Source organism: Chenopodium album, chromosome 24 (genome assembly GCF_948465745.1).
Source record: "Chenopodium album chromosome 24, dcCheAlbu1.1, whole genome shotgun sequence".
NCBI classification, from domain to species: Eukaryota; Viridiplantae; Streptophyta; class Magnoliopsida; order Caryophyllales; family Amaranthaceae; genus Chenopodium; species Chenopodium album.
In genome coordinates, this window is record NC_137857.1 from 22,364,992 (window position 1) to 22,437,080 (window position 72,089).

The 72,089-nt window shown below is 36.3% G+C and overlaps 2 protein-coding genes and 1 pseudogene across 4 annotated transcripts in view; 1 reads left to right on the forward strand and 2 right to left on the reverse strand.

Moving 5' to 3' along the window:
- Positions 1-13,650: 13,650 nt before the first annotated feature.
- Positions 13,651-15,586, reverse strand: LOC145610657 (uncharacterized). Its single transcript, XM_081665962.1, has 5 exons — positions 15,335-15,586; positions 14,894-15,283; positions 14,516-14,803; positions 14,008-14,315; positions 13,651-13,864 (listed from the first exon to the last, which is right to left on the reverse strand). The coding sequence occupies exons 1-5, from the start codon at positions 15,584-15,586 to the stop codon at positions 13,651-13,653; spliced, it is 1,452 nt and encodes a 483-aa protein (XP_081522088.1).
- A 6,397-nt stretch (positions 15,587-21,983) lies between these two features.
- LOC145611978 (uncharacterized) lies at positions 21,984-37,812 on the reverse strand. Of its 2 annotated transcripts, none has more exons than XM_081667358.1 (6): positions 37,658-37,812; positions 37,116-37,339; positions 36,495-36,611; positions 33,925-33,959; positions 22,968-23,068; positions 21,984-22,308 (listed from the first exon to the last, which is right to left on the reverse strand). In XM_081667358.1, the coding sequence occupies exons 2-6, from the start codon at positions 37,298-37,300 to the stop codon at positions 22,216-22,218; spliced, it is 531 nt and encodes a 176-aa protein (XP_081523484.1). In that variant the 5' UTR covers positions 37,301-37,339; positions 37,658-37,812; the 3' UTR covers positions 21,984-22,215. The 2 variants fall into 2 exon arrangements, with proteins under 2 accessions (XP_081523484.1, XP_081523485.1); XM_081667359.1 differs by having other exon boundaries at positions 37,116-37,388; positions 37,658-37,791.
- Positions 37,813-68,240: 30,428 nt separating this feature from the next.
- Positions 68,241-72,089, forward strand: part of LOC145612179 (uncharacterized) — a 6,910-nt pseudogene continuing 3,061 nt past the window's right edge. Inside the window, exons 1-3 of the transcript XR_014106549.1 lie at positions 68,241-68,528; positions 69,555-70,499; positions 70,624-70,730. The product of XR_014106549.1 is annotated as an uncharacterized LOC145612179 (transcript). The remainder of the gene's footprint in view (positions 68,529-69,554; positions 70,500-70,623; positions 70,731-72,089) is intronic.

Consider the following 72,089-nt stretch of genomic DNA (forward strand, 5'->3'; position numbering starts at 1 on the left):
GTTAAATTTCAGGTTGATATCTCAATAACTTAGTCACCAATACTCTCAATGAGTTAGATAACAATATCAACATTGTAATTTTTCAAAATATAGGATTTGAAGGGCTATATATATTTGAGCATGTTGTATGTAAGTTCTTCGGGAACCTTTCATGCATGATTCATAACATGATATTGGATCGTCATCATATAAACTTTCATCACAATTATAAGCCCATTGAAGTATAAATTTCTTCTTGTAAACCTTCATCATAATTATAAATTCGTCAACCACAAACATTCACAAGTAACACAATTGTTGTGTAGAACTAATGCATGCAATATAAAATGTAGAATTCATGATAAAATATAAAACAAAAATATATATGTGATGAATAATGCATCAAACTATATCCTATACATACAATGAATAATTCATAAATCAAAAACTTGAACATGCACATAAATTAAATTAAAGACTAAAAAATTCAAACACTGTACAGTGTGGATTTCATAAATCCATTTTCTAATTGGACTACTAGTCCATGATAAACTTTTGATCATTAGCATTCATATTTCGTTGGACTTTTTGTTCAAGACAAGCTTTTGATTTATCATCTTAGTTTCATGTCGACATAAAAATCGACATATATTTCTGACTGCTTATTCACAAGTCCATTCCTTCTACATATGCGTATTATTTATCGGTTCCATCATTGTAGGCGTTGCTCGAAGTGCGCCTACTTAAAGCATAATGGTGAATATGCTTGGCACTCATAGGAAGTGGGAATTGACATATACGATTAGGGACAACGATTAGGGACAAATAAAGTAGGGAGCCGCCAACAAGTTTTTAAGGAACTTGTAAACCGTTCACGGATCATTTAAGGCAACCACGAAAAGGGACAACGATAGGCAACAACGATTGACCCGTGAAGGTTACACCCCATTCATGCATAATCCATGAGATTACTAACTCCATATGGTTCGGAACCACGAAAGGAGGATCGGGGATGATGGTACGAAGTGAGTCATGGAGTCACATTCGCCCGTATTGGCCTCTACTCGATTCTTATTATGAAAAGTATTCCTGCGAACTCAAAGGCATACAAACAAAGATTCAATTTGCTCCAAACTATTATTAAGCTAAATTGGTTGAATATTAATGCAACATATAATTCTAAATTATTGTGATCACTTGATTAAACAACAAGATTAAAGGAACCTAAACTGGTTGTCCAAATTATCTTATTAGTCGTGATATACAATTACATATTCCCTTTAACATGCAATATGGTGATCATAAATAATAATAGAATAAACATTAATATTGGAAGCAATTTAACAATGATATATAGCGTTAGTCAAATCAAATAATAATAATAATAATAATAATAATAATCATGATATTAGCAATATAAAATAATAATAAGTAATTAAATTAATTAATTACTCACACTCCGCGCTTTCCTTTAAATTGCTACATCATGAATAAATTGTTAGTAACTTCAATAAAAATATAAATCAAATTGAAATTAAATTAAATAAAAATAAAAGTAGAGTTGATTTGGTCCAAACCCTCAGTTAATTCTACCTTTCACGCCTTGGTTTAAGTATAGAACTTCAGGTATTGTATGGACTCCTTAGAGTGCTTAAGGGATGTAAAATTAGAGAATAGGGTGGCTAGAATTTAGGCAAGAGCAAGAGAGAGAGGAGAGAATATTCTTGGTGTAGGGAGAGAGGATGATATTTGGTGTAGAAGAGAGGAAGAGAGAATTATTTGGTGATCAAGCTTGTTGATGATTGAAAAAGGGGAGATATGACCTCTATTTATAGGGAAAAAAGAGGGGTCGAATCAAGAAAAGATAAGAATTCGAATCGGATAAAACTCTTGCGATAGACAGCAGTTTTTGTTTTTATCATATCTTTTGATCCAGAAATTCGAATAAGATGAATAAGATATCATTGAAAATCTCTTGAAGTCTACTTTCTAACCCAAATCGAATCAGATTAAAATATTCTGTAAAATAAAAGATATGGCTGAAATAGTGGGACGGTATCAGTTTTGGATAGAGATTCGTATTTCTTTCATATCTTTTTCGTTATAGCTCGGAATTAATATTATAATATATCATTGGAAAGATAATTTCAAGAGCTATCCAACCATATAAAAATAAGATAAAAACTATGAAGCACGAAAATAATATCTGACAATCTTTGAACGTCTTTCAATTCGAATAGAATAAGGACTTTCAAAAAGAAAAGTTTTATTCAATTTCAAATGCTTTAATCTTATCTTTTCAAAAAGGATAATTAAGATATTTTAGAAACTCATAGAAGCTTCAAATTAATCCTAATTGGATCGGGAGTGAGATTAAAACCTTTGGACCCTCCACATGATCATTGGGTCGTAGGTAAGATGGACTTAGGTTCGGTTTGAGCTCAGTTTAGTATTTTGGCCATAACTTATTCGTTATAACTCGGATTTGGGCTTATAATATACCATTAGAAAGATCCTATCAAGCCCTATCCAAATATTTAATCATTGGACCCAGATTATGGACCAACATAAACTGCTCAAAATGTTTTTATAAAAAGGACACGAAATAAATGATTTTAATGGACACGAAATGAATTATTTTGGGTTTAAAGACATGAAATGAGGAAAATAAGTTATGGTTTGGTGAAATGGGCTAGGAATTGGGTTGGTTTATGAAATGTATCGGGAATGAACATGGATTTAAGCACGCTAAAGATTACATACTCAACCCGACCAATAATGGCGGTGAAGGTTGTTCATCATCGGGTTTGGTTTTGGGGAGACATTTTTAGGTGTCTACAATCATATATCGGTATCACATAATTCCTCAAGATACAATTTTAATTTGCATGTTATTTTAACAATGATATTTGAATACATTTCTCATTGGTACCATTATAATTTTTCTTACATAATAGGTCATCTATTATAATAATTCAGATATATATACCACCTATCAAGGGTATTTCTCACATCATGGTATTAATATACTATAATTGTACTTTAAAAGTATCAACTGCACTATCTTGCCATATGTCACATATTTATATTGGAACCGATCATACAATCTACCCTTCAGGTGTAGTGATTTAAAGAAAACTTAGCAAGATCTATCTTAATGTATGCGCATAATATCATTATCACTATAATAAGTTGGCATATAACTTTACAAAGTATAATTAGAGGGATCAACTGATTATAATTCTATAATTTTGCCAACATACTTTAGTTCTTCTCCATAAGTTGGTAAAATATCTCAAATATTGGGGCAATTCTTCACCAACTTAAAATATAATTTCGTGTACAAAAAAAATTTCATCTTATAAGATTTTTTTTTTTTGACACAATCTTATATGATAATCATATATATTCATCAAATTTCTATCTCTTCTGGAAAATAATGAAATTATGTTCTCTTCTAGAGATCAATATTAATAAGGGGATTATGAACGGTGCAGTTGTCTATTTTCTTATTCTCTTTCTTATGTGCTGACATACAATAGCCCGAATCAAGAGAATTGTTATACAAACATAAACTTTCCTGTAATTCCACTATGTGGTGATCTTCAGGATCACTAAAAACATTAATGGTATGATACTAGTCAATTAAAATTTCCACATATAATTTGTACTTGGTGAGCTTTTGGTCACCTAATATTTGTAAGCATATAAATTATTTTAGTGAACTTCTGGTCACCAGGCCAATTATATTATCTGTTGAACATCTCTTTTAACACAAACTATTAAAAATCACAATCCAAACATAGCTCAATCTCAATGTTATGTCTTGTCATTCTATTTATTTCATATATTCAACATGAGAGAGCGTCAGCACATTATTTCTATCATTCAAATTAAACTTCAGGTTTCCATAACGGAAGTTTATTAAACCCGGATGGCCTAATTTTTAATTATCACATCCAATCAATTTTCCTATAGTATTTAAATTATGGCCAGTTTTATATATACATGCTAATCTTGTTGGACAACAATTTGTACTCTTCTGGAGTACTTTATATAATAATAACATATTTTAATAAACTAAAACTAATCTCTTCAAAAGATCCATCAAAATGTGTCACTTTCTCAAATTTGTCATTTTCAATTATTGATCCTTTCCCCTTCCAAGGATTCTTATTGTTGTAACCCTTTGGATTACCACACTTCAAGTGTGCTAGTTTTAATAGCAACTGATCTTGTCCTTCTGAACATCAACTTAATATGTTCATTTATAGCTAGTGTATAGGTAATGACATTTATTCATATCCATCTTTGGGATGATATCATTCTAAATATTTGATTATCATGTGGCCACCTCTATTAAATAAACTATTGATATTTATGCTAGTTTATGTACCAAACTGATCATCAACATAATTAATTATTCATGTGCAAGGATTACATAAAAACAATGGAATAAACATTATCTTCCCTTAATCCTTGCATATAGGGGTATAAAAATAGTCCAAAAATCTTTAAATTCCTTGCTCTTTTTAAGCCATAAATTCTTTTGCATTTCATGTATCTAACAGAGCAAAGTTATTCATTTCCTCTTGCCTAATTAATTATATGAATCTTTATATTGAAAATTCTCAAAAGCATGGGCATAATGAAACATTTATTCAACTAATTAATTAATCTTTTCACAATGTCATGTTTAGATTAATTTTATTTCAAATGAATATTATGTACTCATGTTTGTAAATATTGTGAACTTCACATGAATGATAATCATCATGTAAACAACATGTACCTTTTAATCATAAGAATTCGTATTCACTCCCGGGAATGAGTAAATTTAATTATTTTTCAACATTCATATATATAGATTGAGTTCAATATCTTAAATGTGCACCCAAAAGACAATATTAGAACTAATCAAAAATATTTTTGTATATTTTTCTCATGACATTGTATTTATAAAATTACTTTAGTCTTGTGAATGGTGCACATTTTAAGGTCACGTATGTACATCCCTTTATTAATTTAAGGAACTTCAGGTTCTTTTGTGTGAACACTTCATGTTCAATTCATAAATTATTCCAACTTCATGTACATACACGTAATATATTATATATAATTGAATTAAAAAAAATTTACACTCATGCTAAAACCGTGATAGTTGTACAAATCATATGATCATGTTAAAGCCAATTATAAAGTATGTACATAAACAATATTTAGAACTTACAGTTTATGGAAAGGAGTTTGCAATTAGTATATTAGTAGTATATTACTAGTTGTCAAATTCATCTTCAAACAAGAGTTAGCTTGCATGAAATAGAGGTCGAACAAACATTGATATGGCCAATAAAAATATGACATCATGTATAATAAATAATCTCACTAATTATTATACAGAGCAATACAACAATCTCTTTATTTTCATAGTAATGTATAAAAAATTTGTATCGCATAATTTAACATCACCCACAATAAGGTATGCCTACTAACTAAATAACATAATATAAATAACAAGAACGATTTGCTACCCATATCATAAATGTTCACCACAAAACATTCATAAAATTTAAGGATTATTATTACCAATAAAATAATTTTAAATTATATTTAAGAGTCAGACTAATAGGGATAATCACATAATACGCTTGATGCTCAATATATAAAAGCATTAATTCATGATCATACAAGATTTAAGAAAGGACATAACAAGTATTGACTAATCAAATAAACCACCAAGTCTACAAATCAATAAGTCAACTTATATACTTGCCACTGACAGATACGTTATCATAGAAAATGTCCTCCTAACACACTCATCACCAAGATGAGTTACACACTTCTACAAGCTTTCTCGAATCCCATTAGTTGACTTCATTCAAACAAACATATGAGAATTTCAAAAGAATACTATTGTCTGCATATTCAGTATGTAGCATAGCACTATAATTTAATTTTTGCAAATTTTGATCTAAATAAGATGATTGTTCTTTCACTTCTTTGTGAAGGTATATCTAGCGAGGTTGCAGGATAAGAAGAAAATAAGGGTTGGGATGATATTGCTTAATCATCAAGAATTTAAGATAAAATTATAGAGCTTTCAAAAGATAAAATCTTATAACCTCTGGACTTGAAGGCCACAAAGAAAAAGCCATTGAAGAGCAAAGACTATACCAAGAAACCCCATACAAGCAACAATAAACATATATAACAATCCAGAAAGGCAAATACATCAAAGCTTACCCAGATGACCAACCAAATGCTTTCTTGGCCTTGGATCCAACACAATCTATCACCAAGTAATTCAGAGACGAATACGCGAGAAATTAAAGTTTGTTCCGTTGAATGCCTGCTACTAGGATCGCCCATTTTTTATTTGCCCTGACATTGATGGACACACTATTAATATTACAAAATATAGAAACACATTGTTTTTGGGTTCGAAACCAAGATTTCTTTAACTTTGATGATGGTGATGGTGGTGCCGAGGTGTTGGGTAACGGAACAAGATGAAATTTGGGGATTTTAATCGGGTTTTCTTGGCTTAATTGTAACACTAATTTTGATGCTAATATTGATTGTAAAGGCCATCAATTCTTCCACAAATTTAAGAAATCGACAGTATCATAATAATCGGTGGCTTAGAGCTATGGTGATAACGTGTTATATAAAATAAAGAGGATGGAGAATAGTATAGAGAAAGATATAGAAGGTAATGCAATATGTTCTATCTTCCATTTCATTAAGCTATGCCATATTTATACTTGAGCATATGATAATCCATAAGATAACGAAGAGTCCATCTAAGTAGAGGTTACAAAATGTAGTAAAGTAGTCATAATATAAGGGGCTTACAATGGGAGTCATAAGATGTGGGAGTTACAAGCCATAATGGACATCCATAATAATAACAATTTACAACATAATAATAATAATAATAATAATTAATAATAATAATAATAATAATAATAATAATAAGTATTTAGTCAAGAATTTAAATCCTAATAGGAATGACGGGGTCCTCAGGCCTGCCGATGTGCTACTTTATTCAGGGGATCGTGGTCATGATGTATGTGTCGACTTCAGAGGGTCTTCATCACAAACAGGGCTAGCTGACTTTGTTCCTGGACAGGTTGTGGCTTACGCGGCTCATCGGAAGCGGGTTAAGTATGAAGCTCGTTATCAGGCAAATTATGGATATGGTTTCATTATTCTCTTCTCCTTTTTGAAAGGAATGGTGTCCTTCGAACAAGTGTATTATTCTGATAGTGAGTTCAGAATTATTAGAAAGCTAATATATTTAGTAAGGTCAAGTGATCGGAATGCCTGGGTAGAGACCGCTTCCGATTAGTAATATTAATGCATAATTAATATTACAGCTTAATCATGACTGAACCCTTTGGGTCACACCCAAGCAATTAACGAACCGACACGACGAATAAATTCGGAAGGAATTAATGAGTCGCCTGAGTAATAGATATTTAGACGTCGGAAATTCGAGCTTAGAGCGTCGAAAACGAGCGTCGGAACTCGAATCAAAAATAATAAAAAAGACGAGACGTGCAAATAATAATAAATCGACATATTTCCCAAAATACCCGTAGCATCGGAGTTCCCCGAGCAATCCGAGTGCTAAGGGAATAATGCGTGGCATGGTGGCTAGCATGCGCACCAAGCCGAGCCTAAGCTGGTTGGTGCATGCTAATGCACCATTGCTAACAGCCACGATCGCAAGCGTGCAGCAGCCCGCACTTGGACAGCGTGGCTTTCTAGCCGCAAGCAGCAGCAGCCCACACATGGAGTGCGAGGCTTGCTAGCCGCGAGCAGCAGCAGCCCGCATCTCCTTGGTGCGGGTAGCTGGGCCGTGAGCAAAGGGGAAGCAAGTGAGGGCTTTGAATGGTTAGGGACATGTGGCAGAAGGAGAGGAAAAAGAGTGGGGAGCAAGTTTGGTCACCCCCACTCCAAGTGGTCCTCACTTCCCTTCACATGTATCGATGACTCTTGTTGATTTATTACTAGTTTGCTTATTTATTTTATGTTAGCTTTAAAATAAAATGTGGAATTCTCATAGTCCCACATTGATGGGAGAGAATTTCATACTCTCATCATTCCCTATAAATATCTAACTTGGGGTTTTGGAAATAATGATGCTTGAGTAGGAGTTTAATAGGGCATTGCCATTGCAAAAACCCTTGAACTCACATAATACTCGGGCTTGTTCGGGCCTCGCTAACCCCGAGGCAACAGACCTTAAAGTCGGTAGTCATTTTGGTGGTGGATCTTCGTCGGAGGCCGTCATAATTCCGGGGCTAGCTTTCAATTAAGAGCCCAATCGGTCAGGCGAATCACGCGACAAAGGTATATTTCCTATTTTACCCTTTGTGTTTATTTGTTATGCCTTTTTTATTTTAATTATTGCGAGCGAGATCCTTGGCTCGGGTTTTTTCCGCGGTGAGTCAGACTCACCAAACCCCAACAGCGGTATCGGAGCCCCGCTCATTTATTTTTATTATCTGGATTTTTCAAGGTTATTTATGGCTTATTTTTCTAGTTTTAAGTTGGTCATTAGATTAGTGGCTCGATTTAATTATTTTAATCCTGTTTTTAATGTGAATTTTGGCCCAGAACCTAGATTTTCGCCTAAAAATAGTGAATTTTGGGTGAAAAAAATGTTCTGGAAATGGTTTTTTCGAGGGCTTTTTTGTTTTAACGAAAATTTTTTAAGTCTTTCTTACCTTAAATTTGATGGCATAATATGGTGATTTTGTATTGATTTATTTGCATTATTTTTTTCTGTAATGTTAATCTCTTTAAAGCATATTTACTTGGTAGTATTTTGTGCTTAAAAGATTGATTAGTTTTTACCTAATTGCAAACTAATTGTATTGTAGTGTGAAATCTTTGTTTTTGAGGCTACCCCCTTTAAAGAAAACGAGTTACGCCCCCGTAACTCTACATACCTGAAACAACTCTGGGTATTTCTTTTTCATTTCATCCTCTGCCTCCCAAGTGGCTTCCTCATATTCTTGGTTAGACCAAAATACTTTTACAATCTTAACATTCTTGTTGCGTGTACTACGCACTTTACTGTCAAGAATCTTGACAGGTCTCTCTTCATAGGTTAAACTTTGATCTAACTCGATGGTTTCGGGTTGTAGCACATGGGATTTATCGGGGATGTACCTTCTCAATTGGGACACATGAAATACGTCATGTACTTTACTAAGCTCCATAGGTAAGGCTAACCTATAAGCTACTTTGCCTATTCTTTGTAGTATTTCATATGGACCGATTTATTTTGGATTGAGCTTTCCTTTCTTCCCAAATCTCATCACTCCTTTCATTGGTGACAATTTTAGTAACACCATATCGCCAATTTCAAATTCTTCTTCTCTTTGCTTTAAATCTACATAACTCTTTTGGCGATCTTGAGCTTCTTGGATTTTAGCTTGAATTTCCCTTACTTGCTTGACTGTGTCTTCAATCATTTGAGGCCCAAGAATCATAGTTTCACTAATGTCGTTCCAACAAATTGGACTGCGACATTTTCTCCCATTCAAGCCCTCAAATGGAGCCATTCTGATGCTCGCATGGTAACTATTATTATAAGAGAATTCAATTAAATTCTAGCTATCCTCCCATCCTCCCTGGAAATCTATAACGCAAGCTCTCAACATATCTTCCAAGGTTTGAATGGTTCTTTCAGTTTGCCCATCTGTGGCAGGGTGAAATGTTGTACTCATTTTAAGTGTTGTACCAAAATTTTGTTGTACACTTTTCCAAAATTTTTAGAGAAACCTAGAATCTCTGTCAGATACGATATCTTTTGGGACCCCATGTAATCTCACAACGTGTTTGATGTAAGCTTTCGCAAGTTGTTCCATTTTCCAAGTTTCTTTCATTGGTATAAACACCGCTGGTTTTGTTAGTCTGTCCACCACTACCCAAATGGTGTCATTGCCACTCTTCGATTTAGGAAGGCAGGTCACAAAGTCCATTGAAATGCAATCCCACTTCCATCCTGGGATTTCTAATGACTGTATAGTCCCTTGAGGCCTCTTGTGCTCTATTTTCACCTTCTGACATGTTAAACACTTTGCCACAAATTCAGCAACCTCATTTTTCATTCTAGGCCACCAAAACATCTTCTTCAAATCCTTATATAACTTGTCTACTCCCGGGTGTACTGAGTAAGGTATGTTGTTGTAGACACCTAAAAATGTCTCCCCAAAACCAAACCCAATGATGAACAACCTTTCACCGCCATTATTGGTCGGGTTGAGTATGTAATCTTTAGAGTGCTTAAATCCATGTTCATTCCCGATACATTTCATAAACCAACCCAATTCCTAGCCCATTTCACCAAACCATAACTTATTTTCCTCATTTCATGTCTTTAAACCCAAAATAATTCATTTCGTGTCCATTAAAATCATTCATTTCGTGTCCTTTTTATAAAAACAATTTGAGCAGTGTATTTTGGTCCATAATCTGGGTCAACTGATTAAATATTTGGATAGGGCTTGATAGGAGTTTTCTAATGGTATATTATAAGCCCAAATCCGAGTTATAACGAATAAGTTATGGCCAAAATACTAAACTGAGCTCAAACCAAACCTAAGTCCATCTTACCTACGACCCAATGATCATGTGGAGGGTCCAAAGGTTTTAATCTCACTCCCAATCCAATTAGGATTAATTGGAAGCTTCTATGAGTTTCTAAAATATCTTAATTATCCTTTTTAAAAAGATAAGATTAAAGCATTTGAAATTGAATAAAACTTTTCTTTTTGAAAGTCCTTATTCTATTCGAATTGAAAGACGTTCAAAGATTGTCAGATATTATTTTTGTGCTTCATAGTTTTTTATCTGATTCTTATATGTTATATAGCTCTTGAAATTATCTTTCCAATGATATATTATAATATTAATTCCGAGCTATAACGAAAAAGATATGAAAGAAATACGAATCTCTATCCAAAACTGACACCGTCCCACTATTTCGGCCATATCTTTAATTCTACAGAATATTTTAATCTAATTCGAATTGGGTTAGAAAGTAGACTTCAAGAGCTTTCCAACGATATCTTATTCATCTTATTCCAATTTCTGGATCAAAAGATATGATAAAAACAAAAACTGATGTCTATCTCAAGAGTTTTATCCGATTCGAATTCTTATCTTTTCTTGATTCGACCCCTCTTTTTTCCCTATAAATAGAGGTCATATCTCCCCTTTTTCAATCATCAACAAGCTTGATTACCAAATCATTCTCTCTTCCTCTCTTCTACACCAAAACTCATCCTCTCTCCCTACACCAAGAATATTCTCTCCTTTCTCTCTTGCTCTTGCCTAAATTCTAGCCACCTTATTCTCTAATTTTACATCCCTTAAGCACTCTAAGGAGTCCATACAATACCCGAAGTTCTATACTTAAACCAAGGCGTGAAAGGTAGAATTAACTGAGGGTTTGGACCAAATCAACTCTACTTTTATTTTTATTTAATTTAATTTCAATTTGATTTATATTTTTATTGAAATTACTAACAATTTATTCATGATGTAGCAATTTAAAGGAACGCGCGGTGTGTGAGTAATTAATTAATTTAATTACTTATTATTATTTTATATTGCTAATATCATGATTATTATTATTATTATTTGATTTGACTAACGCTATATATTATTGTTAAATTGTTTCCAATATTAATGTTTATTCTATTATTATTTATGATCACCATATTGCATGTTAAAGGGAATATGTAATTGTATATCACGACTAATAAGATAATTTGGACAACCAGTTTAGGTTCCTTTAATCTTGTTGTTTAATCAAGTGATCACAATAATTTAGAATTATATGTTGCATTAATATTCAACCAATTTAGCTTAATAATAGTTTGGAGCAAATTGAATCTTTGTTTGTATGCCTTTGAGTTCGCAGGAATACTTTTCATAATAAGAATCGAGTAGAGGCCAATACGGGCAAATGTGACTCCATGCCATCATCCCCGATCCTCCTTTCGTGGTTCCGAACCATATGGAGTTAGTAATCTCATGGATTATGAATGGGGTGTAACCTTCACGGGTCAATCGTTGTTGCCTATCGTTGTCCCTTTTCGGGTTGCCTTAAATGATCCGTGAACGGTTTACAAGTTCCTTAAAAACTTGTTGGCGGCTCCCTACTTTATTTGTCCCTAATCGTTGTCCCTAATCGTATATGTCAATTCCCACTTCCTATGAGTGCCAAGCATATTCACCACTATGCTTTAAGTAGGCGCACTTCGAGCGACGCCTACAGTTGTGGCCTTCTTCCATCAACATTCTCTTCACTTCCTCACATTTTTGTGGTACACACCATCGACCTTTATACCTCAAGCTCCCATCTTCGTGAATTTTGATGTTTGTAGCTTTTCCTTGCTTAATTTTGTCACGAATCCTATCCAACATATCCCTCTTGGTTCTCTCGAATCTCGTCTATTATTGTTGGTTGGACACTCATTCTCAAGAATACCTGCTGGTACTCCCCATTCTACGACTTCTAAATTCAATTTCGCCATTTCTCTACATAATTCATTAGCTACCACTAACGAGTTTACTCCATGACTAGTTTTACGACTTAGATGGAGCATCTGCAACCACATTTGCTTTCCCTTCGTGGTATTGTATGTCTAGATCGTAATCCGTCGTATACTCCAGCCATCTCCTTTGACGAGAGTTCAAGTCCTTTTGGGTGAAAATATACTTAAGCTCTTATGGTCTGTGTAAATTCTACATTTCACTCCATACAAATAATGGCGCCAAATTTTCAGTGCAAAAATGATGGCAGCTAACTCCAAATCATGGGTTGGATAGTTTACTTCGTGTGCCTTTAGCTGCCTTGATGCGTAAGCACACACCCCAAACCATTCTTTGATGCATCACTATATACATCATACAGTCCACTATCATCTGGAAGTGTAAGCACTGGTGCTGTAACTAATTTGTGTTTTAAGAGTTGGAACGCCTCTTCACACTTCTCATCCCATTCAAACTTCTTGTCCTTCTTCATTAGAGTAGTCATAGGTTTAGCAATCTTTGAAAAGTCCCTAACAAAACGCCTATAATACCCTGCTAATCCTAAGAAACTTCTCACATCAGATACTGTTTTGGGTGTAGGCCAACTCTTAACAGTTTCTATTTTGGCGGGGTCTACCTCCACTCCGTCCTTGGACACAAAGTGTCCTAAGAAGGCTACCTTCTCTAACCAAAACTCACACTTAGAGAACTTTGCATAAAGATGGTTTTCTCTTAATGTTTGCAGAATTGCCCTTAGGTGTTCTGCGTGCTCTTCTTTGTTCTTTGAGTACACCAAAATGTCATCTATGAACACCACTACAAACTTATCCATAAATTGATGAAACACCCTATTCATCAAATCCATAAAGATTGCTGGAGCATTCGTCAATCCAAAAGGCATAACTGTAAACTCGTAGTGTCCATACCTTGTCCTAAATGCCGTTTTAGGGATGTCCTCATCAAAAATTCTCAATTGATGATATCCAGACCTCAAGTCAATTTTTGAAAACACTGTGGCACCCTTTAGTTGGTCAAACAGATCATCTATTCTTGGTAAGGGATACTTATTCTTTATGGTCACCTTATTTAATTCCCTGTAATCAATGCACAATCTCATGCTTTCTTCACAAATAGAACTGGAGCTCCCCAAGGAGAGGCACTTGGTCTAATGTATCCCTTTTCCAGTAAATCCTGCAATTTCTCCTTCAACTCACTCATTTCTGCAGGTGCCATTCGATATGGTGCCTTGGATATAGGGGCTGTTCCGAGAACTAAATCTATGGTAAAGTCGATTGCTCTCTTAGGTGGCATTCCTTTGGAATTTCCTCTGGAAATACATCAAGGTATCCATTTACTACTTCTATGTCCCCTGGATTCGTCACTTGTTCATGGTCCATATTCTTGACACTGCAGAAATGTACTGGATGCCCCTTCTTCATGTACTTGGCTAACTTTAGCACTGAAATTAACCTTGGGCACTTAGTTGTACCACTCATCCAATATGTCACCGACTCATTATTACTTGTCACCATCTTCACCTTTTGTGATCTACAACTAATCTCAGCATTATACTTATTCATCCAGTCCATTCCCAGAATAAGGTCAAAGTCACTTAGCCCAAATTCAATAAAGTCAGACGGGTTCATCTTCCCTTCTATTTCTAAAGGCACATTTCTAAAGGTTTTGGTACATTTCACTACCCCACCTATCGGAATGGTTATAGGTAAATCTACTGTTTCTACTGTCTTTAAGCAGTCCTTAAGTTTTGAAACAATACCCTTAGAAACAAAAGAAAAAGTTGCACCAGAATCAAACAATACTTTAACCGAAATAGAGTTAATAGAAAAAGTACCAGTGATAAAATCTTTCGTGGCCTCTGCCTCGTGCCTACTCAAAACATTGAGTTTCCCCGCAGTTCCTCCCTTTTACTGGCTGTTACTATTGTTGGTGTTACTGTTTCTCACCCCATTCGCTGCACTCCCTTGTTCCCAGAAAAATTGTTGTTGTTCCCTTGGAAATTCTTCTGGTTTCCTCCTGAGTTATAGTTGTTCTGTTTATTCCCATTAGCATTCTTAGAGTAACACTCATACTCCCTATGCCCTAGTTTGTTACAAGCGCGACAAGCAACCAAATTGCCTTCGCAATCCCTTCCAGGGTGATTGTTCCTACACCTCTTGCAGAAATAAATCCTTCCATTCTTGTTATTCCCCTGGTTATTGTTTCTAGCCCCTCCATTATTGCTACGTCCCCATTGACGGTTATTACTCTGGAAATTATTATTATTGGGGAAATTATTGTTATGGTGGTACTTTTGCTTCTTAAAACCATTCTGGTTTCCCTGCTGGTTACCAGAAACTTGCACCACCTCTTTCCTCTTCTCTCTCCCTTCTATTTCAGCTAGCTCCTTCTTCTTCTCCTCCAATGCGTAAAGGTGTGCGGCCCTTCCATACCCCTCATCCAGAGTCTCGAATACTTGCCCGCACAGCTTTAATTGTAGATCTGTAGTTAAACCACTCTCAAACTTCCTAGCTTTTGCTTTCTCAGTAGCAATAGACTCCTCAGCAAAACGAGATAGCTCTATTAACTTGGTATAGTACTCCGTAACTGACATCTTTTCCATTTTGAGGTTCGAGAATTCCTCGGCTTTCTGCTTTTGCAAAAAGCTAGGGTAAAACTTGTCCCTCACCTTCTCTTGGAACTTGGTCCAATTGAACCCAGGTAGTGCCCTAATGGTAGTTTCATTTTGCTACCACCAAAGGTCAGCTTCACCCCTCAGGTAGTAAGTAGCACAACTCACTTTTGAGTTTTCAGGGCATCCTACAGCCCCAAACAGCTTTTCGAACTCCCTCAACCAGTTTTCTAAAACGGTAGGGTCAGGCTCCCCTTGATAAGTTGGTGGCTTACTCTGTGCCACTCTCTTAAAGAGCTCCCCCTCAGCATCCCCATTTCCAGTTGAGTTTCTAGCCAGTTGTTGGGAAACTGCTGCCAATTGTCTCACTACTTCACTAAGTTCATTCCCACCAGTGTTGGTACTGCTTCCTCCTGCCATCTTTCTTCTCCTGAATTAAAAGAATCAGGTTCTAAATTAAATATGGTTTAGGTTAGCTCCCAAGGCATTCACTCATCTAAGTTCAAAACCCTTAAAGCTTGCACAATTCATTTGAAGCTAATGAATTTTGAATTGTATTTACTAAAATTTTCAAAATTCATAGCTTTATCAATTAATTATTGATTGCTAACCAACCAAACATTTTATAAAGCATCACATAAATAAATAAAATAATTCCCATGAACCCTCGAGGCTTGAAACTAGAATTTAATTTAGTTGGAGTAAGGTTTTGTAGATTCGAGACGGCCACGCGAGTTAAAAAAAAATAATTGGGGATGGAAATATTTGTTGTAACTAAGATGAATAACTTAATAGGAAGTAGTAAGGAAGAAAGTGGAATTTTATTGATATAAATAAAGAATGAGTACTAAAATATAAACAAGCTTAATCACTTATGAATGTTCATATGTTCATTGAATCCTTGTGGCATACCACTTATTACTTAAACTGTAAATAATGAAAAGGCTAAAAATAAACTAAGAGTTCCTAATGAAAGAATTATAGTAATCTAATCCTTTCGAACATTGTCCCTTTTATCAGTAGATTGTTTGTAATTTGAAGGATCGAAGTCATCGTCATTTGAATCCTCCATTGGTTCAGGTGACCAGGTTTAGGTTCTACTTGTATGAACTCCCCTTCTTCTTCCTCATCTGATGATATGTCTATTATAATTGGAGTTGGAGGTGGATTAGGATCAGAAATCTCCATCATTGAACTATCTCCCTCTTGTTGTTCTCCATTCTTTGCTTGGTTACCCCCTGATGAAGTAGAAGAGGAACTTTCTGGTTGTTGATTAAGAGGTGGGTTGTTCCCTACTGGATTATCATAGTAGTAGTCAGGGTAGGGAAGATTTAAGCGCTGATAATGAGCTCTTTCCACTCTTACAATGTAATTAGTCAAATAAGCATAATTTGGATACCACTGGCCATAATAGTTTTTGTACTTATAATAATTTGGGACGTCTCCTGGAAGGTAAAAGTCAGAAAATCTTTCTTTGATAGCCATGTAGGGAGGCTCTTCTGGCAGAAAGTGAACAATCATAGCTGAAATACGATCAGGGGTGTCATATATTTTGTCTCGTAAGACATTACTCCTATAGGAACAGTAGTATCTGATCTTTTCTAGAAAGTCATAGGAGTGTTCATCATTTTTCTTTACTAGTGATCTCATTTGTGTGAATTTGCTACAAAGGTTAGGCATCCTGTAGAGGAAAAAATCTTAGAAAAGAATTCCCTTCGCAAAGAAATAAAATAAATACTACATTTCTTGCAAAAAAAATTTAAGTTCGGTGTTCAATCATACAATTTGAAGAATCACATAAAATAATACATATATTGCATGCTTTCATCAACAAACATTTAGTCATACAACATGCATGCTTGAACACCCTAAAATAAAATTTATGCACACAGGGAAGAAATTAAATTCTAGCCTATATGCCCTTTCCTTTCCTACCCAAGCTCACCAATATATTAATAAAAGCTTTTAACACATAATTCTTACCTCAATCCTTGCTCCCTTCAAAATTAACAAACTAAAAAATATTTTACCCTGCTAAAAAAAAAATTTCGAAATTATAAGGAAGGGGTCAAAATATTCGGTCTCATGCATAAAAATAAAAAAATTAAAAAAAAAATTCGGACACTAAAAAATTTTTTCGAGTGTCCTAAAAAAAATTCGGACCAAAATAAAATAAAATAAAAAATTGTCGGCCCTCTTAATAAAATAAAATATAATAAAATCGTAATGAAATTGACATAGTAAAATTAAATTAGCACTTGGCCAAGTTTAAATCATAATAAAAACGTTTTCGTGTTAGTGGTAATTTAAAATCTTAACCAAAGCTCCCAGATACCACTTTGTAACACTCTAGAAATTCCTTTCCTTCAAATACACACTTTACTCTTTGAAAATACGTTAAGGAATATCTAAGACATTACCGCCACCGTGAAAACGGCTAAGGCAACTATCAAAGATACACAGCGGAAGACTTGAAAACCAAAACTATTTCAATAACACAATTTAAAAACCAAACCAACGAAAGTAAAGTTGAAAATCAACAAAACCAAAGTCAAATAAAATCCACTACAACTTGGAACCCTTTAAGACCCTTAAACAAAACCGAAACAACCAAACTTTTGTGTTAGTCCTTAAAGTAATATAATAAAATATTCAATGCATAAAGCACATCATATCCTAATGGAAGCTAGCATGATTCTCTCTTCACTCATGCCCCGTCATGAACATGCCTCAATACCTGAAAAGTGTATCTCTACTTGCCCCCACTACTCTCCATTAAAATGGATCATCGTAGGGCCAAGATAAAGACATGGCCAGACACAAACAACACACACAATCAGCAAAGCTGAGTACATAAGCGTAATTAAATACACTAACATGCATTCTCCTATCATCACACACACTTACCTCATTGCACCTGTTTACAAGCACACACAACAATCAACAAGACACTTTAACTAGACACTAAATAATTCATTTAGCGTTGATTACGCATCGAACGGGTTTCCAACTATACCTCCCCCAATAAATTGAGGTTAACTGACACGGGAGCTAACCGTGCCAGCGACAAACCTGTGCCACACATAGGTGGCGGAATTCCAGCGCATAATAATAATAAAAAGGAATATACATCGTCCTGTACTCCGTTAGAAGTTATGATCAAATATAAAGTCACATAACTCCACCCATATGTTCATACTCAAGGTATATACGTTCCAAGAGTTTTGGTGCGTAATCTCTTTCACTTTACGTTATTTACATATTAATAGACTTGGTGATGACTCTCAAAACATAACAATTCAATCATCAATAATAATTCAATCAATCAACATACCAATTTAATTCTTGAATATTTAGTGATAACATAATATTTAATGTTGAACCCTTTTTAATTCTACCTCAGTGTCAAAGACACCTTAAACGCATAAAGCGCCAAAAATCCTATCCCTCGGTGTTAAAAACACCTTAAGTGCACAAAGGCACCTACATACTATTTATTCCTTGTGTACATAGACACTTATATAGCTCCTTCCTCATGCTTAAAGCATCAATAAAAATTATATGAACCTTAATAAAATTCCTTTTCAATATTCCAAACATAATTAAACAATTAGTTTGATTAAACATGCTCTCTATCATGCCATAAATAAACATGTGGTTCATAAATAATATTCCAAACTATAAAATTCCATTCAATATCTCATCACAAATAAATCATACATCTCAATTCCATCACTAATAACATCCAAATCACAAATTTCCACTTCAAACCTAGCATGATACTATTTTTAATTAATCAAACACCATTTGCATGCTACTACATCGATCATAACTATGCTAAGTACGCGAACGTACCTTGAATACGATCTTAAAATCGCCACGACTAGTAAAAATTGCTCACTTCGAAGTCTCCTACACATTAAAATTATAATAGAGCTTTAAAATCCACTCTAAACAAATTTCCAGCAATTTATACTATTTTAAACCTCTCATAAATTAATTAGAATAAGCTGAAATTATATTTAAAACACCATAATTAAGTCCCACTTAATGGGTAATTTAAATTTCCTTCAAAAACATAATATTAAGGGTTCCACATAAAATTCCAGCACTTTATTTCTAATTAAAACTTGCTGTAATTTGGTCTTAAAGCACTTAAATTGAAGATCTAAACATTAATACATCATATACTTTCATAATTTCATAAATCAAGAACCTAGGGTTTCAAAAATTGGGCCTTTTTAATTAAAAACCAAATCTGAAAATTAATTAACATAATTACTATAATCAAACATCAAAATTAAATCCCAAAACTCATATATTACAATTAGATCTAGTCATAGATTAAATTAAAATAGGAAAGATTAAATTTTTTTTTTCGAGGACCACCGACGGCAGCAGCAGCCACCACGGCACGACTGGGCTGCTGCCGCCTGTGCCGCCGCGGCTGCTGGTCGTGTGCTGGTGGCACGCAGTGGTGTGCGGTGGTGGTCCGGCCACGTGTGTGGTGGTGGTGGTGGCCGGCCGTGAAAAAGGGGAAGGGGAAGAGGAAGAAAAAAAAGAAAGAAAATAAGGAGAATAGGGGAGAAGCTTACCTAGGGTTTTCTCCACTCTGGGCCTCATAAGTAGGATATTTATGCCCCTTCTCTACTAACCCTTTACCCTAAACTTTCCTCTTTAGTTTTCCTAATCCCTTTCCTAATAAAACTTGTTAAAATTAAACTTTCTTAAAATAAAATCTCAACTTTTAAATAAAATAATTAAATAAACTTTCCTTCTAAAATAATATTAATTAAAATACTTTAATTAAAATAATTACAACTATTTAAATACTTTATAAAATACATACTTTAAATAGAATACGTATAAAAATACGGGGTATTACATTAGGGGTCCAAATTGAAACTCAGATTTGGCAAAAAAATAACGTAAATGCCTCGTTTTGCTTATTAAGAAATGTCTCGATTTACGTATTGACATTTTAACACACAAAACGAGACATGTACGTTATTTTTTTGTCAAATTTGAACTCAATTTGGTTCCCTAGGGGACAAAATAGCCCCCGAAACCTTTGACCGAATAGCAATTCGATAAAACAAATGTTAATAAATGGAGAGTGGGCCCCACTAACGGAATTTTTTAACGGCAAGATAACGACAAATGGAAACAAAAAGCATATTGGGGTTACAGAAGTCATATAGGTTGGAGCACAACGTAGAAAAGTGAAAAAAACAGGGTTATTATATAGAAAAACCCTATTTTCTTTTATTTTCTTCTTTTTTTTAGTTTTGTTATGTAATTAGTTTATTTAGTTTTCTTTTTATTTTAAATTGTATTATAAATACCCTTTTGGGGTTATTTTCTCTTAACTCTTAACATTTAATTTTACCCTAGATTAGAGTAGTTTAGCCTCTTTTATTTTCTCACTCTTAGGGTTAGATTAGGATCCTTTCTCTACTTTAGGAGTAGTTTTAGAGAGAGAAAGCTTGGATTTTTCATGGAGTTTTGGGATTTTGAAGAAATAATTTATGGATTCTTCTTCTCATATATTCAATGAGTCTTCTTAACTTTCTCTCACCTTTATTACTTTCATTTATTATTGTTTTTGCTTATTTATTTGTTGATTTGAGTAGATTAATTAGTTTAGTTGTTTGGTTTTTGCTTTTATTCTTGTTTTACCTTGTTTTCCATGTTTTTGTTCATCATGTTAGCTTAGATTTTGTTCTAGGGGAATGGATGAAGGTTATGTTAATGAATTGAATGATTGATTGTGATTAGTATGAAATTGTTTCTTGATTATTGTGTATGATGATGTTTTAATAGATTAGAATCTTTCTATCTAATTGATTCTATGTTCTTAATTGTGTTTTCAATCAATTGCGCGAGAGTGAGTTGGTTGAGAGCCCTAAATTCTTCCATACCTTTGCTAGGCTAGTTGCACGAGAGTGAATCAGTTTATTAGGATAATTAACATGCTTAATTGTGCGAGAGTGCGAGAGTGAGTTAAATGTGTTGATTTTTCCTAATCGAGGTCATTTTCATCTAATTGTATGATGTTGAACGCATTATGTAATTGGATTCCACTTTCCCTAGTTTTAGTTGTTTCCTCCTAGTTGTGTTTAGTTTAATCTCTCTTTACCTCACAACCGTCCGTAGTAGTCTAGTTGGCACAAATTGATACACTTAGTCCTTTTGGGTTCGACCCTATACTTACCCCTATACTTGTATTAGGGTAGTTTAGGAATATAAATGATTAATTTGATTAGGGTTAGTTGTTTAACAACCTACTTTCACCCCTCTATCAGCGTTGCCACAATTAATAAGACAAACTAGCATAATGAGAATTTATATTTGTTTCAAAGAAATACACAAACTAGCAACCCGAGACATCGCCCGAGGCACATACTAGTTTACTTTTAAATCGGTGCATAATGAGAATTTATATTTGTTTCAACAATATTGTTGGAAATTGCTTCATTTCTTCATGCGTTGAGTTTAAGGAGAAATTAAAGAAAGTACTACTAATAAAATATGGAGATTATTGGGGTATGGATAAGAATAAAAAAATTGTAAAAAGTAAAAGTAGTTAAGATAATTGGAGAGATAATATGAAATTAATAAAATATAATTTAAATTGGGTACACTAAATGAGATAAATGAATTAAATATTGTAAAAGATTTCCAAATAAGTAAATGGAGCAAGTATTTTAAAACAACCGAAAAAGAAAAGTAGAGCAAGCATTTAAAAACGGAGAAAGTAGTTTGTACTAGACTGATATTTCAATATCAAAATTTTAATCATGTCTAGATAAAATTACTCAACAGACCATATTATTGATGTGCATTCCACATATCACAAAGATACAACCATGATAAATGTTATGAGAAAGCTGCCTTTTTCGGAGAACTGAAGCAAATGTACACAAAATTGATATTTTGTCAAATTAAATGACTACATAGCACCAAACTTCCGCAGCTAGTTAACAGCAGCATAAAAAACAGAGCAAGAATTTGCTGAAACGTTTTGCTATTGGTCAGATAACCAAATACTATGAAGACACTGATGCTCCATATGGGAGGAGAGCTGCCGCAACTATTCTACCTTCCTCGTTCAAAATGTTGTATGTAGAGGCAGCGTTTCGCTGAAACAAAACAGATGAAGCAAGAGTGACCAAAGTTTAGTAAAAAATGATTTTAACTCCAGTAGAACTTGGACAAATACATATTGATGCCACTGGAGTTTGGCACAGTGGAATGAAGGCTCAAGTGTCAGAAAGTTTCAGCATCACAATTTTTCCACACATTTAACAAACAAATTTGTTTAAAGCAGCACATGAAATTTGGTAGAATGGATGCATTTCATTGATAGCAAGACTAGAGTACCATAGACAACTAATTATCAGGAGAATTCAGTTTACAAAATCAAGGTACAAAGGAGCAAACAAAGAGATTGCTATATAGCGCAGGATTCTTAACAGTCAAAACGTTCGTAATATTCATAGGCATTATAAAAAAAAAAATTAGTGCTCAACATATATCCATAGCATCAGTTGAAATGCATAGTTTTGGTCTTCAACTTCGTTGACAAGTGATAACCCCATGAATATTTCCGCTCAGTGTATCTAGTAAACCTCTTCAAGAGACTATTATTCAGAAATTTTATAAACATGAGCGATTCATTTTAGAAGCTAGCTCATATTCAGCTAAACTTTGATATTATGCTAATAACTAATACCAATGTTCAACACAGCAGTTAAAAATAGTATTAAAACACTAAAGCAAATGCTTAAAGCACAATTACCGAGTCAACTGCTTCCAATCTTATGCCTGCAGAGCGTAAATAGCTCCGGAGTTCAGAATTTACTGGTTCAATGTGCCTTCCACATCCAAGAATTAGAATTTCTGCAACACATCACAAAATGGAATATTCAGCGTACCTTCTTCCCTCTTCTCCACTTCCTGTCATATTGTTGGGGAAGCTGAATACAAGCTAAACATCAACATGACAGCAATGTAGAAACATAGCTAGATTAGCCTATGTAGGCAAAAACAACTAATATGTACAGTCTATAGGCAGTAACAGGCAACAGTGGACATGGATCCATAGCAGGAAATGAGTTAAATCATCTTCTTTAATGGTTAGGGGGAAGATCAATGTAAGTCATCTTCGTATTACAATGTTTCCACCGAGACTTTTGACAGTATCATTTGAGGATTTAGGAGGTTGAAAATTTTTGGACATTCATGTAAACTTGATTCACGGGTAAGAAATCAATGTTTTCTAGATACAGTGAAATATCCATCACTTCATAGCATAATGGTTCTCGTGTAAACTAAAGTTTTAATGTCATAACATTGTTAGAAGTAGAAAATTTAGAATATTATTATAGTTCTACTTCTTTAAACTATATATTTCGTATTAAGTTTTAATATTATTAAACTTGACTACCTGAAACTTTTCTAACAAAGGAACAGCAGCTATAGTCCTAGAGCCACATGGAAAGAAACCGTAAAAAGCCACTTACACTATATTTAGAAATTCATCAGATAGCGAAATCGAAATAAATAAGACTGGTTAAGAAGCCATGCTTGATAAGGAAACCCTTGGTCTAATTCCATGACATGAGACGAATTGTAATGGGCATGGAAAAATTAAACAATCACCAAATATAAAAATTATGGAGCTTTTAAAGCCCTAACATGACTTTAATTGGTAGTCAAACCATAGATTCAGGTACCACAATAATAGACAATAATCCTGATGCGTATCTGTGACTTTGTGAGAATACCACAAAAGTCAAATAGACCATTTCCCTACTTTTTAAAAAGTATTGAGTAGCCTCTTATGAATGGTATAGAGATGCTTATGCCCCTAAAAATGTTTATTTACGTAATTACCCATTTTAAAAGTAGGAAAAATGGAAAAGAAAAATCCAACCTTTGCACTTTTTCTTCCTAAAAATTCAACCTTCATTTTATTCCTCAAAAATCCCACCTTTATACCCCACTTTCTCCGACAGATCCATATGACCTTTTAACCTGTTCAACAGGTTGAAAGTTTTTATTTTTTTTTAAACTTCTCTCACTTTCCCTTCTCACTCCTCCTCTCTCTCTCCTCTCTCCTAAAAACAGAAACAACCAGCAGCTGCCTCGCCACCAATTCCGCCACCACACAATAACCCTCGTGAGCGCATCGCACCGAACCTCCGACAGCCCACGCAACACCAACCAGAACCGCTGCATCACTCCGGTCCCATCCCCACCACCAGAACCGCCCCCTCCCCTGCAGCAACCAGTCCCTATTCCACCCAACCGTTTTGCCCGTAACCACCCCTTCCCAACCAGCGCAGCGGCAAATTAAGGCCGTTGATTTTCGCAGGAAAATTCCGCGTCGATTACGTATCTAACCGTTGATTTTGGCCGGATAACATTGATAAATTCGTACAGGGTAAAGGGAAAAGGGGATAGTGGTGGTCAACCGGCATTTAGGGATTGTGATTGTGGGATTGTGATTGTGGGTGGCGAATTGGTGATTGTGGGTAGCTGATCCGTGCCATTTATGGCACCTTTAGGCTATGTTTTCTTTATATTTCTATGCTCCTTTGTAGTCGTTTATGTCGTGTTTTTAGAGAATAATGCTCGATTCGCGTGTTTTTGTGTTAGTTTAGAGAAATGCATGCTTTTAATGGTTTTCTTATCATTTTATTCATTTCTCGGCTATTTCTCTTGCTTCTATGTTTCTTTGTGTTGTTTTGTAGGTACGTCGCGGGCTATATGCATGGAAATTGAAAATAGCACCCACTAGCATCAATATGCACTTTTCGGAATTGAATTTGAGTTTGAAACAAAGGAAAACGAAGGATTGCAAAGTTTCAAATAGGACCTTTGTTCATTGTTTCAGCCATATCTCAAGTTCTACAACTCGGATTGATGTGATTCAAGTTGGGTTGGAAACTAGACTTAAAGAGCTTTCCAATGATAGGTCGCACGCCCTCATACGATTCATAGATTGAGAGTTACAGCCTTCCGAAGTTAGCCCTGAAATTCTGCCGCGGGCGCGGGGTTGCTGCAGCTCCAAAACTGCCGTTTTTGGGCGGTAAGCACCCGCGGTTGTCCCGAGGGCGCGGGCCTTGGCCCCGCGGGCGCGGGCGCGGGCCGCGGGCGCGGCTATCGGGGTTTCCGTCTTCCTCCGCGGGCGCGGGTTTCCGGGTCTTTTACGATTTTAAAGCTTCTTTTCTCCTTTTGTTTATATAGTTTTTGGTTTCCTTTATTCTTCATTCATGTAATTCTTTAGTTTTAGAATAGTTTTCTCTCTCTTAGGTTGAGAGCTTCTCTCTCTAGATTAGGAGTAGTTTTAGAGAGAGAAAGTGAAGAATTTCAATGGTGATTGAGAGATTGAAGATGCAAGTGTGACAATTGTGTTGGAGATCTTCCTAATTATCAATGAGCATTTCTAAACTCTATCTCATTCAATTGCTTTGTTTAATTTGATGTTTGTTTGGTTTGATTTTGATATTTGATGTTTGATTAGAGTAATTATTCTTGATATTTTGTTGATTCTTGTTCTCTATAGTTGATAGTAGATTTGATGATGATGTTTCTTGAGTAGTTTACTTGCTAGGGTGTGGGTAAACATGTGTGGTTGATGGATTGAGGTTGATTTGGGAATTTGAGTAGTTCTTGTGTTGTGATTAAATTGATTCATAGAGGTTTGCAAGTTGCATAAGTTTGATTGGAGTAGCTAACCATGATTGCTAGCATTGATTGCATGATTGAATTGATTGACATGACCACTTGATATCGGTTTGATCATAATTAGTTGAGTATTTGATTATGTTTCTTCATATTGTTTAGCACTAGAGAAATCTATGTTAGAGAGTGTGAGGATGATTAGTTGAATGCCCCTAATTGCTCCTACTATTTGTCTTTGCATTGCTTGGATTGCTTGGCTCCCTAATTAGCTTGATTATCATGAATGCATGTTGATCCCCACTCCATAGTGTTTCATTTGTTTGGTTCTTGATTTAGGAAGTAGACTAATGTTACTTTTCACTTTAGACTTCGACCTAGCTTAGGCGTTAATTAGAAATACTTGAACATAACCGTTCCTAGTGGTTCGACCCTTGACTTACCTCTATACTTGTATTTAGGTAGTTGAGTGATTATAAATTTGTTTGACCGTAGGGAGGATTAGTTAAACGACCTAGTTTTCCCCACGTCAAAATGGCGCCGTTGCCGGGGAACGGTGTCTATGTTTGAGTGTTTTTAATTGCTTGAGTCTAGGTCTTTGTGTATACTTTTCTTTTATTTGATTTTTGCTTGTTTTGTATAATATGGAAAATTTCTCGTTTCCTCAATTAGAGGATGAGCCATTTTGGGTGTACTTTAATAGATTAGAGAACTTCATTAGTTACCATGGTTGGGATATTTGGGAGGCTTGCGAGATTTGTTATCATAATTTGAATGAGCGAACTAGAGACATTGTTGAAAGCATGTATAATGGTAGATTTCGGGCATTGTCAATCGATGATGCTTGGGACTTTTATGTATGGTTTGCTAGAGATAGTTATGATCGTGGTCATGGTTATTCAAATGTTTCCATTGATGATTGTTATGGTCCATGTTCCATGAATGATGAATCTTGCATGCCTACTTGTGCCCCCATTCCCCAATTTGATGATGCCACTCATAACTCTAATGTTGATCCTTGCATGCTTGAACATAATTCTTTCCCCCATGATGCTCCTCAATGCTCTTCATCTTTCCAATCTTTAGATCCTACCTTTGAGTCGTCTTATAATCAAATTGGTGGTTCTTTGAGAAAATTGGAGATGAATTCTAATTTGGAACCAAATGAGATGAGATATTTGGAGATTGTAAGAAGCCAAATGGAAATGTTGAAAAAGTTGGAAGAGAGTAATGAGGTTTATTTTAGAAAGAATGAGGAGATGGAGAGTCAATTGTCATCAATATTGAATGTAAATGAAGTTTCTACCACATTGGTAGATATGGAAGATGATGACGATGATTGTTTTGAGAGCTCCAAAGTTTGCAAGGAGGATGTTAGAGAACCTACGAGTGAGGAAAAGGGTGTAGAGATGGACGTTCCTAAAAAGAGTTTGCATTTTGAACCTCCTTCTAAATTTGAATATTGTTCCATTGAGCCTTTAGAGGGAGTTGAAGAGAAACTAAAATTTTTGGCTTCTCTTAATATTGAGGAAATGGTAATTCAAGTTATGAAGGATGGGACATTGCAATTTTTGAAGCGTGAAGAAGTTGTTAGGAAAGAGAGTAAGGACGAGGAGGATGAAGTAGTCTCTATGGGAGATTGGATGTTTGAGGGTGATGAGGATCAAGAGGTTTTAAGTGTTGACAAACCAATTAGTGAGTCAATTCTCCCACCCACCTCCCTTGATTGTGATTTCATTCTTCCATACCTTAATCTTGGAAACCAACCTTCTTCCACCCCATATCCTTTGCATGATGACCATGGTTGCTTTGAGGGTAAGGCCTTGAGCCTAGATGATTTTGATGAAGAAGAGGTTCCATATGATAAGTTTGAGGAGGTAGAGCCTACTTTTGATGATTATGAAGATGGGAGTGAAGTGTTTGGTGAAGTTGAGTCTCCAACTCCTATCTCTAATGTTAAACAATTGCCTTCCCTTTTCACCTTTGATGAACCTTTCTCTTCTACATTTTCCACCATTGAGAATGGTAAGGCCTTTTTAAAGGGAGATTGTACTTCTCATGTTTATTTTGAGTTACCTCCCAAGTTTGACCCTCAACCCTTTGATGAGCATCCTTTGAACCTTGATCGTGATTTGAAGCTTTTGAGAGCTCTCTTAGGGTATGAAGTTTGTGAGGAGGATGTGATTGAGAATGAGCTTGATTTGAATGATGATGAGTTGGAGGAGAGCCCTTTTGATGTGAGTTCATTGGATGAAAGAGCTTGTGTTTCAATGGATAGTGGTGTAAGTGAGCAACCAATTCCTATTCCTTCGCCTTACACCTCATTTTCAAGAAAGCTTGATCTTGTTCCCTCCTATCCCATGTCATTACCTTCTTTTCTCATATCCCCTCCTCTTGATAAGCCTTTAGTCCCCCAAGTGCCTCATTTGATGACTTTTGAGGATGATGGTGGGATTTTCAACCAAAAATATTTTGTTGGGAAGAGTATGCCTTCTTCTTTTTCTTTAATTTCTCTTCCTTTTTCTTATATTCTTGTTTTTCCCTTCTCTCCTTCTTCTTCTTGGCATACTTCTTCTCAACTCCATAGGTGTGCACTAAGCTTGTTGCATGCCTTTCTTTTGTCATGTGCATACTTACTATCATATGAAATGTGTAGTAGTACATTTGACAAGCTCTTGCGATCGTTGCAATATTATTTTACTAGATGGTCAAGCTTGGACCTTAAGCAAGCCTTTCTCGGGAAGTAACCCGTGTTTTAGATTAGTTTTTCCTTTGTTTTTAGAATAGACTTTTTTTTTTTTCTCTAATGGAAATGTTTGTGTGCCTTTTGTTAGGTACATGACTTGATATACTTTGGTGCTTCGATTTGGATCAAGAATCAAGGAAGGATGACTCCTATTTTTGCGAGCATATGGAGACAAGGTTCAATTCTTGAGAAATTAGCTTTGAAAGGTTTAATTTGGTCATTTGCGGGTATTTGCACCCACCTCAATTCCGGTAATATCCTTCCTTGCTCTTTCTCTAATGGTTGATGCCATGTTGGACATATGTTGGCTTGTTGGATTGTTCTCCTTGTTTTCCCCTCCCATGGACTATATGATTTATGTTTGAGTGTAATGTCTCATTCAAGATTGGGGGAGGGTATTCTATCATGTTTGGTGGGATGTTGATTCATGTATGCTATGCACCTTTGTATATGATTTTCCATGTTCTTATATTTTGAAAAACTCTAAAAAGTTTTTTGTTTCTATTAAGGCAAATTTGCAATGTGTTTTGTTTTGTTCTTGCTTTGGACATAATAACATTTGGACTTGCATAATTGAATGCTTTTCTTCCTAAATGGTAGTGGTGTGCACGGTTTGAGATTACGTTTGGTTGATTCTAGGATAAAGCATGCTAAGGTAGTTGTCTAGAACTAGGGGGATCATGAAGCCGGATTCTACTTGTTTGTGGCATGTTTGGTAGTTGCTCCCTTTATTCGATTTGACAACCTTAGTGAGTTTTTGCTACAACCATGTGAGATTTATATTTGTTCAAGCTTTCATCATATTCTTGCATGAGCGGCATGGATCCTTGACTTTGCAAGCCTAATCTATAAAGCTTGATGTATGATTCTTAAACCCGAGACCGAGCTATCTAGGGAGGACAAAGGCACCCTTTTTCGGGGTGGTATTTTTCATTTTTAGGTTAGTTTGTTTCATATTTGTTTTTGGGTTTCCATTTGCCTTCTTGCAACCATTTGAGCCTATTTCCTTCTTTTCAAGCCACATCTTTAGATCTTTGGCCTTTTGTTTCATTTTCTTTCTTTTCTTGTTTTTGTGAAGCAAATTGACCATATTTGATGGAGTTTGTTGTGGTGAAGTTGGATGTTTGGTTTTTATGAGTGCAAGATTGTGTTAAGTTTTCTTTGTGAATAATGGCAAGTGTATATGAGTAAAAGCCGTCCTTAATCATAAAAGGCATGGACTAATAAATTGCATTATAGAAAAAGCCGTCCGAATTTAGCAAAAGGCGAGGACATTGCAAGTTTAAGTAAAAAAAAAAGAAAAAAAAATTGATTGAAAAAGTGAAAATTCAAAAATATTTTGATGTATTCTTTTCTCCTCCTAAGCATTGAGGACAATGCTTCATTTAAGCTTGGGGGAGAAGCGTTTATGCTTTTTGTATATATTTCTTGTGGGTATAGCTTCAAATAAGCTTGGGGGTGTTGCTTTTGTTTGGTGATTTCTTGATCGTGTTGTTAAGGATTGATCACCCTTTTGCTTCACTTTTTAGGAAAACCGCCAAATTTTAAAAATTTTAGCCTACCTTCACCCTTTATGCCTTACGTTACAACCTTGGGGAAAGACCTTTTGACCTAGAAAGTTGAGTCATTATTCGGGGGAGGGAATCATGGGTCATTGCCTAAGGAAAGGGGATGCGAAGTCAAGATGTCGAGTAGCCCAAAAATTTGATCTTTTTCCGGTTCCTTCGCGGAATCTATGAGATGCTCACTAAGGGGAGATATGAGATTAGTAGGGGGAACGCGGTAAGACCGTTTGGGATGAAAGTGGAGTGTGATAACTAGTTCCTATGCTTAGCATATTTATGTTTCAATCAACCTTAGGTATCTTATAGCGTGCACTCCCTTACTTGTTTAGAAAGATTTGCATCCACTTGTGCTTGTACATTTGCAAAAGTCCTTTCATGAACATTTGTTTGCTTTTCTTGTATTTTGTTTTCTTTTTCATGCTTTGCCTTGTTTGTATTATTATGAGAGTTATGGGTAAACTCTTAGGATACCCTTACGAGAGCATCACTCGTCCTCTAGGGCGATCTAGGGGTTTAAATGGCTTGTCTTTAGTTGCTAAAATTGACCGTGATTCCTACGAAAGTGAGTTAGTGTATATTCCCATCTTCTCTAGTTTTCTCGTTTCTTTCTTTGCTTGAATAATGTCATCATTTTTCCCTTGGGTTGGATTTTGTTTTGCTCGAGGACGAGCAAAAGTTTAGCTTGGGGGAATTTGATCCGTGCCATTTATGGCACCTTTAGGCTATGTTTTCTTTATATTTCTATGCTCCTTTGTAGTCGTTTATGTCGTGTTTTTAGAGAATAATGCTCGATTCGCGTGTTTTTGTGTTAGTTTAGAGAAATGCATGCTTTTAATTGTTTTCTTATCATTTTATTCATTTCTCGGCTATTTCTCTTGCTTCTATGTTTCTTTGTGTTGTTTTGTAGGTACGTCGCGGGCTATATGCATGGAAATTGAAAATAGCACCCACTAGCATCAATATGCACTTTTCGGAATTGAATTTGAGTTTGAAACAAAGGAAAACGAAGGATTGCAAAGTTTCAAATAGGACCTTTGTTCATTGTTTCAGCCATATCTCAAGTTCTACAACTCGGATTGATGTGATTCAAGTTGGGTTGGAAACTAGACTTAAAGAGCTTTCCAATGATAGGTCGCACGCCCTCATACGATTCATAGATTGAGAGTTACACCCTTCCGAAGTTAGCCCTGAAATTCTGCCGCGGGCGCAGGGTTGCTGCAGCTCCAAAACTGCCGTTTTTGGGCAGTAAGCACCCGCGGTTGTCCCGAGGGCTCCCCGAGGGCGCAGGCCTTGGCCCCGCGGGCGCGGCTATCGGGGTTTCCGTCTTCCTCCGCGGGCGCGGCCGAGTTCTCCGCGGGCGCGGGTTTCCGGGTCTTTTACGATTTTAAAGCTTCTTTTCTCCTTTTGTTTATATAGTTTTTGGTTTCCTTTATTCTTCATTCATGTAATTCTTTAGTTTTAGGATAGTTTTCTCTCTCTTAGGTTGAGAGCTTCTCTCTCTAGATTAGGCTAGCTTAGGAGTAGTTTTAGAGAGAGAAAGTGAAGAATTTCAATGGTGATTGAGAGATTGAAGATGCAAGTGTGACAATTGTGTTGGAGATCTTCCTAATTATCAATGAGCATTTCTAAACTCTATCTCATTCAATTGTTTTGTTTAATTAGATGTTTGTTTGGTTTGATTTTGATTAGAGTAATTGTTTTTGATATTTTGTTGATTCTTGTTCTCTATAGTTGATAGTAGATTTGATGATGATGTTTCTTGAGTAGTTTACTTGCTAGGGTTTGGGTAAACATGTGTGATTGATGGATTGAGATTGATTTGGGAATTTGAGTAGTTCTTGTGTTGTGATTAAATTGATTCATAGAGGTTTGCATGTTGCATAAGTTTGATTGGAGTAGCTAACCATGATTGCTAGCATTGATTGCATGATTGAATTGATTGACATGACCACTTGATATCGATTTGATCATAATTAGTTGAGTATTTGATTATGTTTCTTCATATTGTTTAGCACTAGAGAAATCTATGTTAGAGAGTGTGAGGATGATTAGTTGAATGCCCCTAATTGCTCCTACTATTTGTCTTTGCATTGCTTGGATTGCTTGACTCCCTAATTAGCTTGGTTATCATGAATGCATGTTGATCCCCACTCCCTAGTGTTTCATTTGTTTGCTTCTTGATTTAGGAAGTAGAATAGTGTCACCTTTCACCTTAGACTTCGACCTAGCTTAGGCGTTAATTAGAAATACTTGAACATAACCGTTCCTAGTGGTTCGACCCTTGACTTACCTCTATACTTGTATTTAGGTAGTTGAGTGATTATAAATTTGTTTGACCGTAGGGAGGATTAGTTCAACGACATAGTTTTCCCCACGTCAGTAGCGTGTGTGCCGGTGAGAGGAGTGGTGTGGGTTTGCTGGTGGAGAGGGGAATGGTATTGTTGGGTTCCGGTGGCCGGTGGCCGATGGGCGATGGGGATAGGGTGGTCAGGGAAGGAGTTGGGCGGCTAGCTGGGTGTCCTAATTTTTTTTTTTTTTTAATAATTAAAAAAAATAGCTGACACGTGGCATGTAACTTACAAAAACCGGTCATCAACAGGTAATGGATTCGTAAGAGAAGGTGGGGTATAAAGGTTGGATTTTTGAGGAATAAAATGAAGGTTAGATTTTTAGGAGAAAAAAGTGTAAAGGTTGAATTTTTCTTTTCCATTTTTCCTTAAAAGTATGACCACACTTTTATGAATAGTGTTAAGACAATTATGTCCCTTAAATGTATATTTACATACTTGCCTATATTAATGTTAATTGTTTTTTTTTTAACTCTTAATAATAGTACGTGGACATTTATACCCCTAAAAAATTTGCTATATACTTCCCATCATTAATGCTACTAACAACTAAAGTTATAACATAACGTCAAACCAAAATAACTTCTCGGACATGGCTAGCTATGATGCGCGCATTAGGCGCCCTAGTTATACTTAAGTTGCAGCTTCCAGAATAAAGGAACAGAAAGAAAGGAAGCAGGGCTTATATTACACAGTATCCTTCAATGCAATCCAGCGACTTCTTGAGGAGCACTTTATTCTTAAGGCATGAAACTTCATGTGTTCAAAAAATCAACATACAAATAAGTACAATTAGATCTATAGATGAAAAGGCGACCCCTACTCGTAAAATACTTTTTTTATCTTCCTTTCACCAACATTCAAATTTACAAGCACCTGGAACACTGCAAGGGGTCAGCCTAGGCCCTTAATCACATATGCTCGAAGGAAGCCCAAAAAGAATTCTCCAGAATCTTGATGCTGAGTTGGAATTCTATTATGAGTTTGTTATGGGGTTTAGGGTAATGTGGTAATTTTGGGAAATAAGTTTGTTATTCCTCTTAGCTGTAGAAGATGCTAGTAACTGATTATATATAGGATTTTTGTAATAGAAAGAAATATGCTGAATATTGATTAAGGTGAGTTTGTTGGAGAGAATCCTTCCTCTCGAAAGAAGGAGAGTTGTATTGGTTAATTTCTCTGATTATCAATACATCATATCAGTTTTGGCCTCTATTTTCTGTGTGTGCTTGTGTATGATCTGTTCTGTTCCCAGTTCCTAGCAAACACCATGCCACTTATAGTTTGACTTTTCTCAAGATATCATAAGAAATGGAGCATAACACAATAGCAGTTTTAGCACAGCAATTTTGTCAATAAGCTTCATACAGCATCTATAAGTTATAGTTATTGACAGTATGCCTTTATTACCTGGAATAGGCCGAAGAATCTGGAAGATGGACAAGCTGTATCAGGAAGAAAAATGACATGTTAATTTTCTGAGGGATAGGTAAGTAACGTAAAATATTATGCTACATAGTATCAGACAAAATATGCACCAAGGAAGTACAATTTGGGCAATCAAAACTGCATATCATTCGATGTTTACAATAACCGGGGAAAAATACAGCATTGTATATTTAGATCAGATCAGCTTTATGCATTATGCAAGAAGCCATCTTTTTAAGTACCTATGTCAAATTCTCAGCACTCCCACATGGATATGATATTCTACCCAAACACAAAAAATTCCAGTAAGAAATACCAAAGTCGTAAGGGTCATGGTCCTTGACATTGGTATGTGCCTAATAAGGTACAAGGCAAGGAAAGCCAAGGAGCATAAGCAAAGCTTTCAATTTGAGAAAGGATCCTGAGTGTCAGCACTTAGGCACATTAAGCGGGAGGCATTGCAACGTTGACAACAAAAATGAGTATTATATAAACGACAATAGGATTATTATATCAACAACCCATGTGCTTAGATAAGAAGCATTAGTTGTCATTCATTAATAATCACTCCATCAAAAACCTTTATTTTTTATTTAACAATTTTTTTAAGTGTCATAGTAATGACTCTAAACTAGCTATAGGTCACACACAAGGGTCAACAAGTGGGAAGCATCCAACATAAAAAAACATAAAGTGTTAAAGGAGATGAAGCTTCTGCATAGTGACAACCTAACATATGTTACACTTTTGATGACGATGTTTTTAGTGGCACCAGTTCCACAATGTTGTCTTCTGCCCATACACCTAGATGTCCATGCATCACAGCTTGGTAAAGCACTACTACCTAGGGGGACCCTTTGCCCATCGTGTAGATCACGTAGAAGAAACCCACTCTTATAGCTCTTGATTTCTCCTTTTTGTTCGTACCCTAGCATTTGTGCAGGTTTCAACATAGTAAACACTTCTGTATACTATCATTTCCAAAGGAGATGCTTGCCATTGGTTCTTTTGTGTTGTAAAAAGGGAATAACCAGAATCTTTAAGCATTATTTCTCCCACATCATTAGACAACACACGTGAGCAATCTACCGTATTCTTGGGTGAGCTTGAAGACATAATTCCATAGCATGGTGTTTAATCTCAAAACCTGATTTCATTCCATGGTAATCGTCTTTCCCAAAGGAGTACTACATGAGTTTATGCGGCTGAGATTGTATCTATCTTTTGTCTCATAATCTCACACTGAGAGCAATCTTACAATTCATTCATGGTAATCCTTTATTCCTTTTTCATTCATACCTTGAATTTCCAACATGCAAGCTATGTATTCATTCACGTAGTTGTAAATAGAATTCTTATGTCCAATATCATGTTTGGGTCACCATAGCTTAGCATCCCTTGATAAGTACAGGACTAAAGAAATGACCTCCTTTAGGTTATCACTTAGTTAACATATCCTAAAGTACTGCTCAATGTCAAATAGAAATATAATATATACCATCTATGAATTTATAGTGCAGCTATGATCATAGATTTTATCTTCATCAGATCAGTGACACCGATGAGATCATCACCACCTCACGCGTAAAGAGTTCACCAATCCTCACTCATCAGTTACGTATTATGTGTAAATTTTGATATTATTTTGACATTGAATTGTGCGATATTCTCTTACGAGACGACACAAAAGCAAGCCAAGGGTGAGCAAGGCTTGTGCAAGGGTATCAACCTTAGTAAAGCTTTGGATTTCAAATGGCAAGAGTCCAAAAACAATGGAAGAGGCTTGTGCACGAATATGAGCATAAGAAAAGCTATTTATTTATGAAGAGACACCCTTACGAGACGGAAGAAGATCAATCAAGATGCTTAGGCACAACAATAATGAGTATGTAAATGACAAACAAATAAATAAATAAAGGTTAACATAGAAGCAATATCAACAACCTTGTCAAGAAAAACTAGTCTATCCATAGAAGCAATATCAAAAACCTTGTCGGCAATATCAACAACCTTGTCTATCCATGCTCCTTGTGATGGTGGACTCTAACTCTAAAAAGAAAGAAACCTAACTCTTTAACACCTCCCAGACCAATTCACTTTGTTCTTCAACTTTAAATTGCATTGCTGGCTGGTGAGCAACTACCATCTGAGCATAAGTTTGAGAACCGTGCCACCACCTCCACCCATTAACAAACTGCAGCACCACCAAGATCCAACAAGTGGTAAATTGCAGCAGAGCTATGCCACCACTAGTCCACTATACTAAACTACTAACACCTCTATATCATAGAATCAAGTCAGTCTGATTATAAAGAAAAGGGAAAAAAAAAACGCAATTGTATTGGGAGCAATTTGTCTACAAAACCAGTAACGTCAAGTAGCACTTAGAACCTAATACTTTATTCTGAGTGTTCAATATCAAATCAACTTGGCAAATAAACAATCCTAGCTTATGCATCTATTTGAATGAAAAATATATGGTAAATAGCTACTTTATGCGTCAAATAACTCAAAATCGTATTAGCATAGAGTGCAACCAAAAAAGCAAGTACCTTTCAGGGGTAATATCTGCAAAGTTCTTAGGGGTCCATGACATTAGCAAATTGCCAACACAAAGTAAGCTGCCTTCATACTTGACCCCATTCACTTTGAATCCAGTTTCATCAAACCTATCAAATTGTTGCAACGAATACCAAAAGTTATGAGCTAAATGAAAATTAATGTCCAAAAAACCATGAATGAAATCCAAACTATACAAAGCATTAATGCATAATCAACCCAACATCACTTGATTGGTAGATTACTTGATGATGCAATTATTATCATACATTTGAATTTTGAAATAGATAACCCGAAAAGCACACAACCCTTTTACTCAAATTGCTGACCTTAAGTTAAACAAGTTGCAGCGAACAGAACAAACCAAAATATTTGAATTATAACTGGTACGTCCAAAATATTAAACACCAAACGCCAAACGCCAAACCATATTTTGCATATCAAATGTTGAAATATAAAAGAAACCAGAATAAACTACTACCTCTATTACATATTAGTTGCAACTTTGCAATATTTTATGTCTCACAAATAATACCCCAAAGTTGCAACTAATATGTAACGGAGGTAGTATATATCAAATTCAGGATGTTACAAAGTATAAAGGAAGATTGTACCCTTGAAAGCGAAGTTGGTCCTCAGGAACATTATCAATTAGATTGATCTGATCATATAGAGAGAAAGTGCGACGGATTGAAGGCAAAGGTACAGTGACACGATGGGGTTTTGAGATATCCTTTCTCAAGACTTTCAACAGGGATGGCAGCGTCTTCCCCCCTGCTGCTAGCTGCCTCAGCGCCATTTCCGTCTTCTCACGTCAAGCTTCGAAAGGTTGTCTCAGCTAAGGTTCACCAGAGTCCCATTAAAGAGTTACATAAACAAAAAAAAGTCTGCAACACATTAACAACTAAATTTGACTCAATTATCAGATTAGTCTCCCAAAATTCGCATAAATTGTTTACAATCAAGAATACGATAAGCAACGAAATCGCTGTTATAACATTTCATAACTCAGTAATACTCAACAATAGTTCAATATAATTTATGTAGCTTAGAAGAATCCTAATTTGACTATACTGACAATTAATTAACGATATTGTGAAACAAAACCCTTAATTGATAAATTGATATTCGGTGACTAAACAAATAAGCATCTTACCTCAGAAGATTCTTCAATGGAGGACGGAAAGCTCAGATGCCGCTTCAATGGAGGAGAGTAGGGTGGATCGACCAGCAAATAAACGTCTTCGGCCTTTTTGGTTGGGAGGAAAACAAAAGAAAAGAAAATATAATTGAAAAAATAGTTTTTTTTTTCACATTTGCTACCACCTAAAACACCTCTACCATTTTAAAATTTTGCTACCACCCTAAACAGAGTTTGTTAGAAAATACTACCCATGCCTTACACCGTTATAATTTCCTTCAACATGCCCCGAACCACTGTCCAGCCACCCCACTACCACCCCCTCCCCTCAACTGCCACCCTTCCTCCTCCCCCCTGTTGGCGGCCGACGCCCAAAACAACGGGCAACGCCGGTGACCCCACCCCCCTCCCTTTCCCCCACCCACGAAGCTAACCCCCCTCCCTTTCCCCCACCACGAACCCAACCCCCACCTCCCGTTCCCCTACCCACCGAAGCCAACCCCCACTGAATTCAGCCCCCCTCCCCGTTCCCTCTACCGGAATCGACCCCCCTCCCCTTCTTCTACCCTTTTCGATCACCCCTAACCCTAAACCACAACCCAAAACCACCATGAGCGAAACCCTAAATTTCGTTAATAGTGGTTTCTGGTGGTTTAGGGTTAGGAGTGTTAGTTTTTGGGTGGGAGAAGGGGAGGGGGTCGCTTCCGATGGGGTAAACGGGGAGGGGGTTGATTTCGATGAGGATTGGCTTCGTGGGTGGAGGGTTTGGCTTCGTGGGTGGTGGGGTTGGCTTCGTGGGTGAGGGAAAGGGAAGGGGGGTTGGCTTCGTGGGTGGTGAAAAGGGAGGGGGGTGAGGTCGTCGGCGCCGGCCGAATCTTTTGACACCGATCGCTGGCGGGGGGGAGGGGGAGGGGTGGCAGTTGAGGGGAGGTGGTGGCAGTGGGGTGGCTGGGGTCTTTTTCATTTTTTTTTTTGATTTTTTCTTTTTTTTAATATTCTTTTTTTAAAAAAAAAAATAAACTTAACGGAAATCTTAACGGATTCCGTTAAGTGGTAGTGATTTCTAACAAACTCTGTTTAGGGTGGTAACAAAGTAAAAAAAAAAAAATTTAAAACGGTAGCGAATCTGAAGTGAGGTGTTTTAGGTGGTAGCAAATGTGAAAAAATCTAATACAAGTTTTGTTAAAAAGTTATAAATTGGATTTAGTAGTTTAGGACTCGTGTCAATGTGTGATGCACGGTAAGTCCAAAATTTAATGTATAAATTATTGACTTAATTATGTATAACAAATAAAATATAATTAGAATTATCAAAGACTTAATTAATTTATGAATAACAAAATGTAATACATAAAATCATTAAATTGAGTAAAAATATAATAAAGTTGATCACTAATTGTTTTACAATTTTTTCATTGAGTATTATACACTTATAGTCCACGACTTGAAATGATGTCGGCAACATCTAACCCAACTCAATAATAAATTGTCTGATTCACATTCATCGTCAGTCATCAATGTTTGAAGAAAAAAAATAAATAAAATTAATCATCGGGTTAAGAACAAATTTAATCGCTAGCTAGTTTAACGACATAGATTAGAGATAGCATTATGTTCGATAAAAAAAAATGTGTTTGATACTAATTAGGACTCTAACAAATAGTCTGCAAACAAGGTTAGTTCCCGTGCTATGCACGGTACTTTTAAATAATTGATTTCAAAAACAGGATAAAATCAATAAATGACAAAAATATTATTAGTTGATTTAACATTCACATTTCGTTATTTAAGCCTGTAGCTTCTATACATAGTTAAAAAATCAAGAAATTAATATATAATTTTTTTTTGTAATAAATGTATATAATACATAATATATCTTTCATTCCTTAAAAAAATTGTCCACATCCACATGTCACAAATTACTCGCATGTTAAGAATATTATTTTTATTTTTTTTTTGCTTAACTTAATAGTTGTCAATATTTTTCTTTGGAAAGCTAAATCAAATCTTCTAGTATATTTCATATTTAATAATTACTTATATGTAGAAATATTTTTTCCTTATATAACTTTTTTTAAAAAAAAAAATTAAAAAAATAAGGGACACACCAGGAGATGTCACATGTCATTGCTGGTGTGTCTTTTAGTATATAGTATTGATACTTGTCAAGTTTATTCATCAAAATCTTACAGAGTAGTATAAATACAAAATATATCGCAAATATCGATGCCCAAACCTAGTGCATAAACCTATAATCATTGTTAATTTCTAAGTAGCTTAGCTGGGATACCAACCTTTAATTTTAATGAAATTAAGAGTGCTTGTGGCTCCAATACGCACATAATCATATATAGTGTTATTCAAATATAATAAAAAAAAATCGTTTATTTCAGTTTAATAGTACTTCCTCCGTATCATATTATGTGTGATATTCGTGTTTTTTATGTTATTTTATCCCCTATCCCACGGTCATTTATATGCATATTTGAGCTCTTCGGAGCTATGTTTAGTACTAATGTGTGGTTTCAAGTGTTTTGTAGAGTTCACATTTGTTTTGTAGGAATTTCCCGGATTTGTCGGTAATTCCTATGGATTTCCGGCCACTACGAGATATTGGAGCTGTAGTACATTCATGACCGATGATTGTAGCCCAAGACCAATCGTATCGGTGACTAAGGGCTTGGTTCGTGGAATTGGTCTAAGCTATGGACAAAGGAAGATAAGGTTTGTGTTGGGGTTTGGTGAGTCCGACTCACCGCGGAAACAACCCCTCCCGAGGAACCACTCGCAATAATTAAAATCACAAAGCATAAATAAATATTCACAAAGAAAAGATAACGAATCTTACCCTCGAAGCGAGCTTCGCCCAAAACCCGGGGCTCTTACTTGAAAGCTACGAGCACGTCAAGCGCCGCGCCTCCGACGGTATCCACCCACAAATGGGCGAACACAACTTTAAGGTCTACTACCTTGGGGTTAGCAAGGTCCGACCTAAACCCGAGTGTTATGTGAGTTTAAGTGTAATACCCCGTATTTTCATACGTATTTTCCTAATTATTAATTAGGAATTATTTTATAAAAAGGGTATTTTAGTATATTTATAATCTGGAGCCAAAATAATATTTGATTTTTGGCGCCAAAAGTATTTTGAAAACTAATCATTATTTTGGATAAGATTTATTATCCATCTATCCTATTATAAAAACCGGATTATTTATATATTTCGGATATTTTAATTAAGGCAAAAGCTATATTTTATTATTATTTTAATAATTCCGAAAATCCCATTTATTTAGCTAATAATTTCAGATTTTCTTATGTATAAAATCTGATTTTATAAGTTAAATTATTTGGTGAATATTTGGTATTTTATTATTTAATTATTTATTACAATATATATTATTTACATAATTATTTTTAATTCCTTAAAACTAGCAAAATATATTCCTAAATACTAAATAGGAAGGCTGAAAATATGAGCTTAGGAAAGCTCAATAATTTCGGCCATCTCGTAAAGATTTTGGGAAAATATTTTGGTAATTTGTATTTTTAATTATCTCCCTAAAATCTCCTATTTTCCATAATTCTAATTCTCCATCTTTTTGATATCCAATTATTATATTTTGTTTCCATTCATTCTTCTTAATTATTCCCCAAGCAATTCCAATTTCCTTAATATTTTTCATGACATACATACCTTCCATATTCAATTATACACAATCCCTTCAAATATAAAAACTTTCCTTAAATCTTTGCTTACTTCTCCAAGTAATCTCTTAAACCCTAATTACCATAATTCTTCTTACATTTTCCTACCATAATTCATGCTCATACTAGCCTATAAATACCCCTTCATACCTCTCACATTTTTCACACAAATTCTCTTCTTTTCTTCTCCTCAATTTTACACAAATCATCCCGTTCATCTTTGAAGCCAATTTTCGGGCACTTCTGGTCAGTTTTTGGGGTAGTGACGTTTCACAGAAGATTGTTCCTCTCGAAAAATCCTTGAGGTTAGGCTCAAGAATCACCCAATTTGGAGTTATATCGAAGGAGTTATAGCCTCTGCAAGTTCTGCCTATTATTTCCTACGCAAATCCAATTCTTCTCTTTTCCTTGGCTTCTTATCTTTTCTTCTTCTCTTCTCTTATTCAAGTATTATTATTATTATTATGGGGGATTTATAAAAAAATTATTATGAGTATTTTTAATTATATAAAATCATATTTTAATGATGTTTATGAGAAATTAATTAAAAGGTTCATGTACATATAGTTGGGGGGTTTTAATTATTTGTTAACCTTATATTGATTAAGGTTATATTTATTTGTAGGGTGTGTTCTATCAAGATTCTTGAGGTTCTTTTGGTGTGTTTGCTAAGCAAGGATCAAGGTACGTTAGGTGGCTAAATACCTTTGAAAGTGATTGGTTTGAATAACATGTTTTATATGATTTGATTGGTGATTGAATTAAATTGATTTGAATTATGATTTTGAAATAAATTATGTTTGGAGGTATTGATTTTAATAAAAGTATTTTGAATAATTGATGTTTAAATCATGTTTTGAATGGTTTGAATTACTTATCATGTTTTGATTTGATTTGAAAAGTTTATTGAATTAAATAAAAGGTTTTTCATTGAAGAGTTATTGATTTTGAAATGTTATTAATATGAGATTTTATTCTCAAGTATTTATTTAAAAGGTTCTGATTTTGAAAGCATGTGAAAGGAGTTTGAATTATATTGGAATTATTGGATATTAAAAGGATTTATTATTGAACCATTGAATTATTATTATTAATGTTTTATAAGCATGTTAGTAATCCCACTATGCGGATTTGGTTTATTGATAAGACTATGGACTTTGTATGACCTAGTCTTTCCTCAAAAATAGCCTTGTAATATAAGGAGACTAGCTTGGGGGGTGTGCACACTTGGGTGAGGAATTGAATTTAAAGAAATTGGTTCAAAAAGGAATTGGATTTTTGAAGGAATTGGTTTATCAATTATATTACATGTTGAATCATTGGAATTGGTTTTGAATCATGAGTTTTGGAATTATTGGATTATTTATTGGAATTGGTTTTAAAAGCATGTTTGCAAATAAATTGAGTTTACATTATCCTGCACTTATCGTACTTAGCATATTTTGCTAATCCGTATTTCCTATTTGTTTTGGTTCGCCCTGTTTACCGTAATGGTAAGCAGTGTTGACTATTTTCAGGTGGAGTCATGAATGAGCATATGGGAGTCTCGGGATTTGCTTCACCTAGTTTAGGAATGTTGGTCTTGTGTTTATTTTGAGTACTCATAACAATGTTACTATTTTCATAAGTATTAATAAAAGAAAGTTGAGTTTCCGCTGCAAAGTATTGGTTTTATTTAGTAAGTTTGAGTAGCCTTGCGTAATCACGCGGCGGTAATACGCCCAAGTCTATCTCTACGGTATAATTATACGTATTATACTAGTATTTCCGTAGAGGGAGATTTGGGGGTGTTACATTAAGAGTTTTCCCAAAAATTATGGAATGCTCTTTTTAACTCCCACTCAAGCACTTTACTCCAAGTACCAAGGTTGGTATTTATAGAGGAAAATATGAGTGGGAATTTCTATCCCATCAATGTGGGATCATGAAATTCCACAAATTAATTTAAAGCTAAATTAAATTAAAATTACAAACTAATAATAAATCTACAAGTGACATTACCATGTGAGATGGGTTGGTGAGGACCACATGGAGAGTAGAGGGACCATACTTGCTCCCCACTCAATACTCTCCTTGTGCCACATGTCCTCACCCACTTACTCCCATATTCCAAGCTTCCCCTTATTCACGGCCTTATGGCCCGAGCCAAGCCATGAGCCAAGCCCGAGCCCGGCCCGCACCAGCCCGCACCTGGCCCGAGCCCAGCCCGCACCAGCTGCTGCTGTGGCTTGGTGCGGCTGCGGCTGCTGCTGTTCCTAGCCGCGGCTGGCCGTGGCTGCTAGCACGGTGCGCTAGCTCGTCTTGCCCCTAGCATTCGGATGCTCGGGGCACTCCGATGCTAGGGGTATTTTCGGGATATGGTCGATTTATTATTATTTTGTGCGTCTCGTCTTTTATCATTTAGACTCGACTTCCGACGATCGGTTTCGACGCTCTAAGCTCGAATTACCGACGTCTAAATATTTAACACTCAGGCGACGAATTTATTTCTTCCGAATTAATTCGTCGAGTTGGTTCGCATATATTTGCTTGGGTGTGACCCGAAGGGTTTAGTCAAGATTAAGCTGTAATATTAATTATATTAATATTACTGATCGGAAGCAGCCTCCACCCAGGCATTCTGATCACTTGACCTTACTGAATATATTAGCTTTCTAATAATTCTGAACCTGCTATCAGAATAATACACTTGTTCGAAGGACACCATTCCTTTCAATCTCCCACTTGTCCTTCCGGACAAGTGTGCATTTAGTGTATAGTCCTTATCCTATGTCTCTTCATGTCTCTTCATGAACTACAGAGTAAGATTACTAGTCATCTCTGTTACGTCCAAAAGTGTTTCTCCAAATCCGAGTTTCACTGTCAATAAGCAGATGATTTCTAAAATCCATCTGAGCACGTCCATGCATTTTTCACAGTCTCGCTCTTCGAGAAGCCTTGCAAACAACAAGACATGTTCCCTATTGTTAGTAGGGGGACATTTCCAGTCTTGTAATGTAGCTTCTCTTACTAAGAGGACTCACCTGCCTGATATCTGTCTTTATAATCCCCAATTACGGCAGACGTTTGGCAGATACCAAAGCGGACTAGTACTCAAACAAGAGATCTCCCACTACTCATGGTCAAAGGAAAAGAGTTCCGATAGTAATAATGAGAAAATACTTATGACGATTTTTAAATCTCTTAAAGTATCCTAATAGGTTGATCCAGTATGGTTCTAAACCAATACCTGTGCAAATGATTTGTATCCTCATAGCACAAGAAACGGTGCTACAAATCATACTACACACTAATCTCTGGTGGTCATTATTCGTCCACAAAATATGACCTTGATTAGGGATAATTTTCGATTAAAATATTCAATGTTCACTTAATAGGTGTTTCTTTATCCAAGCCATTGACTTGATACCCTATTTTGAATATTTATTAAAATCGAATGGACTCATTATTTAATTCTAAACCACAATTAAATAGTTTTGTGGAATATTTAGAAATATTTTATTCCACTATGAAACTTCACAATGTTTCATCTTATGATAAATGGTTTTTCCCGAATGTTTTATGAAGATGTTTTAAGAGTAGTACTCTTCATAAAACATTCATAGAAATCACACTCATATTTGATATGCTTGATTTCTTTCATGCAATTATGAATGTTGTCGTTCACTTATTGCATAGGTTTAGTTATAATTACTTTGCAAATCTTAGCATCTTCATTATCCACCATTTCCATAATAAGATGATAAAATTTTGAGAGTGTTAATGGATTACATGTGATTCAGGATTTATTGTCCAAGCAATGGCTCCCACTCATTTTCATGATTTGAGACCTTCTACTTGACAACCTACAATCATTAATGTTCAACAACGAACCTTTCCATTTAACATCTATCTCATTATTGCCTTTAAGGCAACAACATTCTCAACATATATTTTAGTAGACTCCTCGATGATGCCTTGCTTGGGTTTACTCCAAGATCATGGAAATTTTCCTTATATTCTCGCACATCATATATGGATGCACATCCATGTTACCATTCTCAAGCCACAACGCTTCTTGCCTCGTGCTTATAAATGGTTTCCTTGCTAAGGATCTAATCCTTGTTAAGGTTTGTGCTTGCAACATCAAAACTCAAATTATATTTGTTTCCATGCGTCAAGAACTTCATCCTACTACTTATCTAAATTCTATGGATGTTCTTGACTATAATTTAATGATCTAATACTTAGATTAATGTCGATTGGTATTATATATGTACTTCATATGCTCTAAGCATGTAAGTCATCTGACGATTCCATATCATAGCCTTACATGATGGATTTAATTCTAGAATGATTCTCAATTTTATTCCATCCATGTGACCTTTAGCTCATACAGTTACACTGAGTCTTGCCAAATTGTTCGATATATGATATGATTGAAAGTCTCTTACTAGAGTCTTTCTTGTTTGATTTAGTACTTAGCCTAGCTTATACTTAGTTCAAACATTTACTTAGCTTCATACATATGGGTCGAAAGCCTTTCAAAGTCCTTCATGTTTAACATGGTAATTTCCTTTTCTCATTTAAACATTTTAATTAAGTCTATACCATAGAACTTAATTCCCAACATGTACTACGTATCGTCTTTAGCTCGGTCCATTGTCGAAAATACTTTCAAATCTAAGCATTTAGCATTTGATAGTTGTTTCACAATAGAGTTCGTAAACATCTTGTTGGACCATTACTTTTGCTCCCACTAAACTTCTTGTTCATCAGAATTTCTATGTTTCTCCATAAGTCAATCCTCTTATTAACTTTATGAGAAAAAACGTTCCAATTCCTTCATGCAATGCTTCCTTTAATCCCATGACGAATTCCTTGTGCTTGCTTTCAAATCTAGCATTATTTAGACTTTCAAAACCCTTAGACCATTCCATAGTCACTTCCAAAATTCCATTTTGGAAAGGCGGTTTTGGTATCTATTTGCCATATTTCATGTGCTCAATTTTGCTAGATCAATCACGAAAAGACTTGAGCATTCCGATTGATGAATGGGATTTTATTAAAATCAACTCCTTGAAATTAATTATATCCTTTACAACCAATCTAGCTATGTATGCATATACATTTCCACATTTGTTAGTTTTCTCCTTGAAAACTTATTTACAATCGATGGGTCTTTCACCTTTCATGCAAATTAATCAAGTTTCAAACATGATTTTCAAACATGGTGTAACACCCCGACCCCAAATAGATTAGGGAGGGGCCTATTGTCACGAAATGCGCATCGAGGGCCAACAACTGTCCCCACAAACCAACACGAGTCCTTCCGGCGCATTTTGTCCTCACTCATGCGCACCCCAGGAAAACTTCCCAGGAGGTCACCTATCCCAAGACTACTCCCAGCCAAGCACGCTTAACTATGGAGTATTCTTAGCATATGAGCTCCCTAAAAGGAAGATGCATCTTGTTGATATGAGTAGTATATCAAACTCCTTTAAAGCAATCATGAGGGGTATTACAAACACCCCCACTTGAGAACGGCAACGCCCTCGTTGCGCCTGGAAAGCTAGGGACTCCAGTATTACGCCTAATGGCAACTCAAACAAATTAGGGAGGGGCCTATTGTCACAAAATGCGCATCGAGGGCCAACAACTGTCCTCACAGACCAACACAAGTCCTTCCGGCGCATTTTGTCCTCACTCATACGCACCCCGAGAAAACTTCCCAGGAGGTCACCCATCCCAAGACTACTCCCAGCCAAACACGCTTAACTATGGAGTATTCTTAATATATGAGCTCCCTAAAAGGAAGATGCATCTTGTTGATATGAGTAGTATATCAAACTCCTTTAAAGCAATCATGAGGGGTATTACATACACCCCCACTTGAGAACGGCAACACTGGATGTAACACTTTGGCTACCCAGTTGCCATTAGGCGTAATACTGGAGTCCCTAGCTTTCCAGGCGCAACGAGGGCGTTGCCGTTCTCAAGTGGGGGTGTATGTAATACCCCTCATGATTGTTTTAAAGGAGTTTGATATACTACTCATATCAACAAGATGCATCTTCCTTTTAGGGAGCTCATATGCTAAGAATACTCCATAGTTAAGCGTGCTTGGCTGGGAGTAGTCTTGGGATGGGTGACCTCCTGGGAAGTTTTCTCGGGGTGCGCATGAGTGAGGACAAAATGCGCCGGAAGGACTTGTGTTGGTCTGTGAGGACAGTTGTTGGCCCTCGATGCACATTTTGTGACAATAGGCCCCTCCCTAATTTGTTTGGGGTCGGGGTGTTACACTTGGAGTCTATTTCGGATTTTCATGGCTTTTAACCATTATTCGGAATTTGGATTTGTCGTAGCTATCTTACAAGACATTATTCCTTTACTATCTAATAGTATGCTTGTAAGTCTTAGGTTTGTTTCTAACTTAATAGAAAATTTATAGGATTCAATCCAAGCCTTTGGTGAATTCTATACCTATACGGGGCAATTGCATCAAACACTGAGTTTTAAGGCGCTTTCAAAGCCCTTTTTATTATGTTGATCTTACTCCAACATCTTTAATGTTTTGTGAGTAATGAATTCTCTTTTAAGGCACTTGTAAAGTCCTTTTGAATATTCTTGATCAAGCATTATCACGAAGTCCTTTAAGGTCTTCCGAGATTCTCAGTTCTAGTTTGTTGCTAAGCTCGATGGTCACCGAGTTCATTTTCCTCCCACTTGTCGTTTTGGAAACGTGTTACTTTCCAGAAAGACACTACTTAGAGCAACAAACAATTTTTGTTCTCAATTAGGATGTGAAGGTAATACCCGTAGTCTCACTTGAATGCTTACAAAGAGACATGTATATTGTCTTTGGGTAAAAGTTCATTGTGAAACAAACAGTTAGCTCCTACTTGAGCTATCTTAGTCTTTATTGAGCCATTCAGCTACCACTGAGTCACCTAGCTCCCACTGAGCCACTTTGCTCCCACTGAGCTAGTGAACTCCCACTGAGACTAAGAGCCTTAGACATATACTTGAAAAGACTTTTAGAAGTTATTTCTATCCATAACTAAATATGGCGTCCTTTCTTAGCTTCGACATTTTGTTTAGTGTAACATTAGTCATTTGTGCAAATCTTTAAGAACTTTATAGGAAGGGTTGTGAACCATCATCGTTCGAGTCATTTTCAAATGACACCGAGGTCTCCGTGAAGACACACCATGTTCTTTGTGGAGTTATTTATGAAATTTTCCATTCATAACTTTGAGATAGTCACGCTTGGCTCAAGCAAACATCGCTCGATCTAATCTAGACATTTTGATATCTTGCCAAGTCGATTCCGTACTTCACTGAACTCTTGAGCTACTCAAGTCAAGTTTGATCACATTTGATGAATATAGCCATATCCTTTCAAATTCTTTGTGAAACGTTGAAGTAATTGAATCCTCTTTAGCCTTCGAAGTCAATTGTCTATAACAAGAACAATAGCTCTCTGATTTGTCTATTTCAACAAGTAAGACTTGCTTGTCTTAGAACGATTCCAATTCGAGCAACTATCAAGAGCCTATCTAATATAGCCTTGAGTACATTCTTGTCGACGTGACATTGCTAAAGATGTTTGGAACACAAATCAAGCCTATGACTTGAACTTAGTGAGTTTATCATGTTAGAGAAATGTTTGTTTATAACCAAGCATTCTTAACTCAACGCTTGGATAACCATCCCATTCAAATAAATCTTGCAGCTATATATTGCTCATTACTTTGAATGTGAGTCTTTCCGTGTGTAAACGGATCAATTGCTGATTATGGAACATAATAACCATTACTTGTTCTAGCCTTTGGCTTAAAAGGTCTTTAAACAAAACATACGACCTTACAACTGATGTAGCTCTTCTTGATTCATTCTAAGCTTGTAAGTCGATAACTTAGCTTAACTTCAATAGTTTGAGGTCACTATCATAGTGGAACACTCAAGCAGTATCCGATACTTGTGATGATAACGAATTGCTAAGTTAACTACAATAACATGAACTCATGAGTTGAAATGAAATCTAATTCCTTTTATTTGTTCCTTCTTTCCTATATTTCTTATCATACAATATTTCATAATCTTACTTTAAGAATCATTTCTTTAAGTAGCTTGACTCTTATACTTTGTCAGGCACAATCAAGCACTTAGTGCGCCGTAAAACAAAGTTCCATCTTTTCCATTAATTCTTACTCGAATTACTACATCAATGAGTCCTACTCAATTGTGATGCGAAAAGATATGTTGGTTGTCAAACATTGACAATCTTAAGTTTGCAACTCAATACCTCATGTTTTATCAAAACTACCTAGTATTTTGAATACATGATGTCCAACCGTCCTTTCGGACTTTATAAAAGTCATTTATGAGAATTGTATTTTAGAAATGCTTTTCCTTTCTTTGAGAGCTATTCTCTAGGATTTCCTTTACCAATCATGGAAACAATATTATTTGATTTAGAATACTATAAATATAAGTGCAAAGTATAACCATTTATCAAGAACATAATAAGTTTGAAATTTAATAGCATTCATGCAAACTTCAATCTTATTAAACGTCTTATTTACGCATAATAATTGTCCCTATTTGGCGAAAATAAGGCGATTCCAAGATCCGAAGAAACAAAGAGTGGTTAAGCATGCTTTGGCTTGTCTTAAACACTCAATCTTCTAGGTAAGCATTGCCTTGCTAATGGCTCTAAGCCACTCTTGGTTAGACAATCGTCGCATCTAATGCATCTTTGACGATGTATCTCTTTTGCCACGGTATGTGAGGACTCCTCACTCATACCGATGAGTTAAACCAAAACCAACGTGCACACCCGGTGTGCCTTATGCCCCTTAGAGGAGTGATGGCACCTCGCTTTGGCGTAGCCTACCATCACCATCGTCCGGTTAGTAAGTGTTGTTTTGGAAAGGCAAGTTTTACTCAATATTATTAGGGACCTAGGATTTCTATGTTGGTTGATTTAAGTGAACTTAACTAATCATCGCAACATCAAGAAAACCTAAACATGCATCTAATGAATAATTCACACATATATATATGAGCATAAAATATGAAGCGAAATTATAGATGCATATTGGCAACTAGCATGACCCCTTGAAATCTTCATTTCTTCAAAAGGTCTTCATTTGCAATTCAAGGCTTTGTCTTCCAAGATACGCCGTCTTCAAGACTTAACCAAACTATGCAAAAACTAGTGTCTACAACTAGGAATAATCTAAATATTAAAGTACAAAAATACTTAACGGTGCGTAGACCGTATTTAGATTTACAAAAATACATAACGGCACGTAGTCCGTATTTTCTATCCTAGTCGGGTCCCACTAGTTGCCATTTCATAAAACCTGTGAGAGAAAGAAAATATATATTCCATTCACCCATTCACTATTTGTGAATGACCCATGCAATTTACAAAATAAACAACAAGTAAAATGCATTCAAACAACGCGCGCACTAGTAACTAGTCTAGGTGGTTAATCCGATTAACACGCCTAATTAAAACTAGTCAAAGTTGTTTAACCGATTATACAAATTACGTCATTAATAATTGAAGCTCCCACTAAATTCCGCATTTTCTTAATTAATCCAATTAATTAAGTCGGTAGCACCCAAACTTGTCAAAATGAAATTTTGCCAATGCCGCTCAAAAACCGAGGCCTAGCCTCCCAAAATTTTAATTAAAATAAACAAAATTAATTAAAATAAATAAAACGGCAAAATAATTAACATCAAGCCTACTACGGCTAGTCACCTCACCGCACCAAGCATACGCACACGCCAAGACCACGAACACACGACCCACGGCACACGGCCGCGAGCCGCTGCCACAACACAGCCGCGTGTGGCTGCTGCTGCCGCGCGTGAGCTGCTGCTGTGCGTGGCTGCTGCCGCACGTGTGGCCCACAATCGAGGCGGCGCAACCACCTTGGCAGCCACATGCGGGCTACTGTGCAGCCCGGCTCGCCATGGTGGTGCATTGCCTCGTTTTGCGTGCCACTACCTTGGGATTTGATCCCTTTTCGCGAGACAAAAATAATTAATTCTAAATTAATTTTAGAACTAATTTAGTGAGCAAAATAAAATTTTAAACAAGTCTAACTTAATAAAATTTTCAAAGTGCAATAACCAAAATAATTCCAAGAACCATCTTTAATTAAATTGGTTTAGCTTGGTGCAAAATAAAATTGTCCCATTCATCTTTAATCAACAATTTATGCCATTAATTTCAAGGTTAGAAAAGACTTAAAATTTTTCGTCAAAAACGAAAAACCCCTCGAAAAAAGCATTTCCGGTCAGAATTTGGCTAAAATCACAGCCCAAACAGGGTAAAAACCTTTCCAGAACACGTTTTCCCCCCAAAATTCACTAGTCTTGGGCGAAAATCTGGGTTCTGGGCCAAATTCGACATTAAAAACGGGATTAAATAAATAAAACCGAGCTACTAATCTAATTAGCAACATAAACCAGAAAATTAAGCCAAAAATAAACCTTGAAAAACATGATTATAAAAATAAACGAGCAGGGCTCCGATACCGCTGTTGGGGTTTGGTGAGTCCGACTCACCGCGGAAACAACCCCTCCCGAGGAACCACTCGCAATAATTAAAATCACAAAGCATAAATAAATATTCACAAAGAAAAGATAACGAATCTTACCCTCGAAGCGAGCTTCGCCCAAAACCCGGGGCTCTTACTTGAAAGCTACGAGCACGTCAAGCGCCGCGCCTCCGACGGTATCCACCCACAAATGGGCGAACACAACTTTAAGGTCTACTACCTTGGGGTTAGCAAGGTCCGACCTAAACCCGAGTGTTATGTTAGTTTAAGATTTTTCCCAAAAATTATGGAATGTTCTTTTTAACTCCCACTCAAGCACTTTACTCCAAATACCAAGGTTGGTATTTATAGAGGAAAGTATGAGTGGGAATTTCTATCCCATTAATGTGGGATCATGAAATTCCACAAATTAATTTAAAGCTAAATTAAATTAAAATTGCAAACTAATAATAAATCTACAAGTGGCATTACCATGTGAGATGGGTTGGTGAGGACCACATGGAGTGTAGGGGACCATACTTGCTCCCCACTCAATACTCTCCTTGTGCCACATGTCCTCTCCCACTTACTCCCATATTCCAAGCTTCCCCTTATTCACGGCCTTATGGCCCGAGCCAAGCCACGAGCCAAGCCCGAGCCTGGCCCGCACCAGCCCGCACCTGGCCCGCACCAGCCCGCACCCAGCCCGCACCTGGCCTGAGCCCAGCCCGCACCAGCTGCTGCTGTGGCTTGGTGCGACTGCTGCCGTGGCTGCTAGCACGGTGTGCTAGCTCGTCTTTCCCCTAGCATTCGGATGCTCGAGGCACTCCGATGCTAGGGGTGTTTTCGGGAATATGGTCGATTTATTATTATTTTGTGCGTCTCGTCTTTTATCATTTAGACTCGACTTCCGACGACCGGTTTCGACGCTCTAAGCTCGAATTACCGACATCTAAATATTTAACACTCAGGCGACGAATTAATTTCTTCCGAATTAATTCGTCGAGTTGGTTCGCATATATTTGCTTGGGTGTGACCCGAAGGGTTCAGCCAAATTTAAGCTGTAATATTAATTATATTAATATTACTGATCAGAAGCGGCCTCCACCCAGGCATTCCGATCACTTGACCTTACTGAATATATTAGCTTTCTAATAATTCTGAACCCGCTATCAGAATAATACACTTGTTCGTAGGACACCATTCCTTTCAGTTTGGGCCTCTTATGAGTTGAAGCCCAAAGTAAAAGGGCCTATGGCTCGATCGGGCGGATGCCCAGATTGCGAAGACGGAGTCAAAAGTCGAGCCTGATCGGGCGCATGTTTCTAGAGGAGATTAAGTGTCGGTTTACTTTGTTTTTTAAGCTTAGGATTTTTTTCTAGATTAGTTTAAGTACGCTTTTGTTAAGCGAGTTTAGCACTTCTTCTCACTCTCTTTCTCTCTCTAACTTCTCTCTCTCTCTCCTCTTAATTAAACTCTTAAAATTTTCTCTCTCTTGTTTTCTCTCTCTACACTCTTGGTTTTATACAATTTCATATTTCCTTCTTTTGGTACTATCTCTTCTCTCCTTTATTACTTATTTTCATTGCTTTAATCTTAATCATGCCTTCTTTATTTGCTTTGTTTAGTTTATATTTAATTATGTGTGAGTAGTTTAATTCTAGGGCTTTTGGGGGATTTATAATTAATATGAAGGGACAATTTATTATTATTGGTTATTGATATTGAATTATAATTTCTTATTGAATTGTTTTAATTCTTTACAATTGGATTATGAATCTAGCAGATGTGATTTGATTGTAAAAGTATAGCAATATTGAATTGATGAATCGAGCAGATGTTAATTTGATATTAAAGACTATTTTCAATAGGAACTTAGATCTAGTAAATTGCGAGAGTCTATTAGATCTATGTTGATTAATCAATTGCGAGAGCCTGTGAATCATGTTATATGTGCAATATTAATTGTTGATTGTTATTGATTCTCCTTATTCTTAATCTTCGTAGTATAATTCCCTTTGATCGAATTACAACAATTTTGGTTACTTAATAGTTTAGATTATATTAATTAATTTGGAATAGAAAGACTTGTAACCCTGTGGATTCGACCCTACTTCCCTATCTACATTAGTTAGAGGACTTAGGTAATACTTTTGATCAGGTGATACGACTTTAGCCTGTCAATGTGCAACAAAATGGGTTGCACATTTCCCAAAAAGAAACTTTAAAGGAGATTAATTAAAGAAAGAGCAGATAATTAAGGTCATAATAGAACATTTACACCACCACCAAAAACCACCAAAACCCACCTCCATCCACCTTGCTGCCACCATAAACCCCAAAATGCGGCAACCACCAGACCCACAACCACCCAAAACTGACCAAACAACCACCCAAAACCGAGCAGACCCATATTCACCCAAAATCGAGCAGATCCACAATCACCCAAAACCGACATGACCCACAACCACCAAACCCAAAACCCGCAATCTCGGAAACCCACAACTCCCTCCCCTCTCCCCGAAATTACCACCAACCACCCTGAAGATATAAAGAAAAGAAAGCTTAAATTTGGAAAGTATTACTTACTCATCGCTAATTTGGGGTTTATTTGGTCATCTAGAGTTTTCATAGTTAAATTTGACCATAAAAACCTCAACTTTAAGCTTTAATGGAAGAGGAAGTGGTGGCGACGACTTTTATGATCAAGGAGGAAGTGGCGGCAATGACTTTAATGGAGGAGGAATTTGCGGCGACCTGATCTTGTGATGGTGGTGTGGTTGTTGTGAGAGACGAATGGTGGTGAGGGTGGCTTGTTAGAAAGGAGAGAGAAAATAGGGTGGTGGTTATTAAAGAAAAGAGAGTGGAGGTGAGGGTGGCTTAAAAAGAGGAGAGAGAAAATATGCTGGACTGGTGGTGAGGGTGGTGGATCTGGTTGTGAGGGAGGAGAGAGAATGTGTGTTAGTGTTATTATTAAGGGTTAATTAAGTTGGGTTAATAACATGTAGTTAACGTGTTAATTGGATTGAAGTAAGTGTCTTTCAATAAATTTACTCAAAAAAAATTAACACGTTATTATAAGGAATGTTTATTTTTTGTTGCACATAACTTGTAACATCCCATAATGGCAAATGGCCTAGTGCACATAATACGTATCGGAGGAAACATAAAAATCATACGATACGAAAATATATAATAAGATAGTCATATAATGAATTATGTGTAGTTTTAAGAATGGGGATGACTTTTGTATCTGGATAATTTACCAAAAATAGTATAATTGCTCAAGTAACTTAATACTGAATATTGCTTTGATTTCTCTTTTAATAAATTGAAGAAAATTTATTTGATTTAGTTAGTGTAAATAAATATTCTAGCTATTACAATAATGAATAAATGCATGCACTGATCTAATTATAAGTAAGGAAGGATGAAATATTTCAATCACAAAATTGTGCATAAAATTTTTAAATTATAGGAAAATTTAGAAATATTAATCCCAACTTTGCTCCATTTTCTTTTAATAATCCCAACTTCGGATTATTCTAGAATAATCCCAACTTTGAGGGCTGTTTATTTTCTTCAATCCCAAATCGGTCAACAAAAGTCAATGACCTGCTATCACAAGTTACGTGACACGTGTCACATTGTGATTGGTCCAAAAAAGAAAAAAAAAGTTAAAAAAAAAAGAAAAATTAAAAAAATGAAACCCCCACCCAGCCTCGACCCTCCACCACTGCCCGCCGGATTCCAAAACCCCAACCGTCCCTATCCCCTTTAACCCACCGGAAAACTTACCCAACCCCCTCTACCCCACGGGCGAACCCAACCCTCCCCTCCCCTCGGCCAGCCGCCACCTCCTGCCATCCCGTAAACCCCCTCTCTTTCCTCGAAAAAATCATTAAAAACCTCCCTCGCGACTTCAAAAGCCCAAGAAACCCTTCCCCCCATCCACAAAACACCTATCCCAGATGATTCGAGGGTGGAGGGAGGGGTTTCGTGGGCTTCTGGAGCGGCGCGGCGGAGGGAGAGGGGGTTGACAGAGATGTGATTCAAGAGGAAGGAAAGGGGAGGGGACGACGGGACAAGAGGAGTGGTGGCAAGGCGGCGGGAGGAGGGGTGTTGGTTTTCCGGCGCGGGAGGGGATTGGGGCTGCTAGGATTCTAGTGGGCGGTGGGGGCTGTGGTGGTCAGGGAAGGGGCTGGGATTTCATTTTTTTTAATTTTTTTGTTGTTTTTTTTTTAATTTTTATGGCTAATTAGATCTCAACACGTGGCATTTATTAAAAAAAAAGAAAATAACCTTTTCAACCGGTAATAGGTCAAAGGGATTGAAGAAACTAAACAGCCCCCAAAGTTGGGATTATTCTAGAATAATCAAAAGTTGGGATTATTAGAAGAAAATGGAGCAAAGTTGGGATTAATATTTCTAAATTTTCCTAAATTATAAGTTAGCAATGTTTTTTTATTATTTATTTTTATAAAGAATATTGATTTGATTAAGTTAATGTAATTGATATTCTAGTCTAGCTACTATATATAATATATTATTGTGTGCAGTGGTCTTAATTAGTTAATAATTTAGTAAAAGGAAGGAGATATTTTAGTCACAAAGTTGTGCATGATATTTTTAAATAAAATTTATTGTAATTACATCACAATGATGACTAATACGTGCATAGTAAAAATATCACTGTTTAGGGTAATTTTACCCCGCCACGTGGTCCTGTCAGAGGATGACACGTGTCAGCCCCAGGGTGGTCCAAAGTGGACCTATCCTAGCCTGACACGTGTAACTCTAGAAACTTGGGGGAAAAATGGCGGCCTTTAGGCCCAAATCCTAATTAGAAAGCCGCAATGCGGCGCAGCCCACCAATGATTAGGGTGTAGTGACCTAATCAGGGGCACAAATCCCGAGGACCCTATAAATAGGGAGATTCCCCTCTTTTGGAGGGCACGTTTTGCCATTTTATTGCAAACTGTCCCTTTGATGATGGAAGCTAGAATAGGCGTCCATAAAACTCATTAAAGCATGTCCGGCTGTTGAGTTGACTAAACTGTCGATCTTTAGGAGTGGATAACTATCCTTCGGACATGCTCTGTTCAAGTCAGTATAATCAACACACATGCGCCAAGTCCCATTCGGCTTTCTTACTAACATAACGTTAGCCACCCACTCAGGGAAATTACATTGCCGAATGAACTTGGCGTCCAACAGCTTTTAACTTCGGCGGCTGCTGCCTGACTTCTTTCCTCGCCGTGGTTTCTTTTCTTTTGCCAAATGGGCTTCTTTTTTGGATCCACGACGAGTTTGTGGACAACGAGATTCGGGCTGATGCCATGCATCTTTTCCACTATAAAGGCAAAAATGTCTTTGAATTCTTTCAGTAGCTGGTGCAGGCTTTCACCCAGCTTAGCAAATGCAATCGTCCACACCTTAACCGTCCGCTCTGGCCGACTGTCATCCAGAGGGATATCAATGTATTCGTCAGCAAGCTGGCGACAGAGATCATCCGATCGTTCCCCGGTCAGTGATTGCTATTGCTTTTCTTTTTTTACCACCACCGGCTCATCAATTTTTCTTTTCTTACTGGCTGGTGGGGCCGAATGTTCTTCCTTGATATCATCAAGGTCAATTGGCTGTTTGCCACGGACAGCTGTTGCAGCCGCGGGCTTGACGTCCGAGAGATAGCACTCTCGAGCCGTCTTTTGGTCTCCGTTCAGGGAACCGACTGTTCCATCATCCTTCTCATACTTGACTAGCATGAAGGTAGGGATGATGATGGCCTTGCACTCATTCAGAGTGGGTCGGCCAAAGATGAGGTTGTAGGTAGTGAGCTCTTCAACTACTAAGAAAAAGATGGTCATATGCCGACCGTTTCCCTTCTTTCCCAGACGGATGGGCAAGTCAATCCGTTTGACAGGGTGCACAAGTCCTCCCCCAAACCCAACAAGGGTATAGGAGACCTCCATCATGCTATCCGGTTTGTACTTAAGGTTGGATAAGCATTTGAGGCTGATGAGGTCAGAGGAGCTGCCTGTGTCAATCAAAATTCTACCAACCAGTTGGTTGGCCACTTTGCATTCAATGACCACAGGGTCATAATGCGGCCGACGGACTTTGCCTCTGTCCTTTTCGGTGATGATGACTTCAGGGAAGGCGGATGTGCTTGCCGCCTCTCCCTCTTCAACAAAATTTACCATCTTTTTCAGATGATCCTTGGTGCCCCGAATGGTCGGGCCACCCCATGCGAATCCGCCTGCTATTGTATATAATGGATCTTCATATGTTTCGGTACTAATAGTAGGCTGGGGAGTCTTCTTAATGGACTGCCCCGGATTTGCCTTGGAAGTCACTTTGGACTTCACATAGGACTTCAGCTGTCCTTTGTCGGCCAGACGGTCAACCTCCCGCTTGAGACTAAAGAAGTCGTTCGTGTCATGGCCGACATCCTCATGGAAGTGGCAGTGTTTGTTTTTGTTCCAATTTTCAGCGAAACCTTTCATAAGAGTCGGCTTCTCAAGAGTTAGCTGATCCTTGATCTCCAAGAGGATGGAGCAGCAGTCCGTGTGGAACTCGTACCTTGGAACGTACGGTTTTTACTCTTTTTTCTTCTTCTGGGCCGACTGATCGGAGTTATCAACGGCCCAGATCTGTTTTTTCTTTTTGCTCTTCTGGCTTTGGAGCCAGTTGAGCGGGCCGAATCTCCTTCTGTCGTTCGGACTTCTTTGAGTCCGACTGTTAGCTGGAGGAGCAGAGTTCAGTCGCCTGTATATAGGCTTCCGCCTCTCGAAATGCTCTTTGTAGAGTGAAAATTTGCTTGCGGACGATTTCATACTTGAAAGTAGACCCGTCCTAGAGACCCTTGAAGAATTATGTATAGGCGACCTCGCTAGACAGCCATGGATCTGGATTCTCACCAGATTGAACCTCCTGACATAGGAACGCAGTCCTTCTATATCTCCCTGTTGCACATTGTCTAAGTCAAGGCTGGTCTTTTTGGCAAGGATGTTCATAGAGAAATTTGAAGCAAACAAGAACACAAGCGTCTTGAAGCTATTAATGCAACCAGCCGGTAGATTGCCAAACCACTATTGGGCTATACCCTTTAGGGTAGCTGGGAAGCAACGACACCATGAGGCATCATCCAACACCTGTAAATACATGAGGTGGGTGTATGCTAACAGGTGGTCTCTTTGAAGGTCCCACCATAGGTCCCCACCAACACATTTTTAACCTTGGTCAGCTGTTCCACTTTAGCTATTTCCTTGGAGAATGCAGAGGGTTGATCTCTAAGGTGCTACAGCCTAAGTTGCCAGGCCATGAGCTGATAGCCACATGCCGCCTGTCCTCCAAAAAAGGCAGTCTGAATGTATGGTAAAGCATGCGGCTGGTATAATGGCGGAGCCATGTACTAGGCCGACTGTATCACATGAGGGCCAGGCTGAACCCGAGGGCTGCTTGCTGGGGTCTCATGTACTGATTGAGAATACCTCATAGAGATATTCTGGAAGCTATCATGGTAAGTCGACGTAAAGGCCGACTCTGATAGCTGGGTTCTCTTCTGCTCGATGTAATGTCGAGCATCAGAGAATGTCTTCTTACTGCCATCCGACTGTACGTGTCGAATGGGTTTTCTTGTTCTCGTTTCTGGGAAACGGAGTCTTGAGAGGTCAAATGGAGGCCGAGCCTTCTCCTTAGGATGAGGAGTCTGTTGTCGGTCCCTGACCGACTTTTGTTTTCCAGATTGGGCTGGCTTCTTGGTCGACTACTCCTTCCTAGGAGTAGACGACTTCTTGGTAGCTAGTTTCTTGATTTCACCCCTGAGACTGCTCATGAGCTTCATGAGTTCGTCTGGGGTGACTGGGATTGATCCTGCCGCTTAAGATGGATCAACCAGCTGCCTTGAGGGCTTACTTGGCTGTCCAGCAGTCTTGCTTTGACCCGCCTTGTCATGGGGACGCTCCCGCTTTTCTTTATTGCGGATGCGTCTTGAAATGAGGGACCCATCACAGCCCATGTAGGTTTCGACGTCACCGTCGTCCCTTGAATCATGGTTCATTTGGACCAATACATCCTTCGGAGACCGATTGGTCTCAGGAGTCGGTACAGGTTCCTGTGAAGCCATCTTAGAGGTACTCTCCCCACAGACGGCGCCAAATGTTACGGGGTTTTTTGTGTCCCTCGGGAGAGTTACAACACTAAGACTGGTTCCAACAAGGAGCGCCTATACCTCAAAACAACGGATCACTAAATGGTCGGTGGTCCGCCTCCGAAGATTAAGTTAGTATGGATTCAGAATGAAAACGTGCGGAAAGAAGGTTATCTGCTTGGATTCCTAGCTCAGGTGTACAGTTTCTTGAGAGTGACAGTTCAGACAATGATTGGTATTCAATCAAGGTTATGTCATAAAAGTTGTAAAAAAGATCAGATCCCCATAAATGAGGGGAATGTTCCTTATTATAAGGTCCTAGGGATGTGTGCCCTCCCTAGGGTTTGGTGCTCTAGGGAAGGGCACGTCGTTTTTTCAGGGCCCCCTGGGATTTGGGCCTTGAAAGCCGCCATTCCTAGGGGGCTGGATCTGCCAGACGCTGTCACCATCTCGAAGGTCCAAAGTGGCGCCCCTTCCAGTGACACGTGTCAGGCTCTGGTTGGTCCATTTGGCGGGGTAAAAATACCCAAATCACTTTTTATGTATATTTTCCTTCTTATTTTACTCTTATTGTGCTATCATGGAGTGGTATGATTATAATTCGTATGAGATGAATGATATTAATTACCAGGGGCAATATGATTATAATTCCGGGAATTGTACTGCTAATATTTCTATGCTTGATGCATCACATGATTATCAAAATTCACAAAATATGTGCATGAATTCCTGTGAAATTTCTTATTACCATAGTGAGTCTTATATGCCCGTTTTTAATTCCTCTTACCAACCTTAAGTGGATAATAATACTCAATCCAATTCATCGGAGTGTAGGGAACTTTTCAATATGATGAATGAGTTTATTGTTAATCAGCATGAAGAACTTAGTGAATTGATGCATGATTGTCAACGTATTTCAAAATCTATTAAATTACTTGTTGTGCAACAATATAGTAACCAACTGGTGATACATGATGATAATGATATTGGTTTGAGGATTGTATTTTAGTGGAGGAAAGCATTAATTTGACTCATGTTATTTACTCCCCATCAAATGAAAGTACAATAGAGGAGAATAATTTCCCATCTATCTATGATTCTGATGGTGAAAGTTTTTGGAATGACGATATAGAGGTAATGGGGAAGGAAGAACAACCAATTATCGTGAATTCCTTGGTTGAGAAACCAATGCTTTTGGATCTTTTGGTAGTCGAAGATTTTGTTGACAAGCTTATTCATGAGGGTGAAGTTGAAGGTAAAACCATTTATGTTGAGCCTAACCCATCTCCCCTTGATATCCCGTTTTCCCATAGGCTTGATCTAGTTCCTTCATTCACTATGTCAAATCCTCCATACTTTCTCAAAATGTCTCCATTTCGTGATACACTTGGTCATGTGGACCTTGATGATTATTCAAAAAGGTCTACATTGCCTAAGGGGCAAGCAGGGGTAAGGTGTATACATTCTTTTTCTTTTTATTTTAACTTTTCTTTTTCCGATTATTTTTCTTTTATATTTTCTTACCCCATGTATTTCATGATTCGTGTGCTTGTAGTCAAGCCATATGTGGTGCTCATTGATATCTTTGCAGGTGCGTATGATAAGTTACTCAAGGCATTGGATTCTTCCAATTGATGAATTGAGTAGGGTCGTGCGGGACCTTAAAAACCATTGCTAATTGGGAGGCAACCCAATTTCCTTTTTTTTTTTTTTCTATTTCCTTCTTTATTTCTTTTTTTTTCGTTATTTAAATAACAATGCTATTGTATGTTCTAGTGATGACGTCTTTTGCTAGGTACAAACATAGCTAAGTTCCTTGGCAACGTCGGCTACCCAATTACAACTACCAATTGTGGTGGAGGTGTCTATACCTTTGACGCTCCCTTCGCTTACCCACCCCTTTGTGAGTTGTGCACTCCCTTATTTATGCTTTAGTTCCTCTTTGTTCACATTGAGGACAATGTGATGTTAAGCTTGGGGGAGGATAATTGTCATCATTACTCTGTGCATGTTAGTTGTGTTTTAGTTTAGTTTTCATTGCTTTGTAGGTGTTGTATGGTTTGTACCATTCATTAGGAGTGGGAGTTTACATACAACGAACGAAAAAGAATGTATTGCTTTCTTAGTTTCTTAGTTGTTTTGATAGTGCACACTTGTGTCTATTTTTCATATTTTTGACTTCGAACCGTGTGCGGATTTGGTTTGACTCTCTTGAGCTTCTTTTGATCTTATTGTATGTCTAAAATTCAGTCGGTTTGCGCTATACATTGCTAATTGCTCGACATTATGTGATTCAATTGAATGGTTTGTGGAAAGAGTGGTTGTCCTATATCAAGTATAGCTAGCCAATTCTCTTGTTAGGTCACCTTACTTTGTGTTTGTGTGATTGATGCAATTTGTTATTTCAATGACTTTGGCTTGAGATTTATTAGTAATTTGATTATGATTCACGCATGCCGCATATGATAAAGGCCATGTTCTTTAGGTAGCCTTCAGATGATAAAGGCCATGCTTCTGTTTGTGTAAACCTTCTAATGACTTGAATTTCATTAGTTTGAATTTTTTGCTTCTTTTTTCGGTAAGTAAAACTATGTTGCCAAACTTACAATGTGTACCTATGAGACCTTTTGTGCTTTTGAATTTTGTGTTTTTATGGATTATGGACTGCCTCCAACAGCAGGTTGGGGGATAGGGATTGACCGGTTGGTCATGCTAGTTACCGATTCTCAGACAATTAAGGTATTCTATTATGTTTGTTGTTTATATGTGATGTAACTGAGGATGTTGTTGTATGTAATGTAATTGAGTATGTGTATCCAAATCTTATTGCAGGAAGTTTTGCTGTTCCCAAAATCCATCAAAAAGCCGAGGAGCGATGGCCAGCATGTTTAAGTCTAATCAAATCTTTGCATGTCATCTGCTATTATTTCTTCAGCACAGATTGAGTATAGATAAAACTTAGAGTCGAGGCATCAATAGTATATATATTCTCCAAATTGTATGTAAAAGTACCAGCCACCAAAAGTTTAGAGTTAATGTTGCCTTCTGACGCTGCTAACTGCTATAATGTCTAGATGGTTAAGACATACGAATTTAAGAACATGTTTTTAACCCCTGGTAAAGATGATCCTAATGGCAGAGATATTTCATGTCATAATCTAATGGTATCGTTTATTGCATTATCTCATTGTGTTTATTGAACTATATGATGGTTTCATTTAAAGATGAAACAATTAATTGCATTATCTGATGGTGTTCATAAATTTCTGTCATACTAAAACTGTTATAGAGTTATGGGAAGCAGTCGAGTTTATATGTCACCAAAATTAGTTTAATATGTTATTGACTTGACATTAATTTGTTGGATGTCATGTTCATTTATATTATTAGGAAATTTTGTGAATCACCCCCAAAACTTTCCAAAGTTTTTTCTGTTTTGATTTTGGGTTGAGTTTATGTTATGGACGAAGGTTATTAAGAAAACTGATTCCATTTGTGCTGATGTTTATGGTGTGGTAATTGAATTGAATTCTTGTTATCCCCCCCTCCCCTCCCCTCGTAAATTTTGATGTAAATTTGTTTGCCATTATTGGTTTGTCGTTGTATAATTGTTGCTTCCATTGATATGTGTTTTTAGCTGATGATTTGTGAAGTTTAAGCGCTTGTTTCTCTTGTGTTGGATTGAAATTTGAGGTTTTTTCATCAAGGGGTTTGTATCGCATGCTTTGAATTGGAAACGTTCTGCTGAAAATTCAGAATTTCGGTTGCAATTTTTTGATTGAAATTGTTTTTCTTTGCTTAATGTTGATGTTTGGAGTGTATTTTGTTTGAGATTGTTGTTTCCTACTTAAATATGGTTTTCAATTGTTAATTATGTTCTGAAATTGTAATTGAATGCTCCATGAGAGAGAGAGAGAGAGAGAGAGAGGGAGAGAGAGAGAGGAGGAAAGAGGAAAATGACTAGGTTATGTTGATTTTATCTGCAAATTGTTAAAATTTTAGATTTACTAGCATTGACATTAAAGCCTATAGTAGAATTAGAACATGATCCATGTCTGTAACACCCCCAATTTACTAGCAAATAATAAACAATAAATAAAGGAAAAATAAACAACCTTTAAATAAAATTGCGGAAGCATACACCTAAATCGGAGGTATTACCGCCACACTCGACAACTTGTCAAGTGTTAAAGCTTACAAAATCCCAATAATTACAACCCAATAAACTAGCTAGGTGAGCAATTTATACAACTGTATAAACTCGTTATAGCATACTAATCGATCACTTGAGCTCCTTTAGCTACGATCACTTGATCAACCTGCTAAAACAATCTTGTCTGCTCACCATTAAGGACAAATTCCAAAATAGATCGTCGCAGGGCCACCATAAGAAAAAGACATGGCCGCAAACACAAGTAGCACAACAAAAATACACACACGTCAGCAAAAAGCTGAGTAATCACCACTTATCAAATATATAATGAAATGATATAATATTTAATAATATAATTAGCTCACTGACAATGTAGTTTGAAGCTACATTCACCAAAATATCAAACTAAATACGACACTTCACATAACTAACCTTGATAAAATCCAACCTCAAAATAATACGATACTCTGCTCAATTAACTCCTCTAACCAATAAGTGTGCCACGCTCTTTGTTTTATACCTAGCCTTGGACATGGGTAATTCGAATAACAAACCAACAAGTATAAAAACTTGAATACTCTCAATAACCAGAAAACACCTTAAACCAGACCACATACGGGCCAATTCCCACTGTAGGGGACCATAGAAAAATAAATAATAAAGATTGTACCTCATTCTTAACTCATGATCATTATCTCATTACCAAACATGCCAAGGACTAAGGTCTATAACGCCGAGCCTCAAACCAATAACAAAATAATAATTTCTCAACCTTTTGATCTCATACTTGATCAAATAATCATTCACAACTAATAATGTATATCTCAACAATGGCACAAATTCCCAAATTACATGACAATTCGATTCATAAATATCTCAACTCTTACAGGGCTAATACTAGTACCCAAAATTAATTAATTCTGAACCCAAAATAACACTCTGCATTTATAAACCTAAACCTCGATAAAACAATACTCCATATAACAACAACATTAAAAACCCTAACATATTTATACGATTCATCATATACGTACAACAATAATAACAAGACATTAAAGTTGATCAAATCATGAAATTATATACATTAATCATATATATAAATTAAAGCATATGAACAATTAATCATTCAATAATAATATAAACGACTCTAAAATAGATACGTGTGATTACCATACGGATGAAATAGCTTCGGACTACAACGAGAAATAGGCCGGCGACCTTGGTGTTCGTAGACTTTGAGTTTACAAAAATAATATATCATGTGGCTTCTATATGGACCTCATCATGATGTAATCATCAAACAAAGCAATTGATATGATAATGGAAATTAGAGAATAAAATAAAAATTAGTGAAGAAGAATGAAGTGGAAACTTTTTACAAAAATCAATTTTGGGTTTGGTTTACAAATCCCACGCACAAGGAACAAACGGCTGCTCCCCCTTTTTTTATAAAATAAAATAACTTTATTAGGGTTTAAGATAATTTATAGTTCGTAAACAAGAGTTCTACTTAGACATAAAATAGGAATCAAAAATTACTTTTTTTCTTCTATAAAATACATTATATAAAATCGTAAAATATTCGGGTATTACAATGTCTTATGTAGACAGGTTGCAAGTGGTCAATTATGCCCTTTAAAGAGCCAATTAGTCATCATCCCAAATTTTGTCTTGCAGAAAATTGACTCCATTGTAGTTTTTTTGTTTGCTTGGAACCAGTACATAGAGCTAGTTATGTGGTTTGTGACAAGGTTTGTAGGCATAAGCTTTTATTCGGCGTGGAACCTATACCTATACATAGGGGTTAGTTATGTGTCATTGGAGTTACACACGTATGGTGTAAAGCTTAGAGTTACACACGTGCAATAGTCCTAAAATTTAGATTTGTGATCACAATTGGATAGTCAGCTTAAAACTAAAATGATGTTTTAATTGATCTTAGAGAATGTTTTAATTTACATTCTAAAATGATAGTCAAAAGTACTAGGTTTGTTTTTCACTTGGAGAGCATAGGCCTGAAAAAGATTTGATTTAAATAAATAAAGTTAAATTGTTTGCCATTTCTTTCGATAGCAAAGAGGAACTAGGGGAGGGGAGAGAAATGGAGGGGTAAAGTAAATTCTATTTTGCTTCAAATAAATCTCTTGCTACCTCTCACACACACTAAAAAATTCTATGTTGCATCCGTTGGTATATATCAAGATATACAACCGTAGCAAAACAACAGAACAATTCTACTAGAAATGACATACTTATGCTTTATGACTTGTTGACTAATGAAAAATTAATACTTCCTGCAATTAATGCGTTAATAGTCCCTGCAAATTATGACATCCGGAGTAGTAGCAGAACAATGTGCAATTAATGTGTCCATGATTCACAAAGTCTAATTTCCTTGTAAAGTTTTTTTTAACTATTATTCTTTTTTTGTAATTTATAAGTAGACAAATTTCCTTATAAAATAATACGGAGTGCATGTTTAGATAAAATATATTACATTTTATTATAGATGTTACTTTTTTGCCAATATAAAAAACAAATAAATTTCATAAAACAATATTGCCAGCAATATAAAAAAATAATCAATCAATCAGATCCTTATTCCCATAAGTGGGGTTGGCTAACATGAACCAAATGTGATTATTCCGGGAGGTCATCCACATGAATTTTCCTCCTCCATTCCCTACGATCGAGAGTCTTATCCTCTTGTAAATCCAACAGTTTCAGATTCTTATTCCCATAAGTAGGAGAGTGTGTAAAAGGGGGGGGGGGGAAAGTAAGGAAAAGTGGGGTAAGTAAGAGAATGTGTGGTTAAAAAGTAGGAGAGAGTGTGTCCCAAAATGGAATAAAGCACAATAAACAAAACATTAAAAATCGTCCAAATGAGGAAATTGCACAGAACATTAAAAATCAAAAGGAGTATATGACATATTTTTTATTTTATCTTTCTATATTTACTCTATAATAATAACATTAATGAACAAAGCTAAATAATACTATATGTTAAAATCATACAAATTTATTTAAACCCAATTACACAATAAATTAATAAATAAAAATTAAAATAAAAGTAATTACTAATAATAATAAAATTAATAAATAAATAGTACTAAGAATAAAAGAAATAAAAAGTTATTGGATATGAATACATTTAGTGTTCATTTCCTCCGAATCAATTTCACAAATATTCTACCAAGTCATGTTGTAATTGGTGATGTCTTGTACGATTTCGAAGTCTACGAAGATTCTCAAAGCATTGTTCACAATTCGCATAAAAATTTGGTAGAGACGTTTCTTTCAAATGACAAATGCAATATAGGTAGAAAAGTATTTAAAAAAAAAATAAATAAAAATAAAATGTAAGTGGGTCCCAATCTCAAGTGTTAAGTTGAGTCTTGAAATTTCAAGACCCAACTTGAGACTTGGTTGAGATTTTTTAAGAAAAATGGGGGAAGTCTTAAGCCAAAGTCTTAAGACTCAATTTGATGACGTCATCAAACGAGTCTTAAGACTTTGGGCTAAACATGCTCTAAAAGGCAAGACACATGTCGCTTTAAGATTAAACACTTTAGAAAAATTACTTGTTGAGGAGATGACACATGTCATTTTTTACTCCTTTTTATATACTAGTAACTAGTAATAAAACTTTCAGAAAAATATTCAGATCAAAGCATCATTCAACAAAAGAAATTCTATATACGAAGTATATCTATATATTGTCATAAAAAGATTTGATTTGATTTTGCTACTAAAAATAAGGATATATCGTTAAAAAAAAAGGCTACAAATATCTTTGTTTTTAAGGGATCTTTGTTGTTTTATGGGAGGAAGTTACGGTACAAAACTGGAGTATTGCTGACATTGTCAAATTAATCACAAGGTCTCAATCCCTATCATTAAACATCAAAGTGTATTTATACAAAGTATTTTACCTTGGGGGAATAATCTACCTTAAAGATAGAATCACAATAAGATTATAATTAGGAAACAAAAGATATATTTCCTAAAATTTCCTAAACTATATCTCATACAATAAGATTATAATTAGGAAACAAAAGATATATTTCCTAAACTACATCTCATACAATATGATTATAATTAGGAAACAAAAGATATAAAACTATATCTCATACAGTATTTCCTAATCTTAACAGACATTTATACTAAAAGAAAAAGAAATCCAGGAGCTTATAAAAGCGTTTTAATCGTTTCATGCAATAGAATTATTGCTTGCGCTGCTGCTGCTGTTGCGTTCGGTTGTTGTTGTCGTTGCTGCCACTGTTAGAGTTTCGGTTGTTGTTGTTGCCATTGTTAGAGTTTCGGTTTTATAAGGTATTCTTCTTCTTCTTCTTCTTCTCTCTCCCTCACACGAATTTTCTGTAGAATTGTTTGTGTATTTATAATTTTGTTCAAATATTGATAGAGTTTTGTTTGAATTATTATTTTTTGTAATTTTGATTAAATTTTGTTGGAATTAATGAGTTTTGTTTCAAATTCGTGTTGAAATCCTGAGTGAGTTTTGTGTTTTAGGGCTGAATTTGGGCGGTGGTTGTTGCTGTGTTTAGCGGCGTTAGACTGCATCCAGTTGCTACTGTGTTGTTTCAATTTGTTTCTATTCCAATTTAAGGTTGTAACTTGTAAGGGTAGACTTGTTAATTTTTTTGGATTAAGACCCTTTAACCATCAAATTCTTCTATCAAATTATTGCTGCTATAATGCTAAACATTTAATTTGAGCATCTCTGAATTTGAGCAGCACCTTGGTTACCACTTCTAAGGATCCCCATACTCTTTCTCATGTGACCAGCCTCGTGGGCCGGCCAAAATAGAGCAATGACTATTGAAATACTGAAGAGGAATTCTAGGGAGAGGTAGAGTGGAATAAGCTTAGATGAACTTATAGACTATAGATGAACTTAGAGAGGAGAGTCTGGTACTGGTGGTATTGATGGTGATCAGAGATGGCGTAAGAGAGGATAGTGAAGGGGGTAGTAGTGGGTCAAGGATTGAAGGAGGTTTTGGCGCTTCATCATGGTGGATTGCCGGGTGTTTATAGAGGAGGTGTTGAAACTTAAATTAGTAGCTTTTCCTGCCAATATAGTCACATTTATTTGGCTTTCATTTACTTCAAAGTTGCCGAATCTTACACTTGATAATTTTCAAAAGAGTATTATGAAGTCGTTTTTCATCGTTTTTTTTTAATAATAAAAATGCTACAGAAATTATGATTTGTAGTTATATATGCTTGGGAGTTGATTGTCTTTTCTTTTGTTGTCTATTCCTTAATTTCCCTGTTGTTCTCAACTTTTCTCTGGTTGTATTACAATTTTGTTCTCATCCCCTTTTGTTTTTGCTGCAGCAACACCTTGAGTAGGATGGAATTCTTGGACGATCAGAAGGATGCTGGAATCAATCTGTATCCTTAAAACTTTGAGGCTGTAATTTCTATAGCTGATTTCATGGTGAAATATGGTGAGTTGAACAATGAGGAGTACCTGAAGGAGGTACAAGTTTCAGTGGCTGGAAGGATCACGAGAAAGTGTTCACGTTCTTCGAAGCTTCTCTTATATGATTTGGAAGATGGTGGTGCCAAAGTCCAGGTTGTTGCTGATGCTAGGATTTCTGAGTTGGAAGGTTCTGAATTTATCAAGTTCCATTATTCTGTCAAACAGTTCGATATTATTGGTGTAACTGGGTTCCCAGGTAAAACTAAAAGAGGGGAATTAAGTATTTTTCCAAAGTTTTTTGCTGTTTTATCACATGGCCTTCATGAACCGAGTGTCAATCATGTAGTAAAGTTGCTCACAAATTCCCTAAGCGTACATCCAGCCATCAAGCCTCAGTATGAGACAGCTTCTCAAGAACAGCACTGTGACTGTCCCTCTTCACTCCCACAGAACCATGGTGTATCATCATCTCTGTCTTCGTCTTTCCGTATTTTTGTCGTTGGAGACATTCATGAAGATTGGAAATTAGAGCATGACTCCAAAGCACTCCATTTTCTATGGCCAGATTTGGTGTTGTTCACAGGTGACTTTGGCAATGAGAATGTTGAGCTTGTTTAGGGTATCGCAGAGCTTAACATTCCTAAAGGAGCAATACTTGGAAATCATGATGCCTGGTCTACAAGTAAGTTCACCAAGAAGGTGAAAGATGGATTTCACCTTCAGCTGGAATGTCTTGGTGAAACTCATGTTGGATATGACCACTTGGACTTCCCTTCATTAAAGCTAAGTGTTGTGGGCGGTAGACCCTTTTCTTGTGGAGGTGATAATCTATTCAGGATAAAGCTCATAACTTCTAGGTAGAACAATTACCTTAATCCTTTGTGATTGTTTTCCTTTTGACAATCAGTCATTCATGCAATCATTTATTTCTTTGCTTCTATTTGGCCTTAACATGCCAGCAATTAATTCATGTTTTTTTAGATATGGTATTCATAACATGGAAGAAAGTGCTAATCAAATCTACAAGGCTGCTTTACGGACTCCAAAAGAGAATTCTATTGTACTTCTCTCACATAATGGTCCAACAAGTAGTTATTGAGCTTAAAATCATTTGTGTGAATTCTTAATATTATGTATTTGTGTCTCTGTTTCAAAATTTATGAATTTAAGGTTTTATTTGTCCCAAACTATCTCAATTTTAGGTCACATCGCAAGAAACTACCGTAAATACCATATGTTACGGTTGACTACTATCTTGACATTTTTTCAAGAATTTGACCATTGTCTTTAGGCAAGTAAAAAACACTTGCGGGGTACATGACTCCTGTTTTTGGCATTTTTATCCAGACCACCACCTCACATTCGCAAATCACCGCACCACCACCATAACAACCGCCATACACCGCCCCACATCTACCATTCAAATCACCCCACCTCCATCACTTCATCCCATCACCACCAACCATATCCAAACTCAAACCTTTCTTGACAACAAAAAACAACCACCACCAACAAAATTAAACCTACAGAGTGAGGGGTAGCTCAAGTGGTTAAAGCTTCCCTCCCGATTCCACCAGATCGTGGGATCGATTCTCACCCCTGCCCTTGTGGCTCTCTTAGCACAAAAAAAAAACAAAATCAAACCTACAACTACTAACAATTCCTTCGTTTGAACCTAGAAATGTTGAGAACTCCTTCATTCAAACCTATAAATGGTGGTTGCAAGATGCACGAGACGTGAAATGGTGAGAGAATGATGTGATATTTGGTGGCTCATTTTTGGGGGTTTTGGGGGTCATTCTTGATCGTGGCGGCTCAATTATGGTGTAATTATAAAAATGTTGTATTTGTATATGAATTTTCAATTACTATGTTTTTCTCTTTGTGATTAACTGTCGAATTAAAAAAATGTAATGATTTTGATTGACTCATTATTTTCATTGACATATGAACCTTAATGTTAATAAATAACGATATTACAAAATAGTTTAAGTTGTTTTTATAGAGATTTAAAAATGACATTTTCCTGTAAAAAGTTTATCACTTTTAAATTAAATTAGAGATTGTGATTTGACTGTTAAGTTTTGAAATTTATATGTTATTGTATTAATTGATTGATTTAATAAAATAAATTAACTAAAGTGAGTATTAATTGGTCTAAATTTTTTTGATTTAATTTTTTACTAATTGCTGAAACCTTCCCTTTTTTTCCCTTTGTTGATTGATCATTGATTGACAATCTAATTATCTCTCTTATGTACGGAGTATTTGAATTGATTGAATGGCTAATTTGGTAAGTTTATGCGTACATTAATGGTGTGTTGTGTAATAATCCTAAGTTTGAAGGGTAAATTTGGAATTTCAAAGGGAGACACCATTGCTTTCCCCTTCACTTATATAATAGAGATATAGTTTTTTTTTTTAAAAATATTCTATGTACACACAGT

Coding starts and splice junctions, on each gene's coding strand:
- LOC145611978 (XM_081667358.1), bottom strand. CDS start 37,300: ATGGCGCTGAGGCAGCTAGCAGCAGGGGGGAAGACGCTGCCATCCCTG. Junction 33,960..36,494: donor GCAGATATTACCCCTGAAAG/GTACTTGCTTTT, acceptor TTCCTGATACAG/CTTGTCCATCTTCCAGATTC. Junction 23,069..33,924: donor GATTCTTCGGCCTATTCCAG/GTAATAAAGGCA, acceptor GATGTGTTGCAG/AAATTCTAATTCTTGGATGT.
- LOC145610657 (XM_081665962.1), bottom strand. CDS start 15,586: ATGGCAGGAGGAAGCAGTACCAACACTGGTGGGAATGAACTTAGTGAA. Junction 15,284..15,334: donor GATGCCCTGAAAACTCAAAA/GTGAGTTGTGCT, acceptor CTTTGGTGGTAG/CAAAATGAAACTACCATTAG. Junction 14,316..14,515: donor ATTTTTCTGGGAACAAGGGA/GTGCAGCGAATG, acceptor TTTGTTTCTAAG/GGTATTGTTTCAAAACTTAA.